Here is a 63944-nt window from a genome sequence, read left to right as displayed (position 1 = left end):
CTCACTGGTACGGCTGTTTCTCCCTTAAAAGATGGAACATATTAATTGCCGTTGTGTCTGTTAAAATTGATACATTTGCCAGAAATCGATGCCATGACTGAAAACAAATACCCACAAACAAATTAATAAAAAAAACTAAAGTATTAGCAAAAAGATAGAATTAAACCCATAAGACAATATGACAGCTTACCTGAAGAACACAAACAGTACACAAATAGATTGAATCTATTATTAACTACGTGGGAAAAAAAATGGCCAATAGGCAATTAGTGCGCAATGATACTACCACTGATGTCATCACCGTGCATTTGAATTGGGGAAGTACTAAAGAAGCTTGAACATGTTTCCAAATTTGATGTTTTTTGCTTAAAAAAAAATCTCATTTTGTGCAGGTGAATGCTTTTTCATTAGAGAGCGACTATCCCCTCACACGAGCGTCAGTTCTTCCTTTCCGCACGAGTGCCGCTTGCGCTGCAAATGGATGTTGCTTTTGCACACAATAGACGATCAATACGCCACCGCTCGACGCAGCGGGAAGCAGCTGCTGGCGGCAAAGCATTCAGAAGCAACAGTGCCGGCTTGTAAGCTAAACCAAGCTTTGCCGCGACGCGTTATGTCATGTCTGCTATAATTGCTAAGAAGGCCCTTGTGGTTGCTTATTTTGGACAGCTGTAGTCAACAGTATTTATATTTTGGTCACTCAATTAGGACTGGATACAAGTTTTTACCAAACATTATTGGGTTAATTCATCTTGAAATGATCAGACACTACATTACACTTCATGTAATGAGCTTTTGTTCCCTAGCTAATCAAGTCAAGATTTTCAATTGAATGCTAATCTTTCGTAGTGTTGTTTGAATCTAACGCTAAAAAAGAAGGTGTGCGTTCACATACGGAAAGTGTTAGTCCCACTTCTCTTTCCACCGTTAGTAGAGCCGAAGTGGCACACCTTTGCCTCCCCCATGAATAGAAGCACCTATCCGACTGTTGGAGCAACCGCGTTATCCTTAAGGTGTTGACGACATCCATTTGGTGGGATTAGTAAATCGTCAGAAGGCTCAAGACTGGCCCCGGTTGACCCTCGGTCTCGCACCGGCGATGAACTGAAAAACAGATTCCGTGTTAAAGGCAACGGCGAATAAATATATCTGTCGGCTTCAGGTGTAACTTTATCGAAGCTTTTACTAGCTCACTGTTGTGTGTTAAAGAGAGTCTTTAAGATGCAGACAGTCTGTCCTGAAGCTTACCTTGACCTGTCACCTCTCACGTCTGGTCGTCTTCAGCCAGGTGGCCAAAGCTAAAGGCCGCAAGTGGGGTCATCTGCCGAGGAGGCCGCATTCTAGCGATACTCGACTAGCATCCCAACAGCAATAATTGATAAAAAAACAAAAAAAACAACAGCAAGTGGTCGCTGCAGGTTGTAAAAGGATTTAGGGTAAATTGGAAAAGTGTCAGGATGTGTATGGAACTCAAACAGGATGAAGTGCTGCTAAATAGAACAACCTTTCCTCCATTTTTTACCCCCCTGAAGTTGGGTGTGGGTTTGTTACTTCCTTCCTTGTCCGGTTTGGCAGCAGCCTCAAGATTTGAAGGAGTCTAATCCCGCCCAGGCGACAATGGACTTTTCTAATTCGCCAAACTTCTAGCGGGTCTTGGAGTGATGTCACATTCTTCTTCTTTTTGGAACTGTACTGCATCTGCATGCCACAGACGTTGGCGCTGATATATTCCCGCCTTGTTTAAATCTAGGGGGGTGATACTTTTAGACGATTTTTGTATAAAAATGTTGTCATCGTGGGGTCATCGTATGCTCGTCAAACATCACCCGAGGCCATGTAAACACGATTATTCAATTAAAATGATTGATTGTGCAGTTTGCAAGGATAGCTTTGCGGAAATGTCAAACGTGTTCACCAGTGTGGCCAGGTCCCACATTTACCCTGTCTGCAGCTTCTCAAACACCAGCGTTCCTTTGTGCTCAAAAGTCCACACGCGACTAGACAAATACACACACTAGTTTATGTTTAAACTGGGGTTGAGGCGAACAATGCATCAACTGTAGCACAGAACCCTTAAAAAAAAGCTCTTGAACGCGAGTTCGATTTTGAAATTCGTTTGCACCTTTAAGCTGGTTGTGGTCGTATGATTTCAATTTCAACAAATGAGTCTTCCAAAGTCTATTTTGGCTGGTTTTATGCCAATCATCAGTTCCTGGTGACAGCGCTCGCAAAACATGCAAGCAACGTGATCATCTGTTCAACATGTGAGCCTCGCGCTGCAAGTCAGTCCAGCGAGACTCCTGAAAAATGTACTCATGAGCTCATCGTTTGTCCACGTGGGGCGATTGGGAACGTCACGACGAAGTGATTTTCAAATGCGTCTCTTGAGACTGCTTGCTCTCCGATCCTGCGAGTGGATGCTCAACGGATTCCCTGAGTTATGCGAGCGTTGCATATTTGTCGGAGTAGGTGATGAAACTTGTGATTTACACTCCCTATGAAATGTTACTTCAGGAATGCGTCGTGCCGACACACTTTTGATGTCATTCTTGGCTTCTGCTTCAAGTCTTAGTTTCTTCTTGAACTGTGTGACTTTTCCAGTTTTATTCCTAGTTGGCCAACTTTCTTTTGAATTGGGGATGATTTGGTAGTCTCTTTACTGTTGTATAGTGTACTCTGTAAACTTTGACAGGACTGTGTATGACATTGTGACTTTGTTAGTTGTATTTAGCAGTTAAGCACAGCATTGAATATGGCAGAAAACAAATTTACAAGGGGGAGCAGTTGGACTCTTCCAGCGGGTCGTAGCACAAATATGAATTCATTTTTGTTAACGTTGTACATTTTAACACAGTTGGCTGAATCGTCGTCTTCTTGATTTGTTTTGCCAGTTGGTAACAATTTGAAAAATGCAGAGTACGCCATTTTAATGAGAGGTCACGATCACAGCAATGCTTTTTATTGGCCCAAAGCTAAGGTAGGGAGATGTCATTGAGTTATGTACGCTGTGAAATAACATTGCGAAATATTGTGCTTACCCACCAATTATGGCTTTCTGACCCCTATTTGAGAAAAGATGACCAACAGGATTTGGAACTGTAGCACTTTGGAGTTAACAAACAACTCATTTAAAACTGCAACAGCCCGATTTTTTTGTAAGGAAACATTTCCGTTGTTCTCCACGCAGTGCTTTAATGTCCCGCCTCAAACGGAGGAGGGACTTTGTAACCTCTCGGGTTATGTATATGTATGTAGGTCAAACAGCCTCGACTGATGTGCGTCGCCTTCTTCTCGTGTGATTATTTTCACCCTCGACCTTGTGCTGGTTTGTAGTTTTGAATGCTAGCGTTCAGTTATCTTGTCACCGTCAGGGTCACACTGTGTTTTTGTTTCTACCCCACTCAATAACAACACACACGCACCCACATACTAGTTTCATACGCCAGTTGCTTTTGTTCGCATTCCTTGTGATATTTATAAAGTAGGAAGAAAAACAGCTCGGCCGTCGGAGGCGCCATAAATTCCATTGGCCTTCATGGCGGAAAGTGGCAGCCGAAGCTCCGTTCGCGACCACGGAGGGGGAACCGCAATCTTTGCATACTTAGCCCAAAGACCCGCCAAGCCACAGAGGATAAACCCTTTGTGACGTTTGGTGTTTACATGGACGCGATTGAGTTGCACTGTGAGGCTCGTCATGAAAGTAGGGGCAGCTCTTATTTGACATTTTGGGAAGGTCGCCGTTCGGAGAAATTAAGCAGATGGAAACAAAACACTTCACTCATGTAATAGGCATGGAAACAAGTTCAGAACATTGCATAATATCAATTATCTGAATTGATTAGTAATTAAAGGCTCACAATTGACATTCAGAAAGACTGGCTAATGGTTAGCCAGTTCACAGCCAGCTGCTAACTTGAGCCATCAGCCAAGTCCACTTTCAGTCACTAGTCTGTAGATTTAGCGGACAGAGAATGCCGACAGCATAAAATTGAACTAGATCAAGATTTGCCGCTCTAAATTCTACCACAGCAAACTAGACCGCTTTATGGAATGTCAATAAGATGTATAGGCTAGTATGTATATTGTTGGATTGAGGCTGGTCACGTCGAGTCTACCCAAAGAAAAATATGCTACGTAAACATTTGGTCAAGATAGACTGCAGTTTTTGATTGCTGGACAAAAAAAAAAATGGTAACAGCTACCACCATCCTAGTGTGGATCAAGATATTCTTCTTTTAACGCTTAGATAAAATGTTGTCAATGACGAGTTAGCCGTAATTTAGCTTCAGGCTTGCACTTCGCCACATAATCTGCAGTATAATCTGCCTCTTGGCGAAGCGCTCAGACATGACGCGCATCAGATGGCGAGCTGATTAATTTAGTGTGATTAGAGGTCCCTAAATCCCAGAATATGGCTCCGGCACGCCTCTAATGCTTGTTTACAGTGCTGCTCACAACGGAGAGACACAAATTAGGTCGATAGAGCTGCAATGTTGCTATCAGTGGGTTGTATCAATTTATTTAGTTTTGATTGAATCAACGCATAGTAGCAGTTTTAAAAATTATTCTGACATCCAATGAGGACCCTTGTGCCACAGTACAGCCATATTGACACAAACCGTATGGAATGTATAATTAAATACTGGAAATCGATTCCAGTATTTGATTATCTATATTTCCATCTGGATTCGTTCAACACTAAAACATGGATGTCTTGTTTTTTGTTAAAACATTGACATAGATAATGTAAAAAGATGGATGCAAATCATGTAAAAAAAAAAAAGTGGACGTAGATTTTAATCGCGTAAAAGGTGGATGTCGTAAAAAAATCTGTAGATTACAGAGAGAGTGGAAGTAGGCATTACTCATAACATTATTCTTGATGGATCGCATTTGTCGGAAGTGACTCACTGTTCAGTAAATAATTGCATTCTTTGTGTGGAGGTGCACGGCCACTTAAATGAAAGAAATAAAAGTGTCGAGTCATGCTAACCAGGTGATGACTCGTGTCATGCACCCAAAACCAGGCGATAGGATCCCAAAACCAGCTGCTTTTATTCCCGCTATCAGAAAAAAGTTTTCAAAAAAGCTGTTGTCTCCTTGTAAGAGAAATTGTGTTTGTTCTACTTCCTGCGTGTGCAGTGGTGCAGATTGCTTGTCGAGATTTGTCGTGTCGAAACTTTATCTAGGTAATTGATCCTTCGGGGTTTGCTTGGTCACGTTTTTTTGCGCGCTGTAGTCTTCCATTGCCCAAAAAGGAAAATGGACAATGACTCAACGTGACCGGATTCTTCCTGCTTGTTGGGAAGACTTGGCATCACGAAGGCTATTTCCACATGCGTACTGGCATTTTCATAGCTCTGGGTTAAAAAGGATCCAGGTCCACTCGTGTCACGGTCCATATATTTGTATCTAGATTTTGCTGTGCAAAGTTCCCAATAGTTTAACTGCGTTCCACTCGAGCCATACACCTACTTGGTGAATAAACGCAGTGCAGCAGTTTTGGAACTGTGTAAAAAGCACAAACGCTGGGACACGAAAATTTTTGGGTTTAGAATGGAATGCTTTTTATCCCTATTCACAACCAGGAACGTTTCTAAATTTTCACCTCGTTTGGCAGGTTGTGTGATTCTCTTCTTTGTTATGCGCGATTGATGCAGTTTTCCGGTTGTGACTGCTCTAATTAACATTTACCTTGATTGACCCTACGTTCTCCCATCTGGCTGCACGTTTCCTCCTCACTTAACCTGTTCCCGCTGCCTCTAACCCGGTCTCATTAATCATACCGATCTCCATTTGGATGCATGCAAGTGTACACTGGGCAGAACAAAGAAGTATCGAAAAGAGGCTTGCATAACGCCACATTAGCACTTCTCTTTCGAGGGCTTGTGTAATATACTTGAGGAAGTGCGTGCTTTTCCTCTGCCGTTCAATCATTAGGTTGACGTTCTGTGTGGAAGGGAAAAGAATCACTTGCTAATCTGAAAACAACATGATGTATTATGCAAGTTATCCATTCATACTGTTTACAACTCGCAATACATTTGTACCGTTTATTTTCTCAACTGTAGACAGGCGGAGGCATTTATTAGCTGCTGCGCAGTGTGTTACAATTTGGATCAAGCACTCCTTGTGTCAATGTTGGTTATCAACAGTGTTCAAATGTAGTCAAACATATCAGCAATGTGCGAACGACAGTGTTTATAAAGTGAGTTATGTACGGATGAGGGGAAAAGGAAGGCAATGCGGTCTCTGGAATGCTTTGCAGCGGTGCGCTAAATAGCCAGCCCAAATGCGACCGAAATTGGAGGCAAAGATGCGTTGAGTCGCAGCCGCCTGTGCGATGCGCACCCGACACAATGACGCCCCTGTTACAGCCAGCTTCTGCCCGTCAAAAGCACTTAAGGTCACGCCAATTACACGGCAGCTATGCCAGGAATAATAGTGTTTACCCTGAAAATGTATCAGCTGCGACCACTTCGCTCGAATAAAGCCTCAAAATGAATATACTGTATGGGGTTAGCATTCGGGAGTCGCAGCAGATTGGCTGATTGATTTGATCAATTACTTCAATTTCCTTTGCCAGGGCGGTTTAGTTTCGAGAAATTGTAAATCCCGGGATGAAAAACGAATCTCGGTTTGATAAATGTCATTGGCCTTTTATTTTTTCCCCCATATCCAAAAAATTGGAAAAATGATCCTATTTAGTTTTAGAGCCTGTCACCCAGTATTGTTGTTGCAGATGCATGTAGAGGACGTATTGGTGCACGGACAAATCAAATGTAGTACAAAATGGTAGCATTCAATTTGGAAAGGACCGACGTTGCCATATGAAGTCCAGCTAATTGTCAGCAATGGCCCCACCATCCCCCTGCGATCCTTTTGTGCAACATCCTGAGGATGTAGCCTCAAACCCCTCGCCCGTCTTCGGCCCAGGCATTCTTGTTTTCCCGAGCCGGGACGGGAAGGCCCCCCGAGCGGGATGTGCGCAGCGCCGTAAACAGGAAACTTTACTGAGAAACGGCAGAAGCCCTGACACAAGAAAATGACGAGGAATTTAGCACCTCATTGAAAAACGAAGAAATGATCATCTTCGCAGAAACCGAATGTTCGAGGATTGCCGTCAGCCAGCACAGAATGACAAACAAGCAAGCAAGCCCCTTTCATGCTGACTTTTCCCATTCAGTGTGTAATGCACAGTGGAGGCCTTCACAATTGAATATTTTTGGAATCAAACGAGTATTCAGATGATTAATTGGGAAAAAATTCTCACGGTTACTGTTAAATGATTGTGCTTTATTATTTAGTATTGTTCACTGATTAAAAAAACAATCACAAGAGGGGTTGATGTACTCAGGAGACTTTCTTCAACTTTTTACCTGTGACCCAGATGATTGATCATTTTGACGTTTTCTGTTTACATGCAAGTTTTTGTATTCACAGACAAACTGCCTGTTAGACTACAGCTTCTTTCCATTGAGAGGTGGCTGTGTATCATCAATTAGTTTCATTTTTCATTTGTCAGAATGACATCATCGGGATGCAATGAAGCAATCCCTCAAGCTTGTTCTGTGAGGTTGTCGACACAGGACACATTTTTATGTGAAGTTGTAATGAAAGTAACAATGTGCCTCACACGGTTGATTATGTGCTTGTTAGCAGTTAGCTAAGACGTATTTTATGAGTTTCATACTTTGATTTTTTCAAACTTTACTATGTATCAAATGTCGGCTCCTTTTTTTTTTTTTTTTTGTGAATGAACAAACGTGAACGCAATCATGTAAATGTGCCAATAAATGGAATGCGGCTGGCCCGACGCCGTAGTGAAAGCAGCCTGTTGCCTAGCAACCCCCAGGAGTCGCATTGTAATGCTAGAATTAATTAGTACTGGAGAGAGCACGGCTGAGGCGGCATAGATTTAAAAGATACATGGTAGAAGAATAGCATGAATATTTCACGTGGGCTTAGACGAACGACAAGGGCAAATCAGGACATCTGATGTTGCCGTGTGTATCCGGATCGCACCACAAGAGCCAACAATACAATACGAAATTGTAGCCTTACTGAAAATGACACTCTTCAGCTCGTTGTCATGTCGTTGTATATCGTAAGAGGTACTGAGTCAACTTTTCTTTCTTGCGCATATATCTCATGGTCAAATTTTTTGACGCGACTATGACTTCAGAAAGTCCTCTACTGTCGGTCATGGCTGGTATTAGGTCAAATGGAGTCGTCGCGCAGTACACAAAGCTAATTAGCCTCCTTACCGACTTTAAGCGCTTAAGTCCCAACTCAACGTGTTTAGCTCTCACTGGTCCTGGCGAAATCTTGAATTACACATGCACCTGTTGATGGAGACAACACGCAGCTGTTGTATGAACAGGAAGTAAATGACAGCTAGCGGAATAACCACCGCTAACACAATTTGATGGAACCGGGGGTGAGATGTTGATTATTTCCCGGTGAAACGCAGCAGCTGCTCAGCATGGCGACGTCCTGGTACAGGAATCAGGGAGGCATGTGAATGAGCTTAACAGCTACACCTACTTGGGCTGCTAGCATAAAACCATCTCTTGAGTCGGGGGCTAATAGCTAACAGCTAAAGAAAGCCTTTTGCACAAAGTGATTTTTTTTATACAGCATCATGACATCCTCATGAAGCTTTTTTCTGTCACCTTTTAGTTAAACAGCATGTTCCCCCCCACCCCCCCACCCCAAGTTCAAATTAAGCTAGTAGTGGTTCCGTCCATTCTGATCATTCACACGCTGACTTCTACGGTCTAGCACTGATGTAGATGCCATAAAACCAATGTGTCGCGCCATAAACCCACCACCCAGACCACAGCTCATTCAACGCAGACCGCCGGACCCTCGATCCCACCGCCGGTTCCTGCACAGACCACATGTGCTGAACACGGCTGCAGCTAATAGCTTATAATCAGCCGAGGCTGGAAGGAAAAATGCCATGGCAGACATTTCTGGGAATGTAACGCAACGGAAAAAAAATGTATATCAACTTTCTTACTGGAGAGTTTTGGTTTTCAATGTTTGGTTTCTTGCAGCCAACGACACTGATATCTGCCATCTCGTGTAAGAGAATTAATTGCTCTGCTTGTCACTATACCTTTCTGGCATAAATGAAGATGTATTAATTGTAGTTAACCAATGAAGCGGGATTGGATGATTGCCCTCACCACAGCACAGAGTTTGGGAATTGCTGCTCTCTGCGAAGATAAATAATACATATAGAGGATAAACGCTGCAGTGTATTTGCTTTAAGCGTGTTGAATGTGGCTTCAGTAGCGGGCACAAAAGGAGGGGGTTCTCTAAGCCACCCGTCATCAACTGAACGTAGTTGTCGTCGCGGAAGAACAAAGCCGCCCGTCCGACCTGATGAGACTCGCTCCGTCTGGTTCAAACAAAAGCAAAATGGTTGCCGATAGGTTGGGAAAAATATTCATACTGTATTGACATGTTTCATTGAAAGTATATAAATATACTTTGTTTTATGCGGGTTTCAACATGACCAGTTTAAAATGAAACTATAAATGTTTTGAGATTCACCTGGTAAAGTTCTGTACTAGACTTTTTGTCTGGCCTATTTTCTAACAATTTTGCTGCTTCATACCATGACCTCTAGTGTTGTTTCTAAACATTACACCATCTATTGTTATGTTTTGCTCGCCATTAATCCTCCTTGTTATAGCGGTTTGCAAACAGATCCAACGTATCGGTTGCTCAAGGTTAATCCCAGTGAATGCTTTTGACTTTCGCAAGGGAAAAAAAGTACCGTTTGACAACAATCCTGCGCCGGCGTCGATAAACCCTTTAGCCACGAACGATAGCGCAAGTGACTCGCAAACCTCGCCGCATGTCCTTAAAGACCGCAGATGTTGTCACGTCGTGACCTTGCCGCCGCCCGCCTTGCCTCCACCTGCTCTAATGGATAAAAATACCCGACACCATCTTGTCAATCGAGAGACTCAAGGGCAGCTGCTAACAGGGGAATGCACAAACAAAGACACCCGCCCGTGCGCACATACGGAGGCCGCTGGAGGTGTATGACATTTGGAAGAGAGTGCCGCCGCTGCACTCTGCCTGCTGAGCTGACAATTTACCGCCATATATTGTCATTAGCGGATGACCTTCAGACCCGCAACGCTGGCCGCCCGGCGGCCCGGCTCTCCGTTTACCTCGTTAGGACGGCTCCAGCGGAGGCTGTTAAGAGCCGCTAATTGCATTGATATCGACAAGACGTTTGATTCCGTGCCAGAAGACCAGAAAATGCGTTTAAGAAAGGTGCGCCTTTCGCCTTGCAGCGAGACTTAACGTAATCCCCACATGCTCTGCTGGTGGTGCTATTTTTATTTACTGACCACACTTAAAGTTGGAATTTTCATAGGTCATGTAAAAAAAATATTTTTTTTTCAAAATGCTGAAAATGATTTTCAGCCAAATATGCTGACTCCGGTTTGGTTCAACCCGTCCGTCCGTCTCAGCAGCGCGGCAAGACTTTGCATTTGCGTGACACGACTTGCCTTGTCTTTTTACGAGTCGCTGAGGTGGTCCCATGTGTGGTTGGGCACTCTAAGACATTATCTGGCCCACTGTCATGTGAGGAATGTGAGCCTCAACACCCAAAACGGCCTCTCTCCGCTGTCCCTCGTAACAGGATCCTGCCAAGAATACCACAGCAACTCTTAACGGGGGGAGGCTTTCAAAGCAACCATGGAGGAGGTCAACGCTTCAAAGGAATTTCCTTTTCGTTCATTTCAGGGGATGAGTGTGTTAGGGCGAGCTGTTTGACCCGTTGATGTCTCCGAATTTTGGCCTCCGTATGAGCAGGTAGATATTTTGAATGGAAACTGGGCAGCCAAGCAGAGAAAGACGTTTCTTGAAAAGAAGACAAAAGGGTCAGAGAGAACATTTTGAAAGAATTAACGCAAAGCGTTTGGAATATAAATTAAAGATTTTTTTTGGGCCGGATTTTTAATTACAAAACAATCGTGTCTGAAAGTTGACTCCCTTGAAATTAGTTTTGCCGAGCACTATGTCCTTGTAAAAGTTCAGCAGGACAGGTTAAAGACATGAATCCCCCAGCTCTATAGTTTACAAGTCAGCAATTGTCACAGAAACTAGGCCGCCCTGGCTTGGGGGATTAATTTGTTTGGGTTTTTTTCCCAGCAAGTTTTCTTTTTCTCCAAAACAGAACAAATCACAACATCCCCTCAAGGCCTTTTGAGCGGCAGGATTCAATGCAAGGCAGAGACGTTTTGCCCATAAAAATGCCCATTTTCTTCTTTCTTGAACAGACGCTTTCCCCCGCTGTAGCTTTTGGGTTTCAAACCCGTTAGCAAGCAACGGAGAGCAAACCGAAGAGCTTTCACTCGACCAAACTGTCACGCTTCACAATTAAGACATTTTCACCCATCATAAATCCTTAATTTACAAGTTTGCCTCACCGTGGGGTGTTCATCCTCTCCTCCTCCCATTTTCCATTAAAAGTTTCCTCATTCCACACACTCTTTGGATGTTACCTTAGATGAGGTAATTTTCTCTACCAAGTACAAACAGAAGTATCGGTACGCATCACCGCGGTTCCCCATTACAACTTCATTGACATAAATAACGGATTCTTTGTAATCCAGTGCTTTGACGCCGTCTTGTACAATTGTAGGGCATAACTAATAGAGCACAAAAATACACAGCGCTGCAAATAGTGTATAAATATTGATAGTAGTAATTGATATTGATTGTAATTTGATCATTTAGACATTGTTTGATTTTAGAGGCCTCACCAGCGTCATTTAAATTCAAACTTGATCTCATTAGCCATCGTAATCAGTCCACCCACAAGACAAGTATCTAAGTATACATTACAAATTGCAAGCCCCGGGAGCAATGGCTCCATTCTTGTTGCAAGCCTCAGTGTGATTCTTGTCTCTGCTGGCTAAAAGATGCATGGGGAGCTGCTTGCTATCTGTTCTCAGCCTTAAACCCGAATGAATACCCGGATTGACCATCAGAGCTGCAATGAATGGGAAGCCTTGTGTAATCTATGCTAGCAGACCCCCATGGTGGTCCCAGATAAGACCGACCGATTTTCACCTATGGTGGAGGGCAGGTCGGCTCTTCGTTTAATACGTACAATGGGGCATAGAGCCTTTACGGTATTGATCGGCAAAGAATGAGGAAAGGTAAGAAGTCCAGTCATGTTTTGTGCTTGCAGCTTTGGCAGGTCATGTGGAGGAGACCTGTATGTTTTCATGCTACATAACTAACTGTTGATTTCATTATTTTCTTACCAAAAACAGGTTTTGGGTGTTAAACTATTATTTGTATTAACATTTATTGTGTAAATACCCGAAGGGGTAAAAAACAGTTGACGAGCACTGCACTTATGCCTGCTCCATTTCAGCATTGAGGCCTGATCCGCATCGGCATCCTGGAATGTTCTTTTCCTCTAGCGAGGACCACCTGTATTCCTGGAAGGATTAGTTTGAGAGGGGGGGGGGATTAAATGTTGTGTGTTAGAGGTTTAGGTCACGGATGACATTCTTGCTCTCAAGATCGACCAACTTCTTGCGGATACATTTATGATTTTTATTTTTAGATTGAATGGATGTTGGAGCTCGGAGTGATTGTTGCTAGCCCCGATTCTCTTTGGCTGAGGTCTACCAACCTTTTGTGAACGCATGATGATCATTAATATGATGATTGTGATCTTCTTATATCTGCACTCGTTTGTCAAGAAGTAATATGTTCGTCTTTGTAGTAGTTTGAAGGAGGTTTTCCTACACGTGCCCACATCCTGGTTGCATTCATGCATCCTCACCACTGCAAATATTCACAAGCATTTTTGCGGCAATTGGGTCTATCTGACAGTTTAAATTTTTTTTTTTAAAAAAGTCAACTTTGGAAAGTAGGAAAGCTGGCCTTCTTTACATTCCTTCCATACAACCAATCTCAAAACTATTGGAAAGCTAAGCCATAATTGATGGGTTGATATAGTTGCGCTTTGCTTGCTTGAGTGTTGGTGGAGGCCCATTCATTGTCATGTAACTTGGCGAGGCTGCCATCTAGTGGACTCCATGTTAAATTACATCTCCCGGGTTTGGGAATTTCTAAAGTCCTCCTTACAGGGCCAACCGTTTTACACCCGTTAAACATAAGTGTGTGTGGACTCCTCCATGCCATTGGAATTAAAAAGTTGACTGTTTTCTCATGTATTTTTTTTAGGAAAAAATTTTGGTGTTAGGAAAACATTGGGCCAGAAAAAAATCTGTAAATTATTATAATTTCCCCATGATAGGACTCAGAGGCTGTCTTATCTTAGAAGTCACAATTTTGTCAATAAAAAAAATCAGGATTTTAATCAGGACAAAAATTCATAATTGTGCAAGAATGAAGCTAAGTACTTCCATGATAAAGTAAGAATATAATGATTTCAAGGTGTAACAAGGGAAGAAAATTTTCGTTTTAAAACTTAATTCCAAAAACATAACTCTGTAATATCACAGCTTTTATTCCTTTATTCCTGAATATTAATGCACTTTTAGCTATTGGTCCCAAAAAAATAAAATGCACTTGTCGTTCCTATGCACTTACTAAATGATGTGAAACAGTCATTTATTAGTTACAGTTTTGTGGACGCCTCAGCTACAACCCGAGCAGTTTGATTAATGAACAAAAAGTTAAAAATGTTTTTGCAGTCCTCAGCAACCTGCGGGAATAACACGTTTCATTTCCTTAACTTGCATAAAATCTATCCAAACAAATCAGTATGAATGGAGAAAATGTACGTTATAATCATATTCAACCCCAAGTGCCACTCATTAATTATATCATTAATATTATTAATGAATGGTGACTTTGTGTTGTTCTGCTGTTGCAAAACAAATTGCTCCCAGGGGGATAATAAACTTTCTGAAATCATTAGGGTCACCTTAAAGGGTGAAGTTGCTCTGTGTGCCAGCAGGTGGCAGTAGCTGACTAAACCTGGCTCCTCAGGCGCTGCTGCGTTGTGGACTGAAGGTTCAGCTTGGTAGTGCCAATGTTGGGAATGTGTGACGTAAGCGAGCCCTGCTGAAGGAGTTTCGCACACGCAATGTTGACTTAACAAACTCCTGCATGGACAGGACACTTTGGTTTACACAAAATAACTGCGTCAGAGTTGTCACAGAGGAACTCAGCATTTATCCACTAATTTTATTTTACACAGAACCCTGCAGAAGAATAAAATACAGTATGTGTGATACATCAAGTATGAAATTATTTTGACCTTAATTGAAATCAAATTACAATAACCCATTTTACCATTTTTAGGTAAATATAGTCTATTTGTTGGGATGCACTGTATCACATCAGCACTACATTTTCATCATTACTACATTCTTGTTAGTTAAGGCTTTTTTGAGGACATTCTAGAAAGAGCAAACATTTTTTTCCAGTTTTCAACAAATAGCCGAGTCTACATTCCACAGGAGAAAAAAAGTGTCATTTGTGATTCGTAAACTGGATAATTGCTATATTAAACAAATAGTTCTAAACAGTGTATAACCATTCAGACAATAGCTACCAATAGCCAGGCGCAACTCGCGTCGAGTCGCTCAACACGCAGAACGACTAACGGGTTAATAAATGGGACAATTCAGAAAATGCTCGATCCTAAAAATATTGGTAGTATCATCCCTAGTTCACTGCACAGCCCAGTAAGCATTTGCACACATACGCGGTCAATGACCCAGAGTGTGTCAACACAGTGGCGCGTTTCACCTCTGTCTCGTTGGGATCCCATTCCAAAATACCGCCACCGGTACTCACTGGTTCACTTTATAAAGACTTTGAATGGGGAGTTTATATGCACTTTCTTTCTACACTATAACAGTTGCTTCACTTAGAAATGTTTCTATAGTGGTGGCCTTGTTGTCATTGTAGCTTTCTGAATGTGCTTTTGTCCACATGGGGGCGCTGGAGCAGTGCTTTGTCATGCTTAGTTGTCCATATGCGAAGCAAAGGAAGCCTCATCTTGCATCTTTTAGTTTCAATTTTAGGTTACGTCTTAACATACTACATCCCGTTCTGATGTGAATTTTCTTTTTTTTTTTTTTTTTTTAGGACCTGGAGATTGTCTACTCCTACCTCCATGGCATGGAGGCCTTGTCCAACCTGCGGGAGCACCAGCTCAGGTGGGCATTGCATTTTACAACAATGAAATTCATCCAAAAAATCATGTCAAGGCTCAAATTTGACCAGCGTTTTCCCAAATAACTAATAAAACATCTTTGTGGAAAATACACGTGACTTTCCCGGCAGCCATTGCGTTTCCAGCATGCCTCGTGTGTGTGCATACATGTGGATTATCCCGCCGAGGGAACAATGTAAAGTACATGACCTGTGAGCTGGAACATTCCACGCAGTAACTGACCCTTTCCCAGCACTCACTTTCCAGTCAGACACCACACTTAGCAAAGGATTATGTTAAAGATCTTGTTTTTGTGTTGTTTTTGTGTTGCTTACCCCCCCCCCACACACACACAGACAGGCTAGTGTTTGTTTGCGTGTGCCCCTCAGCTGTGTTTAGATGAGCTACTGTGAGTTACAACACACTCTGTGATGTCGCAGTGTTCTTTCTGGAGGCTATTGGGGGGGGGGGGGGGGGGGATGGTTCCTGATGCAGATGACATCTAGGGAATTCACTACCCGCACAGAAACTTCAGTTGCAATGAATGAAGTTGAATGTTATTACGAGACAGTTTTCTTTGAATGCGTTCACAACTACGAAATGAAATTTCTGTCGAAATTTAGCCGATGCCCAACGGAAAAGCGTAGAATCCGCTGTAAGGAAGGAAATAAAATATAGTGGAATTTAAAAAAATATTCTGTGATATTTAGTTTAGCTTTTTATCGAAAGGGACAAATCGATAAGTCAAAAAGCTGAATTTGGGGAACAAGCATTATTGCCCAGTCCTTATACAGACAGAAAAAAGTAAAAAATGTATGAATTTTATCTTGAAAAATTGGAAAAAATAAATCTGATGCAATGTCGGTCAAATAAATGTTGAATGATGTGAAAATTTGATGGAATGGAGGCACGTCCACATTTATATGCAGGAAGTATTCATTCTGAAATTACGTTTCACCCCTGCAGGATCATGTGCGAGACGGTGCGCTACGAGAGACACGAAGCCAACGAAGTGCTTTACTAGTAAGTGCAAACGTAATGTGATGTTGTTTGAACGGATGCTGATAATTTGACAGACACCTTTATGGAAGTGCATTTGGTGCTTGCTGTACATCACTTTGACACGCCAACGCTCACACGTGATTTAATAAGCGGAGGTTTAAACATGGCTATGCGCAGCCTCCTGTCTATCACTGACGAACCTAAAGGGGACGTTTTCTTTTGCTTTGAATTGGAAAAAAATGGAACAAAAATTCGTGTTTGTTCATCATGTATTTAATAAAAAATGTGGTGGCGCTCCAAATCATTCTGCTTATGAGGTGTCCCACATTTGGGTCTTTATGAAGTTTTTTTTGTTCCCAAATACAGATCACATAACACAGAATGACATGCACCTATGACCCAGTTAACAACCTCATCGTACCTTTGCGCTACTGATGTCACTGAGCGACACGCACGCTCGCTGGCACGCACGCACAATCCAAAGCTTCTGCAAAAGTGCCTGTATGGCAAAAGAGACAGAACCCTGCAGGATTTACCGTCCGCTGATTACAGTTTTCTCGCAGATAAGAGGCTGACCTGACACATTTTTACTTGAGGTTGCTATCGTCTGATCAGCCTTTTAACCTCTTCAGTGTCGCCATTTGCAAGTACACTAGCCGGCAGCCATTGCCTGTCGTCTTTGTTATTTTTCAAGTGTAGTTTGGTGCATTTCTAGAGCAGCAACAACAAAAAATAGTAACGTAGGCCTCAGCTGCCGTCACTTTGGTTCTCCTTAAGACGCAAATGCAAGAGGGAAAATGTTGCTGCAGCGCATTCAAAGTGCTTCCAAACAAACGTTACTGGATAGACTTTTCTTTTTGTGGATGCTGTCGGAACACTCAAAAGTTAGTTTGACAACAACGTTGCCACGCCGAGACTCTCCCCCATGCGCCTTTCATGGCGAAAGCGTCGAAAACAAACTTTTTCCTTGTTATATTTTTAGCTTTTGGTTCGCATCGGACGCTGCAACGCTCCTGTCAAACGTCTCTCCATCTTGTCAGTCCAAACAGCTTTTATTCTCTAGCTGTTTTTTGGGGGGGAACGGCGCTCTGAGAATAGAATAAGAAATAAAATCATTTCTCACACTCCAGCCTGACCCATCTGTCTTGGATACTTAATTGTAACTCATTTGGACAAATTCCCTAGTTGGTGTTCTTCAAAGTACAGTAAGTCTTGCGAAATGGCTCTCTTAAACCAAAATGGCCGATTTCAGTCATGGGTCCTTGAGTCTTTTTTTATGTGTATGTTGCCATGTCTGCCCAATTTTGTGTCAACCAATAAAACAAGTGTCTGGGTTCGTTTCAGTCCTCAAAATGATCATCAAACTTTGATGTGTGCTTCTTGGCAATTTAAGCAAGCGTCTGTCACAGATAGTGGCTTTCCTTTTTAGTTCTTTTGGCCAAGTTCTCAAGTAGGCACCCATAAAAGTAGGAGTTCAAAATGGCTGCTTTAGTCCAAAATGAAGAAACCTCTTGTTCACTCTCCGGCACAGATTTTTTTTTTACTTGTAATTGCAAATATTAAAAGTTTTAACTGTTATTAACCGTTCCTGTTTTATCATTTTAAACTGTCACAAGGAGTGCAAAGTTAACCGCGGTGCAATAGAGCTACATAAGTCAAATACAGTAAAAACTACTTTTAGTCATGAAGTGCGGTGTAGTGTCCAAAACTTAAAATATTTGCTTTTGCTTGTTAAAAAGATGCCAAACGACGGCTTACTGCGATGACAAAATACTGATATAGCTGTTTCCTGAAAAGACAAAGTACTAACGTTGCAATTTTGTAAAAAGAAATACAATTGATACTGCGCGTTTACCAAAAAATCACTATTGTTGGCACACTATCCCGAATAGAACTACTCATGTCACTCCTAAACAATAAACTGACATTATTCTTGAAAAAAATAAAAAAAGATTGTGTCAGTTAAAAGCAAACTGAGCATCCCCGTCCGACGCCCCCGCATTGGCCGCCTCTTCCCGTACACGTGGCCCAAATCAGTCAAGCTGTCAGCTTGTTCGCTCACTACAATTTCTTTGTTAGCAAACTTCACAACCGTGTCTGTGCCACCATTGCGAGACACGCTTCTTCACAGACGGCATCCCATTACGGCGCCGATGGCAGACTGTTGCCAAGGCAACTTTTCCGACCGGCAGTTCTTGTTTTTTCTCTTCAAATTGTTATTCCTTTCAACAAAAAAAAAATCCGAGGTATTTGTCATTCTCATCTGATATTTAGATTTTTTTTCCATACTATTTATATAAAAATATCAAATGTGTTCTTTGTTCATCAATTTTGGAGAGAAATATTTGTGTAGTCTGTATTTTAAAAATGTTTGTTTTCTGCTTGTGTATTGTAAGTCCTCGTATTTTCCATAATGTTTTCCCCCTTTTTGTAAGTCATTTTGTATTTTTCCAAAAAACATGGCTTCAGCATTTTTTTGTGTGAATTTGTTTCCTTCCCCCCAAAGTATTTGTATTTTTTACCCCCTTTTCACCCCCCTAATTTGTTCATTTTATTTTTTTTTTACTCATATTTTCGGTATTCTGTAATATTTTTGTGATATTTGCGATAATTGCCAGTTATTTAAAGGTTTGTTTTGTTTCTACTGATGTGTTTTTTTTTTCTTTTTCAATGTTAATGTTTTCATAATTATGACTAACGTTCAAAATTGTATATTTGTCTGTTTTCCTATACATTTTGCCCTTAACGACTTTCACAGCGTAGTTCTGCAAAGTTTCCCATTGTTTTGATTTGTGGTCGACGCAATGAGGCTTTGTAAACGGCGCAAAGAAATCTTTCTCATGCAAATTCCTTATCAGACTCTGCACACACTCTTCCATAGTTCAAGTTGCTCATTGGGTGTCTCCCTAATAATACTAATGTAGTTGTTCACCGCAGGAGCCGCTTTTGAACTGAAAAAGTCTGGTGATTAACTTGTCAAAATGTTCCCACCGGGAGAGTGCGAGCGCATTTGTTTGGCAATTATCTGCAAAAGGCTGTGCCAGCCAACAACGACGGCGTTGGCGTCATCACGCCGGGTCACCGCGAGTTTACTCCCGTCTGTGCTTCCTCGTCTCCTCGGGCGCTGTAATAGATGTGGGCGGATGGCGGCGCGCTTGCCGGTTCATTCACAGTTCTCCCGTCTGCACTTTTTGACACTGTTCACAGCTTCTTATTTACAAATTCGAAACCCTTTATAGTTATAATTATAGTTACTTGCTAGCTTAGTGTCTCAGAGGTGCTGTTTCAAACCAACACAGAACATGAAATACATTGTAGAAAACAAAGGATGACACTAATCAGCGACGATTTGTCAGTCCTAAATTATGATGCTACGATGATATTGTGCCTTGTAAACAAAATCCTTGGTTGAAACGATGAGCAAGTTTGCTTTATCCCGTTTCCCATTCCGGCAACTTCTGTTTGTTTGGTGCATACAAGGAAAACCGTGATGAAGTGACTGTATACATGCCAAAATCAATCAATCAATCAATCAATGCTCCAAAAATTGAAACCACAAACGGTCATTTATTTTTAAATAGAAAATGAAAATGAAAAAACTAAGACTGTTGACAAATGTCCAGCAAAACCATATTTTAAGATGGTTAAAAAGGTTGCTTGTGTTGCCAGTGGTTTACACTTTGTCTTCCACTACTCTTTTCTATTCAGTATTCCCCTCCCCCCCCCCCCCCCTTTTTTTTTAAATAAAACATTGTCTTGGATTTCATTTATTCTATTTGATGCAAGTTAATATGTATATATATTTGATCCTTTGTGTCGGAATTAGCACTAATCCTCTATTAATTTTATTATTTTCTAATCTCCCCTTGCAGCCCTGATGACATTGGAAGCTGCTGGTACATCCTTTTGTCAGGTTCTGTGTTCATCAAGGAATCCATGTTCCTGCCCAGAAGCAGGTAGGTTGTCCACCATTTTGTTTTTCTTTGGGGTTTTTTGTTTTGTTGGGGGGCTCATTGAGGGTTTGTTTTAAAGTGATTGTCTCTTCTGATTAGGCCCGTAGCATTGTTGGGGAGAAAAAAAAAAAAAAACTGTCTTTGTTGCTCGAACCGACCAACGTGGGCGATCCTTTTTGTGCATTGCGTAACACACAAAAGAGCATTTGGGCGGCTGGGTCGAGGGTGGGAGTTGCTCACCGGTCGTTCAGATGAAGTTGGGGAGGCGTTTGAAAGCCCAAAAAACTGTTAATGCTAACCTTTTAACTTTGAAAATGCTTGTAAGCGTGATGCCGGTATTATTAGAATTTATTGCACACTATTCATTTTACTATTCATACCTTTTTTAGCTGCTCATTCTTACAGGGGTACCTGAAGTCATCACCGTTTTGTCACTTCCACTAAACTTGGCATCAAGTCAAACGTTCATTATAATGAATGGTGGTGAGATTCAAATGTCTGTAAAAAGCTATAGTTTTTTACAGTGATACCTGAAGGCAGCAGTTTGCGTTTGATTCAACCAAGTCAAAATCAAGTTTCAATAATAGCTAGGGTAAGAAGAAAAGACTCCACTTATGCCTTTTTCAATTTGAACCCAAATTGCACACTTAAATTAAATCCCCCACCTCTGACAGCTCTGGAAAAAGTCTGTATGACTCGACAAGGGAACGCGACAACGCCTCAGGGCTGAATTAGTTTTTTGACAAACTTCTAGGAGTCCAGTGAGAAGATATCTTCCTGGAGATTTGAACGGCATGGTGGCGTTGGCTTCTTCATTCGCCTTCTATCGGCGCTTCTCAGCGGAGCCGTTTGACAATGGTTGACTCGTTAAAAGTTAAAAAGTTTGTTTATCCCAGAGGCCGGTGTAACATCAAACGTAACCCAGATAAGCCGAGCCTGACGAGTGGGTGACACACATTCGCATCTAACATCAATAGTTGATCTTTTCAAGATTGTGCGGCATCAATATTTTGTTCTTTTTACGAATGTTTAAATATTCTTTTGTTTTGTCTTTTTTAGAGAGCCCTTTTTTGAAGAGCCACACCCTGCATTTATTTATCTATATACTTACTACATCGTTGCAGTAGTTTGTCGTTTTTTTTTGTCAAAGCTAGCTGGTAGCTGCACTTTTTTATACTTAGTTACTGCTTGCATAAATATATGTAAACTTTCCCAAACATTAACTAAGTTTTGACAATGGAAGCTCTACCAGCTTCTTTCTCAATTTTTTTTTCCAAAGTCTAATAGAGGAAGCAGTGATGAAAAGCATTCCACTCATTCTGATTCAGGTTTCACTTCCGACATTTATTAAATTTATCTCCACTATCAGCTGACTGGCGCTGGTCTGGGCTTTAATTCGTAGAAAATACATCACTTCCTGTCAAGGCGAGTAAAAGCGAATCAACTGCCTGATGGGAACTAGGAATGTTACGCCATGAAGTGCTGCGGTAAAGGTTAGCAGAGTTCACACCGGTTCTTGTCAGTCGTGATGCAGCAACCCAGGAAAACGCTATTTAAAAAAAAAAAAAAAAAAAAAAAAAAAAAAACTTTATTCTGGCTTTGCCCGAACTTAATCATTTACATCTCAGCAAATTCACTTTCTAAGTGTAGACAGACAAATTGTCGGTATATGGGAATGTGCATCCTTTGCCTGGAACCTTTTTTTAAAGTAACTTGGTGACAAGTGAGAGTAAATATTTTGCTATGATTTATTAATGTGATTACAATTATGTTAGACTGTTTAGTTTTGACACAAAAGGCCAGCTGTACTCAGCATATTTGCACATTTTTAGCTACTTAGTGAAGTGCTTTACTGATGTTGGTTGTTTTGGGGTGCGCCAATGTTGGGAAGTTTAACTTTAAAAGGGAGGGTTGCTTCAAAAGCTTGGGAAAGGCTCTTACTTCACAAGGCATCATTCCGGTTGATTGACTGTTTTTACAACATGGTATTCATGAGTAACTTCTACCGAATAGCGGGAGGATTCCTACTCCCCTCTCTCCCTCCCTCCCTCTCTCCCCTTGACAAATGACACACTCCACCCTCTTGATTCCATTGTAGCAGGAAGTGAGTTGTGTGCTGGAATGCCGGCTGCGTAGCGTATTACGAGGGGTAAAGGGGGCTGGCGTAAAAGGGGCCGAGCCATTGGACGAAGGGGGGCGTGGGTTTGATCTACCAGCTACGCACTCTCATTCTCACAGTAGTGGTGAAGGGGTGCGCACAGTGGGATATACGCCGCAATCTGCCGACCTGGAACATGTCCGCGGGACTTAACTAAGGGACTAACCTTGCGGGATATTTCCGGAGGAGGAGGAAGGAGGATCGTCTAATCTTATCAGGTGGCGGCTTCACTCCGACAGCAGAGTGGTGGCGGGTGGGTAAGCGTCAATTAACTCCTAGTGCCTTGGAAAAAAGTGGCTTGTTTTGGTTGTGATGTTAAAATGTGAGCCAGGAGCGGGTAAAGTCTTCAAGGGTGTGGAATGCGCAGCGGGAGCTATTTTGGATCTGGATTGGAGCACGCTTTTGAAGCCAAATGTTAAAAGACAAGGTTCCTTGCTGCAGGAGATTCAAAGTGCAACAAGAGTTGACTGATACCACCCAGAAAACTTTCCAAACTCTTTTTTGATGGATTTTACAATATTATAATGAACAGGGGTGTTCTCAGTTTATGCCCGTCTTGGGTTTATAATCATAAATATGCAATAATGAATCTTTTTTGGGGTATCACAACATCAAAGTCGTTAGGGAAAGTGCACCATCCGAATTTTGTCATCTTTAATGAATGAAAGATTCTCAAATAAAATGTAAACAATTAAAAAAAAAAAAAAAGCTCACCAGTTAAATTAAAACAAAACTTAACACTCTTTTTGTCATTTTGTCCGTGGGGAAAGTACAAAAATGCTGGTTTTCTTACTAAAAAATGCAACGTTATTAGTTTTTCTTCTTTTCAGGAATGCACAACAAACAATAGTTTTTAGGAAAGCCAAACGTCAATTTGTTTTTTCAGGAACTTGCAACAGCACGTACGTATTTGTCTTCTGTTTGAGAAAATGTAACAATTTTAAAAAAGTGTCAAATCAATCACCCTTTGTCTTCATTTTAGGCAAGTGCCTCCATACTTTGTATTCATTTTGGGAAAGTGCATCATCAGTACTTTGTCATCTGCTTAGGAATGTGCAACAGCAGGTAGTTTGTCATTTTGGGAATAATAGTTTGTCTTGATTTTAGGAAAGTGCTGTTTGTCTTTTGTTTTACGATTCTAAAATAAATTCTGTCCCAAATAATGTGCATACAGTAAAACAAACATTAATATCACAGCTTAAATATGTTGTTTTTCTTAGTTAAGGTCACACCCAATTTATTTTCTTCAATGCTGAAATGAATTTGGATGTTTGCCCAAAATAGGGAGCAAAAAGCAAAAGCATCTTAGATAAGCTTGGTTATTGGCCTGTTTTGAGGAGCTAAAAGTAGTCATGCATCCGAGGTACAATCTTGCCAGTGGGACCTGAGTCTATTCCGGAAGGTACAAACCGTGAACTATCTGCTTCCACGTGGCTAGAGGAATTGTGTTTACAAAACTGAAAGGCAGTTGGGTGGTCAGCTGCTACCCTGAGCGAGGTTGGGGGGGGGCAGTGTTACAGTGGTTTCAAATCTGGGTTTTTAATTCTCCTCTCCATCTTTCGTAACCAACAGGATTAATCTTTGTCCTTCTTAAAGGCCCAAGTGAGTTAAAAAAGCTGGTGTACCCGCTCACCGCACCACTAAACAGCTTTGCGTAAAAGCCTAGACCCCCAATTCTCCCCGCTTCCCTCCCTTTTCGTCCGCCCTCTTCCAGCCGGGATTAGGCGGCGCACCGGTCGAGTCGCCGACAGCAGAATGGATTTGAGGCTTTGGCGGTGAGCCGCCGGGCTCACAGACTGAAAAGGCGGCTGATGTATGCGCTGTGACATTCCAAACAACCCGAGCCCGTTGTATAACAGGAGGTCGCCAAGGGGGTGCCGGTCACCTGATCGAGCAATGAACTCGTCTACAAATATGACGTGCGGACATGAACGACACAGTCTGATGACAGTGAGGAAAGGCATGAGGGATCTGTTTTCCTGCATGCTCATGCCCGAGAGGAGTGAGTCCCAGCCAGGGTGCTGTCGGACACCACCGGTGTGAGAAATTGTCAGAGTTCACCTAATTTGTCAGTTCATCTTCTTTTGCGGTTGCTAGGCAATTAGAACTCAGGGTTCGAGTTAGGTATTTGAGATTAGGTATGGCCTTTGGATTTAAAGTTGCGGGTGAGGTTGAGGTTCGGTTTATGGCTGGAGTTGTTTCTATTGGTCGTATAGTCTAGCAGTTTTTATTCATATTTATATATTTAAATGTAAATAGACTTGAAATGTGAGATACGTGAGAGATATACAAAACGGGACCAATTTTCTTCATTTCCCAAATGTTCCATAACTTCTCATTTTTGGTATTCCTGATATTCATGGCTTCTGCTATGGAATTGCTATCTTAAGAGTTTCCAATCTCGATTTGAATGTCGATGCAGAGTTGCGTGCTAAGACGGCCAAGGTCATTGATGCAGCGTCATTTATAAGGCGGTAATTTTCAATCTCTCAAGGGGGGTAAAAAAAACGTCATTCTCAATGTGATGATATTATTTTTGCTATGTCCATCTGTGCCGTCCGTCACAGGCTGTATTCTCATTGCGCAAAACACACAGCATTGCTGGGCTTAACAGAGTTTTACATCTGAATGTTGGCTGGCGATGCGTGACAAAAACAGTTTAATCTTTTTGCAGAGTTGCACGCTCGTCTCAAAGAGTTATGATCCGCACCGGCATCTGGCCACCTTCCTCATCATTGTCATCCTCTTATCTGTTGGCGCACTGTCGCAAAACATACCGGTACATCGGAAATAAATGCACCTGGAATCATAAACCTGAATTATTACATCTCTTCAGCCCGCCGCAGAAACTAGAAAATGTGATTTCTTAGGAAAATGCTGAACTGCTAAAAAGCTATTAATAATTTGTAGGCCAACTCATAGCAATATAGCAACCTGAGTGCAAAAATCGCTGAGGCAGATTGTTGAGATTTTAAATCTTGGCCTGTGTTTAGGTACTACTTCAAATGACAACAGCACAAGATCCCAACCTTGGTTGATTCATAAAGGCATTCCATTTGGCCTTGTATTCAGGCACTATTTTCAATTGGAATACCTAAAATGCTAACATACGCCATTTTTGCCCCCTCAAATAGATAACCCGAGTCCAAAAAGGCAGCATTTTGAATTGAGCAATCTCTTAGCTACTGATACGTCTTAACATGCAAGCATTTGCTATGTCATGGTGATAAGTTGATCGCATTTTCACCCCAAATGATGTGCCTTTGCTACAATAAGTTGGGAAATATTGTAACTGGATTTAAGTTATGGAGCAACTCGGTTTCATCAGTAATTGTGTCGCTGAAGTTTATCCAACGAGGCGATCGGCTAATCGACGACGCGCCGCTCCCATTCTCAATGAAGACCCGTCTTAAAAGCGTCAAACAAGGAAGTCCTTGTGTCCCAACAAAGGCAGCCTTCTTCGTCAAAACCGCCCCAGAATTTCCAAGGCCACTGCTGCTGCTCTTCTTTGGGATATTTGGGGTCTTTTAATACGTTCTTGCTTGCCGCCTCACGAGCTGTGAGTACAAATTGTGACGTCGCTCTAGTAGAGTTTTCCAGAGACGAGTGGCGGTGCCATTCCCAATTAGGGGGGGGTTATCCTCACTTCAATGCTGCTCTTTGAATGACTTGATGCAGAAATTCCGGAACAAATCTGTAAAAAGCGAGATTGGAAAGTTGGCCTCAAACAGACACTATTTCTAAATGTGCATGTAACTATTGCGCGCAAATCGTCTCGGGTCTTAACCTTCAATTATCAAGCAAGTTCCAAATTACTGGGATGAAAATTACACAAGAAGCCCCCACCAAATTTCAAGCAAGTCATTACTTTACAAGTCTTAAGTCATCAACTCTTGCTTAATTACGTTTAATATTTGTTCACATGCATAGGTATAATGCTATGCTAACTGTGAAGAAATATATTGTAGATTTACAGTATTGCAATTACGGCTCTAAAATGTATTATTTTGTCATTTGGGTGGAAATACAGGTACACTTTCCTAAATAAGAAATGTAGTACTTGAGTTGGTACGTTCCGGCTGTGGTGTGCATTGTGACGCACCTTTAGAGTGGAAACAAACTGATGTTATTCATGCTAGCTAGTTATTAGCCTTGGTAGTGTGTCTATAGTACTTTCCCACCACTTGTATTCAATAATACATTTTGAAGTGCAGATTTATAAATGTGTAAAGGTAAGTACCAATTTAAAGTTGAGTCTTTAGCCAAGCAAGTGTCAAATGATATAGTTGGTTGTAGAAGAGATATTAATCATTTCGTTTTTTTTGTGGGCAGTTTCGGCAAGCGATCGGCAGGCAGTCTGAGGCGTGGATGTGAGTGCATCGTCCTGGAACCATCAGAGATGATTGTGGTGAGTCTTCCTGACTGAAATGTTTGTGGTCAAAGCAAATTTAACGGTATACGTGCTGGAATGCGTCCGCTGTTTGTGGTTGGCGAAGTTCCTTACTGACATACTTGTTACGTATTTGAAAGCATACGACTTTAAAATAAATACTGTATTTAAACCATACAACTCTGTTTGAGAAAAATACATGTTCGGCCCACTCAAGACCGCACTGTGCTTGATGTTGAAATAGGTCCACTAGATGAGTTTGCATGGGCAATGTTCTTCTTACTTGTTGTCGTCATGTTTATGCAATGGTAGCCTCTCGAGCCGCTTCTCTCGAAGCATTGGCGTGCAATGCTACCAAATAACAGCTGGCCGGCAGCGCGTCAGATTGCAACGGATCCCACTAATCTCCCTTTCGCAAGCCGTAATTGCTGTGCTTTGACTGAGCTATCACACAGCGCACCCCCAGCACCAAGCCCCCCCCCCTTTCCCCTAGTAAGAATAACACTCGCTGCTGCTGTTTGCTGTAATAGGCGCAATCTAGCCCTCTAATTGCTGTTGTAGGATGCCTATGCAATGCTATTGCAATAGATCCAGATGATCCCTAACTTTGGAATGGACGCGCAAAAGCAAGGGGGAAAAAAAATAGACACGCTCGTTTTGCATGCAGCGAGATTTGCAACCGGAGACGGTTGTCATGGTAGCGGAAGAGGGAGATTTCAGTGGTGTAATCCCTGTCGCTGTCGGAATGTGAAGCGGAGAGGAATCAAAAGAAAAAAGAAAAATGAAGAGAGAAGTCGTGAAGAGAGGATGACTGGCTCACTTTTATACTCTGAATTTTTTTCTGTCTTTACCATGAAGTGGAAACCGGGATTTTAGCTTTTACAATTTTCCACTTTCAACCGTTATCACTAAAGTCATTTAATATCACGCCTACAATCACGACCTGCCTTTTTTATTTACATATGTTATACAATATTTCATAAAACTGAATTGATTTTCTGACTGTACATCTTTGTTTCAGTGACTACAGTTCTATCATGTTCTAATTGTTTTTGACGTTTACTAAAATGTACGCTAGCACGTCAGTTCTCAAAAGTACGTCATCAAAAAGTGAAAAACCAAATCAATCAATGGGAAATAGAAGATGACCTGAAATTTGTTTCATAACAGGTTTGCTCCGGTTGCACAAAATCGTTGTGCGTCAGAGCTAAGACTTTTTTTTTTTTTTTTAGCTTGATTAAAAAATAAGTTCTCCCATCACAGACGAGTTCAGGCATGGCACTGCCATTTCCCGACCCCCTGCCCCGGCATCCCCCGTAATCGTCTTCTCTGCATGCTTCCCAGGTGGACTATATGGATGAGAATGAGGAGTACTTTCAGAGACAAGCCTCCCACCGCCAGTCCCGCCGCCGCTTTCGGAAGATCAACCAGAAAGGCGAGCGGCAGACCATCATTGACACAGTGGATCCGTACCCCGCCGGGAAGCCGCCCATGGCCCGGGGCTACCACACGGTGAGTTTAAGGAGGGGAGGGGGGGGGGGGGGGGGTGCGCTGCTGGTTTGTAGCCATTTTTAACCCTTGCTGTGCTGGATATCACCGCTGCTGTTGCTGTGTTGTTGTTTGTGCTGTTTTGTAGGATTTTGGAAGTAGCTCAGCTCACCCTGGTAGTTTTTTGTTGTTGTTGTTGTAGTTGTCTCTTCCTTGCCAGATGCTCAGTGTTGTTCATTGAAGTGTCTTTTAACAACTTGTGTTGTAGTTTTTCTGCTAAGGTGTGTTTGTGTTCAAATGCTTATTTTTGCTTGATCCTCCCTCTCTCATTTATATACATGGTAAAAACTAACATGTAAGAAATGCCAGTACGGGTTCCAAAGGTCACTGAAAGTTGAATGTGATATCTTGTCTCTTTTTAATATTGACATACGTTGAAGAATTCAAGGGAATATTGGTTGTGAAAGAACAGCTGCTTGCCGCTGCAATATGTTACACATGAACCAATTAGGTGATTCACGAGTATTGGTGACGAGTTGACTTAACAAAAAGTAGTTTGTGGCAGCCCTGGTTGTCTTAAGGGTAAGTCTAAACATCTCTTTCCTCACCTTATCCATCCATACATTGCATCTAAATTGCCCGTTTCTTTTCGGTTTAAATCATAGTGTTTTTTTTTTGTCACTATTGCTACCTGTTTTTTGCATTATCAATCCTTTACAAGTCCATGCTTGAAACATGAATGCCACATAACTTATGGAAATGTTGCTATTTCATCTGTAAACTCGGTTCATTTAAATTTGGGGCACATATAGTTTTTTTTGCATTGTACTGTAGTGTACAGTACTGCATGGTGAACATCTTTTGAGTCTTTTCTTCCTGGGAATAAGAAGCGAGGCGTTCTCACAGTGTTCAGTCTGTGCATAGTGCCTTTCCTGTTCTGCACAATTTCACTGCATTCCGTACATTCCCGGCGTGTACCCGATCCCTCCTGGAACGCTGTGAACACCCCCCCCCCCCCCCACTCTCCCCAAAAAGGGGAAGAATGCGGCAAAGGGCTGAGAGGCCGCGCCCTGTTTCCTAAATTTAGAGCAGCGTTTTTGGTCATGAAAAAGGCCTGCACTCAACTTTCTCATGGTCACTTGTCTTCGTCGCACGCTGCACTCGAGGGATGAGAGGAATGGGAAGGAAGCAGGGCACCATGGCAACCAAATGGTGATAAGGAGAAACTGAACGTGTCTTTAATGGAAAGACGTATTCTGGTTAAATTTTTTGTATACATTTACTTTTGTTTTAATGCAGTATTTTTTTCATTTCAAATATAAATTGTGCTATCTGTAAGGGTAATTATTACATCGTTTATCCTCGTTCATTTTGTCGTTGTGTAGTTTTTAGATCTTGTATTTGTTCAATTCCAAGCATACGATCAATTATACTGTTTGCATTTTGTTTTTTTAATCCGTTTTTATCAGTGTTATCAGTTAATGGTAGTATATTTGTATTTATTTTGTTATTAGCATGAACAAATGCCAAAGTAACTGTTCAGCGTGATGTTGGCACGAGAATCAACCCTAAATTAGTTTAGCATTTTAACTAAAATGAATGAAGGGAGATGAGTCTTTGACCAACCTTCTTATTTTTTTTAAATTATTTTTACTTTAATTTTATCCAATAATTTGATTACGTGGTCAGATTATTTTTATTTCTTGGATTAGTTAATTACATATAGGTTTTTATATTCATTTATATTTTAAAATTATTCAACAATAAATCTAAACCTCTTGATGTTAGCATTAGCTAACGTTTTGTTCACAGAAACCGTTTATACATGCAGAAAACCTGGGGGAATTCTTAGCAATACTTTTTTGACCCTCGTGTGATTTCACCTTTTGTGTCATACTTCTTTTCTGTGCGATTGAGTCATAAAATTCTACAATTTCAAATCCTTTCACATTCAGTTTTCTGTTCACGCTACTTCCAAAGCTTGAGCTGGCTTGGAACATTTTGATAACTTTCATCTCTTCTCTCTTTTCTTTTCATGGCTCCTAGGAATGCAATAAGGTACCATACATTTCACTATTAATCATGTTGTGTGTGTGTTTGTGTTTGTGTTCCCTAGCTGTATGTTCTTAGCCCCTTTTCATAAATACCTTCCATTCCATCCAGCTAGATAAACCAGCTCTCCGCTTTTACTGTAATAAAAAATGTCCACCCATTCGTCTCAGCCGTTATGTGATCTGCCGCGATCGCTCGAATAAGAGAACGGATGGCAACAACACGCTTGCATGGCTCGTGGCGGCTTGTAAACGGGGAGATAATAGCGGCCGTTTAGCTGATTGAGGCACGTCTAAATTGTTTTTTATGTCTTGAGGCTGTGAGTGTTGCGAGCTATATGTGGGTGTGGTTACAGCGTGCGACCAATTGTGGCCATTCAAACTTGATGCAGCTGTTTAATGGATGCTTTTATGGTTGATTTTTATATGTTGGAAAACACTCAATGTGAAAATGTTTGTGCTGAATATGAGCCCACGACCAGAATTTAGTTAGTTCTTTGGAATGTCTATCATTACCATTTTAGTTTGAAGCTGCCATTTTGGGCAGGTTCCAGTGGCCCTTTTCAAACTACAGTAGCTTCTACAACAGCATCAATGCTAAATTATCATAATCCTATAATTACAATTTTTATAAACATCATTGTCAAGTCTCACATCGTCGTTTATAGACGTGTCTGGCGCCTATACCTGCTGTGAGACGGTCGACAACAAATCCACCGCTGTTCTATTTTTAGCGTCGTCCTTTGTGACCAACCTGGGCACGGCTCTCATACAAAAGGCGGCACCGGCCTGAATATACGGCGGAGGAAGTGCTTGGCTGTGAAAAGCCGAGTGATTGATCCGTGCTTTTCGTCATGTGATGCCAAACTAAAAATATAGACGGTGTCTCCTGTACAGTGTGTGGCATATATTTTAGTGTCAAATTTGCTCAAATATGCAGATGCTCCTCCCTACACCCTACCGCCGTTTATGCTTATTTATAGCACACCATCAAACATTAAAGCCAGGATAGAAATAGAAGCGATATTTTTGGATGAGTGCCAAAAATGCAAATGAGGGGGAGGGGGTTTTACTGCAATTCGGCATCCATTTCGTCTCCCACCGCGCCGGCCTGACATTTGACGTGTGTTTCATGTTGCCGTTGACATTCAGCTGCTTTTTTTTTTATTATTAACTGCAATGTATTTTCAAAAAGCTTGTCAGATGACATTTATTCAGTCGATTTTGGGGGACGGGGGGGAAGGGGGTGACAATCACACTGCTGTTAGATATGTTAGGCATGATTTGGGGTTTTACAGCTGTTGGAATAACATTTAAAAATACAAAAGTAGCTATTGTATTCACAGCAGGCATTGCACAGTACTGTTGGCGACAAACTGTACCTCAACCAGTAGTTACTATATTGTGAGTGTTAATTGCATCATGAATAGTCCACGGAATTGGATGTAGAAAACTAAGTTTACTGTATAAGCAGGCAAGAGTGAACAACAGCAGGAATAGTCAGCAGCATTTTACGAAATGTAGCTAAAAATAGCACTACGTGTCAGGTATCAATAAAGAATCTATAATTATTATGTGGGGAATTTCATGAACATCAGCAGTCTCCTGACAACTATACTTGGGGCAAGAATAGTCAGGAGCAATGGATTGTATGCGGCAATCAAACTATCAATAGATCAAGAAACGGTCAATAGATAAGCATTTGAGAATTAAATAAACACCACCGCTTTTAGATTACATATAGAGAAGAGATGTGAACGGGAAGAGTAATCAAAAGCATGTAGCAAAAACCTATACATAGGCACCACGTAGCATCCATGGAGGTCAGGATTAAATATACAGCAGCAATTTTTACATGCAGTAAGACTAGTCACTAGCGTCATAAAAATAAATATGCGCATACCGAGAATGTTTTAAATAGATGAGCTGTTGAGAATGAAGCAAACAACTGCAGTGTATATGAATACTTGCTCTATTGCTCAAATTTCCTATTGCTACATGTTGCCGTGACTAATAGTTGTGCTTCATTTAGCCCATTGCATTGTTTAACCACAAAAGTCATCCTCGTCTCAGTTAAGTCGAGAACAGTTTGCCCCGAGCAAAGCTAAACGACGTCCGCTTCGTGACCTAAGCACACCTTGGTCCGCAACCCCAATCGGAAGCTTCTAGTTACTTGTTAACCTCAAACGCGACGGCTCGGAACTACCTGCCCGTGTGGATGATTAATGCTACCAGGCGGGTCGTGCGTTTGCCCCCGCCGTCAACCTGCGAAGGGGCAAACCCCCAAAAAAAAAACAGCTGTCTGTACTAGTGCTGATTATTTCCAGGCAATGGCAGCGTGATGAATGAAGCGGTCCCTGGGGGACGGGACGCAGCCTGGTTATTACGTCGTCTTTCTTGCACTAACAGCGCTATTTAGATGTGTACTTGCGAGAGTTACATAACCACAAATCTTTGCTTTTCTGGGCCTTAACATGCCCAGAAATGTTTGATGTAGGTTGTAGAATGTTATTGTGTGATTCATGTTCTGGTTAGTTTGTCCAGTTGGTCCGTCAAAGCACTACATGAACATGTTTTTCCCCCCCAATATATTATTACGTCTACCATACTAGAACTCACATTAAACCCTGTTTAGAGAATTCACCCAAATTCTAGTTAAATTCATTTTCTCGGTTTGTTAGCAGGAATACACTACTGTATATCAAAAGTTGCTGTAAACGTACAAGGTAGGGAGAGAGATTTGGTCAGGGCTCATTCATCTCTGATTATTTCTTTACTTTCAAAACGTTAGTGATTCCCGCGTCTCCGTTAGATTTCGCCTCATTAAAATCAAAATTCCTTTTTACGCGGGTGTCGTTTTGGCACCTCATCTTCTTCCGTATAAACCAATAAGATAACGTTGGGGGTAATAAAGCTAAACGTACTCACTCGCACGGTAGAACACTGCTTCAAGACACTTATTACTGTACATGGTGATTTGTAATTCTTGTAATTTTGTGTTTGATGATGAGCTATCAAACAATTTCGCAATGATTGGCCTAAAATCACTGTGAAAAACTCACATTTATGTACGTAGCGTCAGGTTTAGCATGTAGCGTCTGTTAAGTAGCTACATACTACGTTGTTCAAATTTGGTAGCAGTCGAGAGCCAGACCGGGATCATACAACTGACAACCCAAGTGTCATATTTTTCCATCACTGTCTCTTCCTCTTCACATTTAACCGGTGGTTAATCAACGGAAAAAAAACAGGAGGGGATCATCAGCTTTTGATATTCCCTAAGCTCGACCCCCCCCTTCCATCTCCATTGTTGTTGTAGTGATGCTGATATAATGATATGCTAGGCTAGTGCACCCCCTCCCACACACACATGCAGATACGCAAGCCATCTGAGCACCTGAGCTCTTTTTTGTTATGGTTTGAAGCATTACATCATGGTGACGGGGAGGGGGGGGGGGGGAGCTAAGGGGGACAGCGCACCCCCTTCCCCCAATCTGCAAATGTCGGCTAGCCAGGCTTTGTCTGCCATGCTTTCTTACTGGAAGAGACAATGATATTATTTTTCTTTTACAATGAACAGGAACAATAACAGGGCTTTTTTGTTGTTGTTTGTGTGTGTGTTTTTTTTATGTATATTTCAATGAATGAATTTGTTAACTTATTAACATTTACTTGGCAATTCTTGAAAATGACAGTAACAAATTTGTGTTTTTACGAAACGACATTTACAACGACCTACACACCTACTTTCAAACAACGATCAACATTTTTGCACACTTTCTGACTTGTTACACACCAAACCATTCACTCAATTAGAATTGTTTGTGCATTTTCTGCACCCTCAATTTCTAATCATTTTCTGTTCTGGAATAAAGGGATAGAAACTTATATTGTTTGTGACAGTGACAGTCTTATCCTTAAAGGGGGATTCATTTTGACACTAAATATGAAAACTTGATGTGACGTTGCGTGGTGATGGCTGGCTCACTGTGATATTGTATTCTTGTCGTGTGGGACGTTTCACTTCAGCAATCTTCGGCAAAAGCTTGATGTTGGAAAATAGGCTCTGAACCTCTGTGTTTTGCATTAATGAGTTCTATGTCTATCCTTGCTCTTATGATGTAGTATGTGCTCAGACGTTTTGGGCCTTTCCACCATTTTGTTACCTCTGTCAGTGGCCATTTGTTTTGGGGAAAACTCATTTCCATGAAACGGATGGATGGGACATCAGCCAACGAAAATCCATTCAATTTTGGTGCGCATCCAGAAAGTTTTTGACTTGTTAACAGTGAGAGACGTGCCTTGTTTTAGCATTAAAAAAAGTAGCTTGGTGCCGATCCAAATTGGGATTGCTTGGCCTTGGCGGAGGTCTGCACTGTACTGATTGGCAGTCTCGAAGACCTCGTTAGCATTCGCAATGTCAAAAAGACCCTGTTCTACATCTGTCTCATCAGTGTATGTGGTTCAATCAGAAGGTTCTTCATGCCTCTCTTCTTAAGACTAAATAGCTAAAATAAGATATCTTTGATAGGTTAAACCTTATTTCTTGAAGGACTTTTTTTGAAAGAGCCTCCGAAATGCTCAAATATATATTTGAATGAACCTCGGAAATGCTCAAACTGAGCTTCAAACAGCTACCGACGGGGACAAATGTTGTCCCCCCCATTTTTGGACCCGCCAATTCTGGCTGACAGAAGAAGCGAGGTGACACTTTTCTCCCAGTCTACCCTCCCAGTCCCCTCCCACTTGGCTGTTTCCGTTGCCACGGCAACCGTTGTCTCCCGGAGGGTGTGCAAACCAGTGACGGGAGGGGCCGGTTGCCAGGACGACCCCAGCTGAGAGGCAGAGTGACATCATTGCTCCTTGCAAAAATGATTTTATATTGAGCTCCTTTTTAGCACCTATTTTTTTTTTTTTTTTACTTTTTTTATTGTTGCCATGACAACCGTCTCCAGCCAAGAGACGTAATGGAGCCCACTCTGCTTTCTCCTTCTTCCGTATCGGCTCCTCTTTCCATCCCTTCTGTCTGGGGGCGTCCGTAAGGAAGGAGGCGCTTAAAATACTAACCCCAGCACCCCTCCTCCTCCTTCCCACTTCACCACAGCCGCCATCCCCTCCTCCACCCGTGACACACATGAACCCACCCACCCAACCATCCACCCCCTGTGCTGGCAAACAAACCGCTGGCTTTTTTTCTTTTCCTTTTTTTTAATGTTTTTTTATTTTAGAAGGATGCTCCATTCTCCCGTCGCCATGGAGGTGAGGCGGCAGAGGCAAAGCAGTAACTGAAAGACGTTTTTTTTTTTTTTTTTACCTCAATGCTTCCCACTCATTATTTTTGGGAGGTATTTTCTCCGGACTGGATTTTAACGTTGTCGATTTGGAGCGTCTAATCTAGCGGATACTCCCTTCAGGGAGGGGGGGTGCAACAGGGGGAGATGTTAAATTTTGGTACATTTTGAGCCCCGGAGAGGACTGTTATCACCATGAAACCGTTAGCAGCAGCAGCGGTAGACAGCAATGGAGTGCCGAGCCAGCAGGATAAAACGCCGGTGAGTAGCAGCGCGATGCCGACGTCCGGCCGCGTCCTTGACCCTCCCCTCTTTGGGGAACGAGGCCGGCGCAGCCTGGGATGTGTGTCAGTGTGTTGTAGTAGAAACGGACACCATGTGCTTTTCTGTTACGCGGCCACGCACGTCATTCATAGCCGTTTTTAGGGAGGTGGCAGGAAAGCAAGATCAAAATGCTGATATCATGCTCTTTTGGTGGCATACATTTTATCTGATTTGATCTAAGCAATGGTAGGCTAATTATTGCACTCAAAGATCTCTGTTTACCCTTCTCTACTGCAAAGATGGTAGGTAGCTAAGGTGTGAAAAAGCAGCAGGGGAAAAAAGCAGAGCCTTCAAAGACACCACCCCAAGTGACAAGGCGCTTCTCACTTCAAGGTACAAGCATGCCAGTTAAACCTATCCAAAAAAATTACAACCTACTTGTGACTGAGCACATTTCAGTCGAACTGACAGTGACTCAAATTGGGGAATAACATGACAAAATTGATAGGACAATTTTATCTTTGAGCAACCTTTGGAAATGGACATAATGAGTGTAAAATGGCAGATTCAAAAGAAAATAGCAGACTTTCTGACTTTCTGGGCATGGCTCCTTGAGACATTTCCTCTCATAATAGACATGCCTACCCAGCATATTGTTGCTCAGTCAAAGTGTCTTCAGGAGGCTGAATTGTCAAAGAAGCTGCTTCATTATAGTCTTTTTTTTTTTTTTTTTTTATGGTGAGGCATCAAACTTTGACATCATGCTCCGCCCATATGCAATGGTAAAAATTAAAATAATCTATTTGTCTACTTCATTTGGTTCAAATTCGGTAGCAAGGGCACTCTAACTGTCTAACTTGAGGGACTTATGATAGCCAAATTTCATGTTACTAAGTGAAATTAGCTCCTGGGGCACAATTTTAAAGCTATCATGCTAGAAGGCTAGTTTAGCCCACTACGTGTGTCAGTTTTGTAGTAGAAACGTACACCATGTGCTTTTCTGTTCTGCACACAAACTCACATCATCTGCTTTTTAAGAAAAGTGCAGGCACTGGACTGTTGCCATGGTAGTGTATGCATGGCGTACATTTTGACATGTCGTAATTATAGCTACAGTCACGTATTATTTTACAATGACGGCCGTTTCCTTCCCATCAGGGTCATAGAGTCTGTGGTGTCGCTATCCTTGGTGCTGAAACCTATCTGGTCCCAGGCTCTGAGACCACGCGCACTTGAAGGCATTGATCTCTTGTCATTCGTCAACACCAACAATTGTGTTTGTCACACCCAACCGCCCACGCAGGCCGTACATTACCCCCCCACCCCCACCCCACAATATTGTCATGTTCACCAGCGACAACAAATCACTGTAATGGTGGCAAATGCATCATCGTCCCTGCAGTTTGTGTGTTTCAGAGGCTTTATGGGGCCACAAAAGCGTCTTGTATGTACGTACATATTCTGTTTTTAATCAACCACAGTCAATTTTACACCCTGTTGATAAACGGTAGTTTGCTGAACCCTGTGCATTTTATTATTTACTAGCTGGTGGCGTAGAGTTATGAATTGGTTGATAGTTAGGGTTATGGTTAGGCAGCCTAGCCAAAAACATGTTAGGGTTTTGGAGCTTATGGCTTGTGTTAGGGGTTATTAGTAGCATCGTGTTGGGTCTGAAGTTTAATTCAGGGTTTGATTTAAAGATTAGCCTTAATGGGTGGATTTGAGGGGGTTCTTGATTTTTAACTAGCCATTGGGTACACACTGATGCTGTGTTGACAGCTTCAAATCCTAACAGTCCACAAGACAATGCTTGGTGTCATTTTCCCTTGTTAAACTGGACCCTTGACTGCTGACTCAACACTTTTCAGAGAACTGTAAAAGTGAGCGCTGCCGTAACATTTATCTTGGTGTAAAAACAATATTGGGCACATAATGCACAGTGGCTGCACACTTGTAATGGCTTATTCTCTGCAGCTCTTGTTTGCAGGGGAGCCCGCTTATCAGCTGTCACACTCCCTTCATTTGATTGTTTCCCTGTGTCGTTAGCATATTTATTGTGGCTTGTGTAAATATACACTCAACCCGGCAGGAAAGGTGTGGGGCCGAGGGGTAAACAGCGGCCGACACCGAAGCTTTCTTACTGTAACCGTGACAACATGGAGGAGAGTACCTAGATTTAACAGTTTTCAAAACGGAAGGCGAATTATTAAAATGATCATACATATATGCTTCATTAACGCGGTAAGGTTCTTGACGATATGTTAAAAATATGCAAATTCGGTCAAATTGTTATGCAACAGAGTTGGTCCCCTCTACCCCTGACCGTAAAAGTGGCCACTAAAGGCATCGTGTTTAGTCGCGCAAACCTCAACACAAAGCAGTTTATGTAAATGTGGTACAACTGACACATAAGGTCAATTTGGCTACCTGCTGACCATTACACAGAGGGCAAAAACCCTGTTAGCATATAGGGCCAATTTAATCAGACATACTGCCAAAAGAGGCGTTAATCTCTTGATCCCTAAGGCTCAAGACAGCTGACCGCACTGTCAAGTCAACTCTGCCAGACTCTGACGTCCTTCAACATGAGAACTTTTTCATTCAGCCATTTCTTTTCCTCGAGTCCTTCAAAGACAAAGTTGTCGTTGAGGTTTTAACAAATTTGCACCACATATACGACACAGATGGCGACGTTAAATTGCTAACCATTTTAGTTTTCGCCCTTGAGTGTGAGCTGAGCCTGCTGGGCAAATTTGATCACTTGCCTTAAAACACGAAACTAGTAAGTCCAGAGTCAGTTTTGCTTACAACATGCAACTTTGTAGACCTAACCCCCCCAAAAAAACATTCTACTTTATTGCTACCACATTTAAACAAGATAATTCTACTCTAAAGTGTAAAATATTGATGACTTTGCCATGACGAAGAAATGAAGAAGCTAACCGGGGCTAGCTTGGAGTTGGTCAGGTTTTAGGTTATGGATTAGTATTAGGGTTTGATTCTTGGGATGTGATAATTGATTGGAGGCTAGGCTTTAGGTTGAGTCGTTTGGATTTTGGGGTTGGCAAATTTCTGAAACAAAATCTGAATTTTTTTAGTATGCATACTTTTCGGGATATTTTTGTGGCATTGTGCCATGAGGATTTGCACAAAAAACATGCTATGGCTAGTGCTATAGGAAGGAAATACTGTCAAGTCAATTTTTATTTATATAGATCTTAATCACAAACACGTCTTTAAGGGCTTCACATGGCTACAATTCACAATTTTTCTTGACATCCCCCGATCGTAACTGTTCTTCACAGAGAAGCAATAAATTGTGAAGCATTCTAATTTCCGTCATTGCGTAATGGCAACATTTAATGAGTCACCATAAATCCCCCACCCTTGTATTTGCAGCTTTAATTTGACAATCAAGCTATAAAATCTAATATTGTGTGCTCTCCCTCCTGGTGGAAATGGGTCTTGCCTCGCCCTGCCCTCACACTTCACTGGATGCTCACATTAGCCTCTCGTGGCCGTAATGGACATCTCGCAGTGATTCTCCGGTAGCGTAGCTGGGCGCTAAATAGATTGAAAGGCAGCCCCGCGCTTCCCATCCCGCTGATCTAGGTCATTAGGTCTGCAGTGTAATTTAAGGAGCGCCACATCTGCTCACATGTAGGCCGCGGCTAGCTAGTGAGTGAGCTCTGTTGCTCCAGCAGTAGCGGCGAGCGCCTGGCTTAATCCAACCCTCTCCCGACCCAGCCCGTAACAGTTGATAGGACACATGCTTTTCCATTTGCTGGACAAACTACGGGACCGCATCTCACCCGTCGTAACGGTAGGATCAATCAAGGCGATTGTCTGAGCGCAGCGTTGTTTCTGTTGCGTGTTGTCCGAGCAAGGCGGTCACATGCTTACGGAGCGATCGTTCGCCGGCTTATTGACCCACAGACAGATGACCTAAATGAACGTAGAGAAAGGATTAAATGTTTTATTATCCTCTTTACCAATGGGGGAGGGTCTCGTGGTTGGCGGGGCTTTCACTGATTGTGGAAATCACGCAGGGGGATGTAATTATCGGGTCAGTCGGGAAAACTCTTATTGACCGGCTCCTTGCGACCACTCTTTCCTACTAGTTAAGATGTCTACTTCCTGTGTGATGTCAGCTGTCAATGGCTAAAAGAAAGGGAGTTAACACAGAGATAATGGTGTAAAAATGCACAAAACTAGAGGTACTGATTCAACTGTAGCTAAGTTAGTTTAAAAAAAATATATCACTGAAGTGCACCAATGAAATATGAAAATGAATAGTGAATTTTATACAATAACTGTTTTGATGACTAAGAACAATAACGCCACAAAATAGCTTTCATCTTACTAACTTGCATAGTGCTCATATGGACCCACCTAACCACAATTCATGTCAGACATTGAATGCTATTAAACTAGCTCGCATCGGGATTAACTTTTATGGTATCGAAATGTGTTCAAATAGCTCTGAATTGACGAGGTTTAATGCTTAAACATCATTAAATTGTGGTTTGCACACTTTGTAATGTGAACTATTGCACCGTGAGAGTTTATTGCACTTTGATCAGGTTACAATGTTTTTCAGCTTTAAATTCAGGCTACACAAACTCAGTATGACTTTTAAAGCTTCAACCATTTAGTGCGCTTTTTATGTTTATTGCCACTTATTGTACTGTATTGCAGTAATGTGTTCAATTTAGAGCGTTACATATTTACTTTTATAAATCTACCTCCAAGAGTCTTGTGACAAAATATTCTGCATTTGCCTGCTCTTTGCTTTACGTTCATCTTGTATAACTGCAAATATTATTACGTGTAGAAAACAGTTAGCTTCACAGAATTTTCATTCACAAACATTGCAAATGCTGTGTATTCGCCAGGGACGTTCCCTCATTAAAGTCAGAGCGTGGCTAACAAGCTAACATATGCTATCATCGCCTTGAAAAAAACTCTCCTTTAACGAGACAAGTTTTTTTTCCCCAGTAGGTTATTTATGAAATGTAAAGTAGTTTAGATTAAAAAAAGCCAGTGGTAATTTTAAACGCTGGGTAGAGAAAAAAAAACCTCAACTTTATTTCATCTGTGTTTAGAACTACTCCAATTAAAAAGCAAAAAAGTCATGCTTATCTTACTGTTATACAGTACATGCGAGTCACGTGATCAAACAGTTGAAAAGTGGTTCACCGGGTCAATGCGTATGAATATTTCACACTGCCTGCTGTTCTATTTACCGAATTTATCGAGATGATCCCCAGTAGGGAGGCCCGCTGTGCATCTGGCGATGTGGTGCACCATCAATATTACATCTGTGCGCCACCCGCCATTCCAAATGTGGCGCGCCAGGAAATGGGTCGACCCCCGTTTGCCAATTTCTAAATGTCCTCAGAGTAAATATGCTGAATCTCACAAATAATCTAGATATAGAGGGTAAAAGAATAAGGCTTTGTCTTCTGGGGAAAAAAAAAAAAATCTGAAAAATGTGTCAAAACTTGAATTTAGTCCTGTCATTTCCCCACACATGGACACTGTCCTGCTTTTATTACAGAAAAAAATGAGAGTGCTATCGAGTCATCTCCCGTGCATTGGAGGTTGAATGTGATTGCTTGGTGTCAAAAAATTGCCATGTTGTTTAATTATCTGGCCGGCTGCACTCGCCAAATTGGTGGACCGGAGCGATTCGTCCTTGGTCAAAAACCTTCCTCAAGCCATTGTCTTCCTCGTCTGCTCCACTTCACCCGGACCGCCGTCGACCGAGCGTGCCGTTATTATTGGTTTTTGCGCCCCAGACACTTTTGTGCTAGTGCGATAAATGTCTATTACATGGGCTGAACTACCTGATTATGTCATCCCCAAGAAAGTAAAACCAAATGACAATATAAAAAACACATTGGGGCACTAAAGCTCCTTTAGCGCTGCCTGTAAATCGGTTTTTCCCCTGCATCACGGCTCATACACAGATGGAAGGGGGCCGTTGTAACGATAATAGAATACTTTATAAAGCTATGGGTCTTTTTTTTTTTATTATTAGCTGAATTATAAGGAAAAGTACAATTTCTCTTAGATTTTGTAGAGGTCTCAATCTATATACTATAACTACTAATTATAATAATAATTCAGTATGGAGCCATCTTCCAAGTTTTATTTTGATGTTGAAATGGCATAGATCATAGTTGAAATGATGTAATATGCATTGCTGCCCTCTAAAGGACCGGAGTGGAATGGCGATGATACTCATTGTTGATTACATGCGTCTTCAGTTTGCTTTTGCGGTTTGTCTTAAATGTGTATATTTACACGTTCTATTTTCACGATCATTTGACATCATTTAGAGACAGGTGCTTTTCAATACCTTAAAGGCTGCTACAATAACTCAAATAGATGAAAAAGGGTCAAACAAACCAACTATACAGTCTTCTGTGCTGACGCTTACATCAGTCACTAGTTCAGAATCCACCTTTTCAAAACCTCAGTCACAATACTACAGTAGAATGTGAGACCTCAAGTGGAGAAAAATAATACCTGCAGCCCACATATACTTGGTATTGTAGTTAATTATGCCAAATATTTTTTCCCCAATAATTCATAATTCTAAAAATATTCAATAGCCACAGCCGTGATCATGGAGGTAACAAAAGGCATTGGATTGCATTATTTTCTTGGCCAAGAAGTGTTTTTTGTAGAAATAATTGACTCATCTGATTCTAACTTTGCTATCACAGTAGCGTACGTTAGTGATTGAAGACGTGGCGGGCCAACATGCTTACAATTTTTTTTGCATTACACCGTCGCCTTAGGAATGAAACTCAAGGACTTCCTTTTCATTTATTTTCATCATTTTTACTATGTGAATTCTTCCAGTGAGTGTTTGTCTCAGTTAGTACCACGTTCATTACGTGCGGTCTCCTAGTACGTCCCTCGTTGTAGGCCCTACTGCGTCGCCATTCTGACGTGTGTCGTGTGTGTGTGTGCAGTTACCCGCAGACTTCAGCCGACTTCATCTGGCCGACGGCTTGCACCCACAGGTGACGCACGTGTCCTCCAGCCACTCAGGATGTAGTATCACCAGCGACTCGGGAAGCAGCAGCCTGTCTGATATCTATCAGGTGAGGCACGGGGAAAACGGGACCGCCCCGCCGCCAAAAAGCCCTCCTTCAGACGGCGGGCGGTCCCGACTACCGCGTTCCTTTGCGTTGGTCAGTACTTTTCTGATAGCTAGGTTTGAAGGTAAGTAGAGTGAACCCACGATATTTGATATGTTCATAATTTCGAATCTTTTCTATCTATGGATAGTTTCTTCACGTTATTTAAATGTGAGAACTTTTAAAGGTTGACTGATGCAGCATTTGAAATTGATGGATTAATGAAGGGTATTTTTAATAAAAGAACTCAAAGTGGCATCGTCATCCCCGCGGGCGTAAATAAAACGGCTTAAAAGAGCGCAAAAATCTTGCGCCGACTAATCCTCTTAATTCCTACACATCTTAACACCGTCGCATTCTTTGCGAGTTCCATTTCACAGTCCACACACACACCATCACTTGACATCAACCTTGTGCGTGTGCTTATGTGTTTTGACAGGCCAGTGTGCGACAGTGATCATAAGGCCATCTGGCAATTGCGCACACAGTCAGTTTACGGTTCCTGACGCTGCTTTTAAACTCCCCCATATTTTTTTTTTTTTTTTTTTTTACATTTTTGAATATTACCACTATTATTTTTGTGTGTATATTTTGCCTTTTATGTACATTAATTTAAAAATATTTTTAAGTATGTGTGTATCTTTCATATACCTCTATATTGTCTCTTAATATTTTATTTTTTGTAGATTTTTTTTAATTTTTAACTTCATATTTTTATCTTAATATTTAACATTTTCTTTTTTCATTTAATACCATATCTTAGGGAACCCCACCATATTAGCATTACATTCAATATTTTCCTTATACCGTATTATGGTGCTTGTATAGTTTTCAAGTTTCGCTAATATTTCAGTGTTTCCACTTTAATGTGTCTTCGATTTGTTGCATGCGAGGCGGATTGTCTTTATCAGGATCAAACTTTGGGTTTGAGAATGACAGCTTACAAATGACTGTTTTAGTTAAAGAAAAAGATTGACAAGTAACATGTAATTGCTGCGCGATAATCACCCCCTGACCCCACAGCGGGTTTATTTTTAAGAGCCCACAGTGGGGGTTCCATTGCACATTTCCACAACAAACAGGATTACGTGACGGCTTGTTTAAAGAATTTAAGACTACGTTTACCCTTACCAGCCAGTCCATGACAACAGTCCCATTTGACCAAGCTCATTGGCTCATTGGCTATGATAAGTCTACACACCCAGGAAGTCTATTTGAACATCTGAGGTGTATTTGGGTTTAATCGGGAACTTTAAATGGTGTGCGCTCACTCCCATTTAACATTTTATTGATTTATTCTGAACACGGACACATTTACTGATGAGAAGCGTTCTCATGGTCGTTGTCAACAGCACGACAGGAATGTGTGTATTTTGCGCGTTGGTGCTTACGTGCGTGCCTGAATAAATGATGACACTGGTCCTTCAAGCAGCCGTTGAAAGCATTGATCCAAGAATAGCCCTGATGAAATATTAACGCCCAACTTTAAATGGCGGCTGCACGTTCGTATAGATTTAGGATGACAAAAAGGCGGGGCCCGCAACACATGGATAGGCGTCCTTTGTTTAAAGGTGACTCTACATTTACGCTACGATTTGTCCAGATTATAGTTTTTGCCAAACGTTTTTTTGTTTGGGGTTTTCATCTCCTATTATCATATTTTACATCATATCGTTGCTTTTTTTAATCTAATACTTATTCATGTTGTATTTCTCAAATATCTAATCTAACATTAAGCATTGTTACTGATTGGTTTGCTAATATTAAATGTAATATTTTGAGCATCATCACAACTAATATTTGTACTTGTGCTTTTCCTTTGCATATGGAAATCACTGACATATATTTCCTCTTGCGATAACGGTGACATCACCGACTATCATAACCGTTTTTCTTGCATTAATGGTGATTAAAACAAAAACAAAAAATAAACTTAAATCAAAACTCCTCATACGGGGCTGGCCCCACCCACTGGTGGGTCCACGCCCAAACGTCCTCGACGACCTGGTGTTGATGAATCATTGATGAGCTTCTCGATCTTGTCTCGCATTTGAAGATGACACGAGAAGACGAGGGCTCTTGGCTACTCCTTACCTTTAAAAGTGTGAATTGTGACCACAATGCGTCTGGCACTGGAATTTTGCGGGAATTTTGCCAAGGTTGCATTTTTTCCCATGGCCAATGAGGTGAGCTTGCAGAAGATGCTGTTAAGATGGCTGTTCTCCTTCACTACAGTATTTTGTTTACTTGGTAGCGCCAAAGCTGGAGTAATTGCATCACGCCTTTCAAAGAACGCGGCGTTGCCGGGAGGCTCAACGCTGACTCTGGGGCTTGGGAAGCGCTTGGGAGTTAATGAGCTTGTCTCTATGCGCGGCAGCGGCAGCCTGTTTGTCATGCAGCGCTAGAGCCGGCGTGTGGTTGTGTGCTGAGAAAGTGTTCGAAATGGGACACGTTTCTGCAACGCACTTTTGCTTAGACTTGGAGTTGTTGCTTTACTGGAAGCTGGAGCATATTTTAAGTTCATATTTTTGGGGTCTTTTTGTGTTTTTCAGCAATATTGAATTTTGCAAATATTTGTCAGTCAAATTGTACATGTTTTTAATATTACAGTATGTATTTCATTCATATAATTTATTCAAAATTTGTTCTTTTGTGTAATAGTTTTTGTTTTACTTTACTAACATTTGTTACTACTATATTTCTTGTATCTAAATTTTATTTTTCTAAATTCGTTTCATGTAGTGTTGCTAAATATGTTTTCGTCTTTAGTCTTAGTCAATTGTCTTTTTAAATAGTGGTTTATTTTTGCTCCATTTATTTTTGTACATTAAGCCATTTTCCATTTTTTGTGATATTTGAATATATTGCATTTATTTATTTGAAGTTCTATTTTCTCAGAACATTTGTTTTTCCTTCACGACTTGAGACATAACACTTTGTAACCCAGTTTTGCATTAGCTTGTAATTGCTGTTTGGTTGGAATCCGTAGATTCGTGTTGTTGATTTTTGAATTGATTGGGTGAGCTGAATAGTGATGGCAGGATAGCGCTTCACTTCATTGGTCAGAACTTCAACCACTCGTCCAAAATCCCAGGCAACTTTTAAAACCATGACGATTTCTTCTCCCCCTTCTAGGCCACCGAGAACGAATCGGGTGACATGGACCTGAGCGGCCTCCCTGAGACTGCCGTCGACTCTGAGGAGGATGACGATGAAGAAGACATTGAGCGAGCGTCAGACCCTCTCATGAGCCGGGACATTGTCCGAGACTGCCTGGAGAAGGACCCCATGGACAGGACGGATGACGACATAGGTGAGACAGAGCAGTACTGTACAGGACTTTCCCTATTCCTACACAGAACACATTAAGTAGGGAGCAGAAAAAATGAAGGATTCAATTGTAGGGTTGTGTACGATTATATTTTTTTCATATTTCGGAGAAATTTACAATTGATTTTGTACTTGTACTGATTTTGCACTTACCTCAAAAGATGGCAAACTGTTGGACTTTTCTGAAAACAGAGAAGAACTATTGCTGTCACTCACACCTTCCATAAATGCCTCGTTCCCTGTAGTTTTCGCATAGCCTCACCGAACTTTTGGTGTATCACACCATCAAAGCTGTGGCCCGCTATGTGAGTTAGCCACGTTTGAAGAGGCTTAATGTTGACAAGAGGAGGAGGACGATGCGTCGGCTGTAGTGCGAGGAAGAGCGTGTGCCCTCTTTGTCGTCCTCCTCCATCTCCACAGTTAATCTCCCCCGCAGCAGCCAGCCCACCAGCCCTCCCTCCCCTCCTCCATGCCAGCAGGCTTTTTCTAGGTCACTCCTGGCACATCCTGCAGCCTCGCCTCGCCCAGCGCATCAAACATTCAAACGCTTGCCTCTGCAGACGCGAGACCTGCTTGTTGCCGTGACGACCGGAGGTCACCGCTAACACCCTCACGCACCCATGGAGCAAATATTTGCAATTTTGAATTTGGGTTTAAATATTTTGAGGGTTTTCTAGTTGCGGGGCAGACAGGATCACATGATGAATAATGAAATAGTCTTAAGGTTCAGGGTTTAGTTGCTGTGTTTTTTTTTTTTAAAAAACAAGTTTCAATCTTTTATAGTATTAATTTTTCTAGAAAAGAAGTAGTGTATTCTCAAAATTAAAAATATTTATTTTTGGAAAAAGTAAAAATTATAAATTACATTTCTCTTTCAAGAAATACATCAATATATTTTCAAGTATATTTTTAAAAAAACAAAAAGGAAATCTTGTGAGTGGTGTTTATCTCATGAATTAGTAATATATTTTCAAGAAAGTCACAAGTCAATGAAGTCATCCTCTTTTTTTTATCGTTTTGTAGAAAGAATATTTTAACAGTTTTTTGAGGAAAATAGGTAACCATGCCAGGATAGGGTCTGATTTTCTTGAAGTCATAAGCGTATGCAATCAAGTCAACCTTTTCTGCAAAATACCTAACATTTTGTCCTAAACAAAGAATTTCATGACTTTTGTAGTTACTTTTTGTGTTTGTGGTCATCAAACACCCTTATAGTTCCCTACCCTTTCTTAGTGAGCCCACGTTTTAAAACAAAAAAATGGTCAGTGGATGGTACGATGCAGTGTTTTAAAGTCTGCAGTGGGGTCACAGAGTGTAACGTGTCAGCACTTATTCTGCTCCCCACACAAGTCATCGATGGCATCGATATTGGACCTGAGAGCCACTTTTGATGACAGAATGTCAAGCACTACGCTACATATTCTCAAACTGGGCCGTAACTTGCAAAATAATTTGCAATCATTGTTTTTTGTGTCACTCAAAAGTGCCTACATACCTGATATATGATAACTCCTCCCCACATCATTGCTTGGGCAAATTAAAATATCAATTACATAATTTAATGGAGAAGACATTGAACACTGTGCATTGTTATTTTACACTTTATTGTCCAGTTCCTTTCCATGTGTACTCCTCGGCCCCTAGGGCAAGTACAATAAATAATTGCAATGGATACGTACTGTATATACACAAAGACGGTCACAGCTGCTCAATTTGTTGCAGTAATCCTTTTTTGCAGAAGATGAAGAATATATGCCTCTTAATAGTGTCATATTGTGTGTTTATTCCTCCCTTGCTTAAACGCTGATGATGTCATGACTGATGCAAGTTTCACTAGCAGCATTGTGTTAGAATTAAGCTAAGGACAGCTAGCAGAGTCTTTTGGAGGGATTTTTTTTTTTTTTTTAATAACCTTTGCATTGTTTTCTTTTCTACCCCCTCTCACAGAGCAATTGCTGGAGTTCATGCATCAGCTGCCGGCCTTCGCGAACATGACCATGTCAGTGCGGCGTGAACTCTGCGCCGTCATGGTGTTCGCCGTGGTTGAGCGCGCCGGTACCATTGTTCTCAACGACGGCGAGGAGGTGCGTTTATTTTGTCGGGGGGAAAAACTTGAATGAATCTTCTCCCGTTTCGTGTATTTTCCGCTCTATTAAAGCTGAATGCAGAGCGGCTCGTCTCCCGTGGACATCCTCGGGCAGCTGAAGCGAGACGCGGCTTTCAATGGCCACAATTTTGCCCCGCAACTGTACTTAGTCAGTGGGTTGACTGAACAGGCTTTAACCACAGGAACTAATAGAAATGATCCGTGCCAAGGCAAATATGATAATGGCCTCGATAAATACACTGTTGACTTTTGTAAGTGACCTTTCTTGATCAAGTAAAAAATAGTGTTGTTCTTTCAAGATCCACCAGCCTTTCTTTGTGGGAATATTCGATCTCGTAAATATAATACATTTATTCCCACATTATATTTTTGGGTCACAAATATTAATAAGGTATTGTTATACGATCATGATTTATTTTGTCCCTTTAAGATAATCACGTTATACTTCGAAGATGAATGCTTTTTTCTTACAACGAAAAACTTTTTTTTAATAAAATTCTGACTTAAATCTCAAAAAGATTTTGACGTTATTCTTATGAAATTGAAAACAATTCTACTTCCCAGAAAGATTACAGAACACCTTATTCTTATAAACTTTTCCCCCCAAAACTCAGAAGTAATGATTTTGAGATATTGTTTTCTTGGAACAGTTACAATGGTACTCCCGTAAAAAAATGTTCGCGTTACATGAATAAATAAATAAATCCTCTACAATTTCTTTTGCAAAACAAAATGCCACATTATGCTCCACCTCTTTCGAAGAAGTATCCAACCATTTTGCTGAAAACCATACATTAATTTTCTGACCAATTAAATTTAAATTTGTGCAGTTTGGAATCACTTGGCTAGAGATTTCTTTGAACGGGTTAGCGTGTAGCATTAGCGATGCCTTTGTGACCAATCATGTGATGTGATGTTGCATCTCTAGCTCGACTCTTGGTCCGTGATTTTGAACGGCTCCGTGGAGGTGACATACCCCGAGGGGCGCACGGAGATCCTGTGCATGGGCAACAGTTTTGGGGTGTCACCCACCATGGAAAAGGAGTACATGAAGGGGGCGATGAAGACCAAGGTGGACGACTGCCAGGTAGCGTGTCCTTCACATGCCACCAAACACGCACGTTCAACGGCTGTTAGACTCCTTAATGGTGGAGGTCGTTTGCAGCTAATGTTCTCACCCTGGCACCTCCTAACGACCCCCTGGGGGCCTCGCTGTTGACGATGCTCTCCAGGGAGTCGACTTAATGGGCCATTTTCAGGCAGCGCTTTCGCGCCTGGTCGAGATGACCTCTTGTTTCGAAATGATGAGTAGTGCAAAGGAAACACCTTTTCCAACAATTTTCAGCCTCATCACGCGTTTAATATCACCATAGCAACAATGTCATTTTCAAGATGGTGACATTATCAGGGAAATAACGATGAGCTTAAACAAGAAAAAAAGCGTACACACACTCAAATGTACATAAAAATCAATAGTGCAAAGCCGTGAACAGTTATGACAAATCAGGCAGAACATAGTGTCGACTAAAGTTAGAAAATGTATCAAATTAATCGTGTTTTTGAAGCAAGATTAAACGTGAAGAAAATTTGACTTGTAGTTTTGGATGTCTTTTTTTGTAGTTTGTTTGCATAGCCCAGCAAGACTACTGCTGCATCCTGAACCAAGTGGAGAAGAACATGCAGAAGGTGGAAGAGGAAGGCGAGATCGTCATGGTCAAGGAGCACAGAGAACTGGACCGAACCGGCACCAGGAAAGGACACATAGTCATCAAGGTGACTGCATAGGAACATTGCCGTCACTATTTGCAGTGTTGATTTTCTTCATTATAACACCGCCACGCTTGCTCCACTCAGGGCACTCCGGAGCGTCTGACCATGCACCTGGTGGAGGAGCACTCGGTGGTTGATCCCACCTACATTGAGGACTTCCTGTTGACGTACAGGACATTCCTATCCAGCCCTATGGTGGTGGGCAAGAAGCTGCTGGAGTGGTTCCATGACCCCAGTCTCAGGGACAAGGTATAGAATCTCAAAATATTTCATTTTTCTTTAATTATTTTAAAAACTTAGCTGAAGAATTTTTTTCGTTTTGTTTATTGTCCAGGTGACACGGGTGGTTTTGCTGTGGGTGAATAACCACTTCAACGATTTTGAGGGTGACGCCGCAATGACTCACTTCCTGGAGGAGTTTGAAAACAACCTTGAGAGAGAAGTACGTTTCTGAAAAGTCAAATAATGAAAAGTAAGATGCGTTCTCCTCACACACAGCATGTTGTTGCATGCATCTTTAGAAAATGTGCGGCCACCTGCGGCTGTTGAACATCGCGTGCGCTGCCAAAGCCAAACCTCGCCTGGTGACGCTGACGAAAGCGTCCAGGGAGGCCGACCTTGCCTTCAGCCTGCTGGGAGGACAAGACAAAGGCTTCAGGGTCTTCATTGACGCCGTGGAGGCCGGGAGCAAGGCGGCGGAGGCCGGGCTCAAACGAGGGGATCAGGTAAAGAGTCGTGCAAAAACCTGTTTTTAGCATATCTGGTATTTTTTCATACAGACAACTAGAACAAATGAGTTTTTAAAATATTGCTTTCTTTAATTTTCTGCTTCACCACTTGCCTGTCTCGCACACGCCCGTTTGTTCCACTCACAAGGTCAAATATGATCATCCTCAAATACTCCTATCCTGTGTTTTGTTCTTTGCTGCTTGCCCGCCTCCCACACCCCCGCTCCAAAGGTAACAAGCTAAGCCACGTATGAACATCCTGAACTAATTTAAGCAACATTTAAAAATGTCTTTTCGTTTGAAAGCATCACCCAAATTTAATCCAGAGTCCGCCTTTGGGGACCTTTCTTGATCAAACGTAATGTGCTAACAAGCCTCTTTCGTGTCCCCCTTGGACCGTCGTCTAAGTAAAGGCCATCCTGCGCTCCTCTCAGGCCAGTAAAAATACAAACAACGGCAATTAGCCAACTAGACTACACAGCATCTGCTCCCTGCCCAAGGACGAGTACCCACAGGCCGATGACTAAACTTCACCTGTGACTAATAAGAACGTCGGGACCGACTCCCGGTGGATCGTGTTAGTTAGCTCGCGAGCAAAAATAGCAAAGCACGCGGAAAGAAGAGCTGCGGGGAATGTTTGGATCGGACGAGACTTAACGCAGATTCAGACACTCTCAAGATGGGTTTCCAGGATTAAGGAGACTTTAGCTTGAAAGCTCAGAACATCGGCAAGAGCGAAAGTGCTTGCGAAGTCCAGCTTTGAGGAGAAAGCCTGCAAAGTGCTTGCTTCCACCAGCTAGCTCAGTTCTTAAAAGAAATGTTTTGGTCTATCACAAAACTAACAAATATTTGCTTGCGTTAATATCCTTTAACATTTCCCTTTTCTCAAGTCGTAGATTACAATTGTCCGACACATTTGCAATATCAATGAAATGGCTACATTTGTGCATCTTTGATGGGAATTAGGTGGAGTCACTCACCTCTAGTCCAATTATATGCAGTGTGTGAGGCAGGCAACCAGACAAAGAGAAACGTTAGGCTTTAAAATCAGAACATCCAAGAGTCACAAAACTGTCTTTGAGATCATTGTCTTAACTTGAGCACTCCTGTGTCTTGTTTTCCTTGCCGTCAAGATCTTGGAGGTGAATGGGCAGAACTTTGAGAATGTCCAACTCAGCAAAGCCAATGAGATACTGAAGAACAACACGCACTTGTCCATAACTGTGAAAACCAACCTTTTAGGTAAAAAGAAAAAGCACATGCACATTCAAAATGCATTTTGCTTTTTCTGTTGGTGACTTTTGATTGCTGACATCTCAGGATGCTGTCAAATACCCAGCCTGAAGGTTGTGTTCAGGAAATATCGTCTTTGGACACAACTTTTTTGCATCCACAATTATGGTCAATTTAAGAAATTATTTTCCCCACAAATCACAAAACAGATGTAAAGTGTTTGCAACAAATCTATTAACTCTCTTAAGTGTTTGATTGTCTGAGAATTGCTGTAAAACTTAATCTCTTCCCATATTGTTTCCTCAAGGTTGAAAGTCTAGATTAATTTTTAGGCACTAAAGAGTGACTAGGTACAGTATATTTGAGTAAGTAATGTTTTTTTAAACGGATAGTTGTGATTAAGTATGAGTGAGTACTGATACCAGGTAGTATCTGTGTCAGACGAGTATCGGCTTCTTGTGGAGGCTGACGAAACCAGTCACTAAACTTTAGGCTAGGAAAAAAAAAAGAAAAACTCATGTTGACATAACATAACCAAATCTATTGTGCCCAACCCTGTGCAGTGTTTAAAGAGCTGCTAACCAGACCCGAGCAGGAGCTTCACCGCGACGTGGATGGTGAGGACGAGCACGACCGAAAGAACGGCGCGCCGCACCTGCCCAAGATTGGCGACATAAAAAAAGCCAGCCGCTACTCAATACCGGACCTGGCGGTTGATGTGGAGCAAGTGATGGGCCTGGAGAAGGCCAGCAAGAAGGTCAAGAGCAACTCGGTGGGCGGACGCAATAAGCTCAAGAAGATTTTTGACAAGACACTCACCAGCATCCTGCCTCCCAAACCTTACAAGTAAGTTGGGCATGGTTTGTGTCAAGGGAAACAAGAAAGTTTCAAAATAAAGCCAAACTATAATAACAGGAAGCGCAAAAGGAAAAAAACACTTTTGTATGTTTAACTCATTCGTGCTGCAACTTTCTGTCCGTTTCCCGCAGCGACGTCTGCGTGGGCCAGTCGCAGGACGACAGCATCGTGGGCATGAAGCAGTCCAAGCAGATCCCGCCGGCGCTCCCCGTCAGCGGCAACCTGTCGTCGTCCAACCCCGACCTGCTCCAGTCGCACCACCGCATCCTGGACTTCAACAACCAACCCGGTGAGCCTTGTCATCTCTAATCCCGTTCCACTTTTAAAACCAGCTAATCTGCGCTAATATTTACCAACACGTTATTTGTGTTCTTCCAGTGCCGGTCAACCTGAGTAAGTACTTTGTGTACCTGGTGATCCCTGGGCACAATTGCACCTTTGATAGCCATTGGCGGTTATTGCTAATTTACTTAGCGTAAAGCCTGTGCATTCACTGGGGCTAATCAAGTCAAGCGCCAGGCCAGCCTTCTTCTACTGTGGGTCTTTGGTTGCGTCTTTTAATCACTCTAGTTAATGGAATCACATGGAATGCTGGGTTACTGGTGGAGGGAAAAAAATGTTCTTTGCTTGAATGGTCTTAATGAGAAGCATGAATCCAAATATACTGAGCGTTCATTCATCATGGGAGTTACGTTCCAGATCAACCTGCAAATGAGCTCAAATGAACAACAGTACAGTTTGCTGGTAACATCCATTTTAGAACAATGGTTTTGACCAACTCTCTTTTTGCAGATATGTCTGACCAGGTGCTGCGGGTGTTTAAAGCGGACCAGCAGTCGCGTTACATCATGATTGGCAAGGACACCACAGCCAAGGAGGTGGTGGCCCAGGCCATCCGCGAGTTTGCGCTGACAGCCGCGCCCGAGGCCTATTCGCTGTGCGAGGTATCGGTCACACCCGAGGGCGTCATCAAGCAGAGGCGGCTGCCCGACCAGCTCTCGAAGCTAGCCGACAGGATACAGCTGAGCGGAAGGTAGACACTCGCGCATATACTGCATGTTATAATTTGGTAGTTGAATAGCACACACGTTCGGATTCAAATAGAAAAAAAGTTTGCGTTTTCTTTGCCCCCAAAAAATTTTGATCAAAAAGACATGTATCTCATATTCTTAGTTTCAGTTTTTCCCCCGCTTTTTATTTGAAACTCGGAAACACTTTTTTTTGTTACAAATAACAAAACAGTTGCGAATTGGAAACAACTTGACCGAAGCATTGTCTCCTAAAAATTTTTTCAGTTTCTGTTTGTTACATGAAAAACAATAACTTCACATAGTAATGAAGAAAATACGTTAACCAAACTGAAAACATGGGTCTCATAGCACTAGAATAAAAGTCATATAACGCTCATGTAATGCCTTATTTTTCCGCAAACAGGTACTACCTAAAGAGCAACATGGAGACAGAGACACTGTGCTCGGACGAGGACGCCCAGGATCTCCTTCGCGAGGGCCAGATCTCGCTGCTGCAGCTGAGCACGGTGGAGGTGGCCACGCAACTGTCCATGCGCGCCTTCCAGCTCTTCTGCGCCATCGAGCCCACCGAGTACATCGACGACCTCTTTAAGTTGCGCCCCAAGGCGGGCGGCGCCACCAGCCTCAAGCGCTTCGAGGAGGCCATCAACGCCGAGACCTTCTGGGTGGCCACAGAGGTCACGCGGGAGGCCAATCAGCTCAAGCGCATGAAGACCATCAAGCACTTCATCAAGATTGCGCTGCACTGCCGTGAATGCAAGAACTTCAACTCCATGTTTGCCATTATCAGGTTCGATGCGCCCTGTACCCCTTCCACATTTGTTAGTCATTTAGATGGGTTATTGCTCACTTATTTAATCATTTACAGCTAGTTGGGCACTTATTTAGTTAGTTGCTTGGGTAGTTGTTTTTCTGGTTGGTTAATACTTATATAGAATAATTTAATCCCTTAAGGCAGTTCTTTTAATTCTTTTCTCCTTTTTTTTTTTCTCCCCCTTAGCGGTTTGAACTTGGCTCCCGTCTCTCGCCTTCGAGGAACGTGGGAGAAGCTGCCCAGCAAGTACGAGAAGCTCTTTGGCGATCTACAGGACTTGTTCGATCCCTCCAGGAACATGGCTAAGTACCGAAACGTCCTCAACAACCAGAACCTGCAGCCGCCCATCATCCCGCTCTTTCCTGTCATCAAGAAGGACCTGACCTTCCTGCACGAAGGTACGCCATGGGAAAACATTTTTGTAATTATTGCATCATTTTTGTATTTAAAAATCATTTGTGATGTGCTGGCTCCAGGTAACGACTCCAAAGTTGACGGCCTAGTGAACTTTGAGAAGCTGCGAATGATCGCCAAAGAAATCCGCCACGTGGGCCGCATGGCCTCGGTCAACATGGACCCTAACCTCATGTTCAGGACAAGGTACAGAAGCCCTAGGAAAAAAACATGTTGTAGCTTTCAGAAAGCTTCTTCTGTTGTTGAAACCAATGTCAGTGTCTCCATTAAGTGGTCTTTAAGCTCCTCTCCGGTGGCTTTTTTTTCCTACGCGGTGGCGTTTGATTTTCTTTGGTGGTCTTTGGTGCTCTTTCCTGTCCTTAAAAGCTTGTTTTGTCTTCTTCCTCTCGCTCATCCACCCTCCGCCCCCCACGCTTGTCTGTTCGTGGCCTCTAGGAAGAAGAAGTGGAGAAGTTTAGGGTAAGTTTACATGTGCCTCCACATTTCTTTGCTGGCTTTTCTTTGAACTGGTTGACTTGAATGGCTTTACTAATATTACATACAGTACAGTGAACCCGTGCTCATTCAGTTATAACATGAGTTCCTAATTGTGCACATTCTGGACCCATGGGGTTGATGCATTCCGATCCTCTCCATCTGAAGCGCCATCTTGTGGCATCTATATTCAATTAGAAGCCTCTTTTAGGGAGCGGCTATTATTTGCAGATTTTCACTATTCCTGGCAAGGCTTGCTAATAGCTCGGGTTCACTGTACTCCCTCTCAACACGGGTCATTTTGCTGGCGATTACCTTGACAGGAGTGGGAAATGGGGGGACTAAATGTTAATGCTAAATATTATAATGCATTATTTGGTGTAATAACATTTCATTACAATGTCAATTACATTGCACCAGTATGATGATAACATTCCAAGCATTTTGCCACCAGCAAAGTCGATCCTTGGTTATCCCTTGGTTATGCATGCCCATCATTGCTCTCCAAGTCTTCTTTTATAATAGATTTTACAATTCCTGTTGAGACTTTTTTTTTTATGTATTTTTCTATATCTGTTAAAATACTTATTTTGTCATGCACGTGCATTTCTATGCATATTTTATAGAGATATGTTTTTAAGGTAGATGGCGAGATTTACTTTCTAAATAGTTCCTTTAATTTTTTCATTTCCCCCCCATTATTTAAGAGACCCATAGGCCTCTTGACAAATGACGTTCCTTTTCATCATTCTTGACATTTTTGTGGTATGCATACTCACCGTTTAATGGCAAGCCTGCGGGAGAAAACACGAGTTGTTGTACGTGATGAATGTTTTCTAATTAGGGGGGGGTTTATCTCCATAGATCATATCTCATTACTTGTTAAAAATCAGCTTGTAATCCTGTGGAATGTAGGTTGTAATTACGCTATAAAAGAGATTACACGAACCACAAGAATGTCAACTATGAAGGCAAGTAATAAACTCACAGCCACTTTATTCTACCTGGAATACTGTGGAATTCCTTTCGGAGCACCTAATGCTGCTTTTCTGCATGTTTAGCATCACAAGACTCAAGTCAAGAGTGCACTTTATTAATACCCAATGCGTCTACTTTGGCTATTTCTTCTGTGTTTCTGTCTTATTTAGCTCCTTAAGTCAAGGCAGCGCTAACGCAGCGGTGCTGGACGTTAACCAGGCGGGCAGCCACAAGAAGCGCGTGCGACGCAGTTCCTTCCTCAACGCCAAGAAACTGTATGAGGATGCACAGATGGCTCGCAAGGTCAAGCAGTACCTGGCCAACCTCAGTCTGGAGAACAATGAGGAGAGCCTGCAGACGCTCTCGCTGCAATGCGAACCCTCTGTCAGCACACGTGAGTCACACACACTACATTCGTTTTTGCTATGTTACTGGTAATACAAAATTTAAATGTAGTCCCGACTCCACCCATGTAATACATCGGACTCTTTTCAGCATGTGTCTCAAACCCTAACGTGCGTTGTGCCTCCTAGTGCCCAAGAACTCAGGGGTCCGCCGTGCCGACACTTCCCCCGTGGTGTCCAGAGCGGCCAGCCAGCAGAGAGGCCAACTGGCCAAAGGCTCCCAGGCCCTGCAGGTGCCCGCCGTGGCCCTGTACCCATCGCGCAAGAAGGTGCCTGTAAAGGACCTGCCTCCCTTTGGTAAGATTAATAGTGGGAGAAGAAATCAAATGTTTTCTCATATAACTTCTCAGCGTTTTCGCAGGTATATCATGTGGTCAAATGTATTGAGACAGACAACTGCGTCTTTGTTTCAGGCACCAGCTCCCCTCAGTCGCTGAAGAAAATCCTGTCTCTGTCAGAAGAGGCCAGCGAGCGCCATCGCAGACATCCCGACGATGCCACAGCGTCCAACGCCACCTCGCAGCTCTCCTCTCCGCCCGGCTCCCCACAGAGCTCCCCCAAGAAGGGTAAACACACCAATGTGGTATAGTTCCACCCCCTGCTGCTTGGCTTGTGCACTGCACATGTGTCACAAATTGGATCAATACAATTCAGTTACTACTCTATATGAAATTAATACTCATTTTCAAAATTAATTATGCAAATTTGATATTACTTCATATTTATTTTAGCATTATTTACTGTTTTGCTGGGATTTTTTTACTCATTCCTTACCATTATAATGAAATGTCACCATATACTTTTGTCAGTATCATTTAGATTTTTGTGGGTTTCCAATATTTTACTGGCCTTTATTTTAATTAAGAATGAGTTATTTTGGATTTTTGTTTAATAATTGTTTTTGTTTAATTTTGAATGTTTATTACGTTTATTTGAATTAAAATCATTTAACTTTTTGTTTATATCCTTTAGAATAATGTATCAATATTTTTTCTTCACATTTATTTTCATGAAGGCTTTTTTTTTTTTTTTAAAGGCCAAGTGACTTATTTTTTACATGTGTGTTACAGGTTTCAACCGCATGGGCGACTCGTACTCTGACTGCAGTCAGAGTGAGATGTCGTCTCGCTCCAGCCTTCTCAGCAACTTGTCTTTCGAGGACGAGCGGCGGCTGAGGCATTCGGGGGGCGTCGGCGAGTCCCATGTCGGTGGAATGCGCCTAGAACGGCGAGCCGCCACCGATCCCGACCAGTATAGTCTAGGGTACGTGATTACGTCGCGCAACTGAAATCACGCATCTAAAATGAGAGCGTGCAAACATTTTTGTTTCGTTTTGATGTAGCTATAACAATTTTCAATGAACAATCGTGTTTTGCGGCACTCTACACAAAAAACTCAATCAAGAAAGCATATCGTCTTGTGGCATTTGGGTGATAAGCAATACAGTCGATTGCCTTACACCAGAGGATGTGACATGGCGTTTGGGTGGCAGGTCGTACTCGTCGATGCAGGACTGTAGGGGCATCTATGCGGGCTGCCCCACGGTGTTGTCGTCACCCAGCTCTGAGGAGCTGACCCAGGACCAGGGGGACCGCGTGTCCCTGGACGCGGCCGATAGCGGGCGCGGCTCCTGGACGTCTTGTTCGTCCGGTTCCCACGACAACATCCAGACCATGCAGCAAGGCCGCAGCTGGGAAACACTGTCCTTCAGTGGGGGGCTCCCGCCCGCCGGCGGTCCGGAGGCCCTACTGTGGGCGGCGCAGACACGGGGCAGCTGGGCCTCGGCCGGCTCCTCTTCATCATCGTCTGCCGCCTACTGGGGCGAAGACTCAGAAGGTGACACGGGCACCATCAAGAGGCGAGGCGGTAAGGACGTCAACGCAGACGCCGAGACCAGCAGCATCACGTCCACCGGGTCAGAGGAAGCCAAGCAGACGGGGAGGCCCTCGCCCTCACCCGTCACCGCTGCCTGTAAAGGACTCGTATGTGAGTTTCTCCAGTTGGCAAAATTTATAGTAGTACCCGAAAAAAAAATATTTCTACGAGAATAAAATCACCAACTAAAGTTGCAATTTTGTGTTGTGTACCCGAAGCCCGGAAAGAGGGGCGATATCGCGAGCCTCCCCCAACGCCACCGGGCTACACAGCACTGACCATTTCCGACCTGGCAGATGGCCAGTCGCCGCCCCCTCCCGGACCGAATTCCACCACATCTGCGACGCCGACAAGCCGCCGTCCTCCCGACTACACCACGGCGCTGCAGCGCTCGCGCATGATCACGCAATCCCCCGACTCGCAGGCCCATCAAGCGGCATCCAAGCAGAGGACCAGCAACCTCCGGTGCGTCCGGGATGACGACGACGAGGCGGCGGCCGAAGAGGAGGAAGAGGAGGGTGAGTCTCCTAAACTAGTCGCTCTGAGGAAGCCGAGGGCGCAGCGTACCCCCCGGCCCCCCCGACCTTGACAGTGTGTGTGCAGGAGGGGCGCCCCCTCCCCCCCCCATGGCAGGTAAAGACTGATTCATCAGATAGTCCCACCCCTTCCCTATCCCCACCTCAAAGCATGCCGACACACTTGGACTGAAACTTGACCACTCACTACTTCCTGCTACATCTTGGGGGGTGCCACCCCTCCCCTCATTCCCTAACAACTACCAGGTTTATCATCGATGTTTTTGTGAAGCGGTATTTTAATGCATGGAATAAATAGAAGCTCAACATCTCACACCTCAAACAGTGCCCCCCTCCCCTCCCCTCCCCACAAACACACACCACCCCTTTACTCCACCCCTTTCCACAGCCCCACTGACCCTGTGGATGGAGTCTGTCTAATTATGTTCGTAGAAAACACAAATGTAGACTGTAATGGTGATTATTCTAGATGACCTTAACTTAGCCTATTCAGGATCTTTTGAGCTTCCGGTGTGTGTGTATATATATATATATATATCAAACAGTTCAATAAGTAAATAGGTGGCGCTATGTAAATTGTTCCACCTAGTGAAGATGTTAAGAAATTAAAGACACTTAAAAGAACATTTGCAAATGTAGAGGTGCAGTGAAAAATGAGAATAGAATTACGTTAATGCCAGCTGTAATTTTGATTACCAGACAAAAATCATAGTTTATGAAGCTAAAATATTACCATTATTATTATTACTACTACCAAAAAAGGCAATTTTTTTATTAATCTTTTTTTTAACCAGGATAAACATCTGAATTTTTGCTCAAATAAACCCTATAAAAATGTCATGACAAAAAATATTATTTTTAAAAGAATAGTAATCTAAATAAAATCTAAAAATAAAATCAAATGGTTATCAGAATCCTATCCTGCCAAATATTGGAATCAGAATTTGCCTAAAATAATCCATATTGATCGGGCCATTGTAAAAACTGATATTTTGAGGGAAAAAAAAGTTTGGGGAAAAAACACATTTTAAGAAGAAAAAGTAACATGCCACATTGACCGTGTTGCGTGCACACATAAACAGCTGACTTTGCTCCTCATACATCTGGAAGAAATTCAAATTCCTCTCAATGGTTTTTGATTTATGGCAGAGGGAACCAAATGCGTGCTGATGTAACTTTGTCGACTGTTTTGTTTTCTGTCCGCAGATGACGAGCAGGTGTCGGCGGTCTGAGGCAAAAACAAACTCTTGGCCGTCCTTCCAAGCAACCAATAGACTCTCATCGTCAAGCTACATACGTGCCTGTTCTGCCTCCTGATTGGTGGATTCCTCGTTGGCTCCTCCTCTTTCTCCCCGCCCCCCCGCCTTAAAGCATCATGGGGGGTTGACAGACCCTGCATGCAAAAACAAAGAAAATACTGTGAAGAAGATGAAGAGGAGGTAAAAGATAACATGCCTGGCACTTTTTCGACGATATGAAGACATTTTTAAACATAAAAACAACAATGTTGACATCCATCTGCACTATAAAGAAGACAAGAAAAAAAAACAAGCAGCAGACATTTTGAGGACTTTCTCAATTAAACGTTTGCACTCCTGACCCGCTCCAGGAGGTTGGAACAATGACGCCAGTATTAACATACGCACACACAAAAAGGACAACATTTCTCACACACGCACACACACACACACACACACACTTGACGAGCACTTTCAGCACAAGACCTTGCGGACGCGCTCGTGGACGCCAGGGTAACGATGACGACGAGGGGCGGGATCCCGTCATCTGCAGGGATGCTGTTGGGTATCCAAAAAGCACAACAATAATGACAAAAGAGGGAATCTGAAAAAGCCAGGACATGGCGCCCTGAGGACTGGAAAGCTGTCAATCATGGCCCTCGTAGACATTCATAGTCAAGTTTGTGTGAATGTTCAAAGCGCCTTACGACTGCACAGTCATCACACAACGTGTACCCCAACTTCAATGAGCAGAGTGAAATGCCTTATTCCTCAACGCATTCTTTACATCATCGTCCCGCACCCCAACATGCACATACACACATAAACACACATAAAAGTGGAGATCCCCACAATCGGTAACACTAGGACTTGACTGAAGGACTTTTCTGTTGTTGTTGTTGTTGTTTTTGTAGACTTCGGTGATGAAGGAATGGAATAAAATAAAAGAAGAAAAATAAGGCTACCAATGAGATCAATGCCGAGGAGTGTTAAAGCCACACAGAAATAAGAACTTAAATACATCAAATAAGGTTGAAACTAACTAATAACGGGATTATGACATTTTGAAAAGTAGAATTTACTCAATTCTGACCTCTGCGTGTTGACCAGATGCCAGCAATTAGGACGTTCTTACTATAAAACGTTACAAAAATTACATATGAAATCTGTATTGTTTTTTTTTTGTTTTTTTTAAACAGTTGGACGTTTACAAGATTGCAAGCTACCAAGAAAAAAAAAGCCTGAAATGTCCTGCTAATTTAATCATGGCAAGCAATAGTCTTATTTGTTTAATGAGAATGAAGTTAAAATACAAAACATATAATTTTTCTGAAAATAACTTGTAAAGTTTACCACAACAAAATCCTAAAATTAAGGGGGAACCTAAAATGGTAATGTTACCAAAAATTGACAAATGTCAGTAACATAACATAATGAAGTTGTAGTTGTAGGAAAAAGCAAAGGAGGCCATAATATCTCTGGTGGAGAGAAAAAGTCATCATTTAATGAGCATAAATTCATAATGTTAGAATAAAGTTCTTTTGAGGATAAAATCCCACTATTAATGGGAAAAGAAAAAAAACTGTCCAAATTTTACAACAAAAAATATTTTTGCAGAATAAAATCTGAATATTACCAGAAAAGTTGGAATTTTTACATTTAAAATAATCAAATGTGAATATTGTGAGAAACAAGTGAAAATATTCTATAAGTATTCCTATAACTTTGCAACTTTTCTGGTCAAATTTTGATTTCTGCTAAAACTCTGTGTCCTAGTTTTCTGACTTGGTTTTCTGCGAATGAAACATTTTCCTGTAGTTTTCTTTTGTGTTGTGCTAAGACTCCTCGGGTGAATGATGATATCTCTGGTCCTCCAATCACAGAATTTTGCTGATCACATTGATCAGTTGGTGACAAAAGATAAATATATATATATATATATCATTAAAATGAACTAGACTGAAGGGGTGAGTGTTTTCCGCTGCGATAACACTAAAAAAAGTTCTTTTTGTTACTGTGTGATATATTTTTGTTTAGTTTTGTACGGGCCGCATTTGAAGACGTGACATTGCACAAAACGTGTCGGTTTGATGTCGTGGGTAGAACTGCTACTGTTGTGATGATGATGATGATAATGACCATGATGAAGATAACATACATGTGTACATTTTAGCTGGTGATGTTCTCCTTCCCTCTACTACAACTCACACTTGTATGTCTTTTACAAAGACAATCGGTGGAGTACGCGTCCCTTGTTCTTGTTTCTTTTTTTTGTATTTTTAATACAATAATTGTAAATATTGGTTCTATTTTTGTTCAAACGTATTATGTTCATGCCTCAACATCCAGTTTTATAGGAAGCTGGGAATCAATAAATCCTGCATACAGACTACTGAGTCACTGAGATTTCTTTTTGGATACCAATTTCAAGCCTTTCCTCCATTCAAGCTTGTCTCTCAACCGACGTTTTTATATTTTCTTTGTTTCAAGCAATGAATATATTGCTCAATTTATTGAGGACACTTCAAAATGCAAATTCTGCTCCCTTCCCTTCTAATCCAATGGACTATTACATTTTCTTACTGCGCATGCGCTGATTTGAATGAGGAAATGGTCAGCAATTAGAGAAGCAAGTTTGTCGGCGAGTTTTGTGGAAAACGAAGCAGTCATCCCAATAGAATGGAATATAAGATAAATCACCATGGTAAGGAATATTATGGAAAAAACTTTCTATCTTTCTATCTGACTTATGGGGTATTGGAGAGCCACGCCATCGTTTTAAAACACCTGGTCGGGAAAGGTTGTAAAGTGTGGAAATGCATAGTCGAATGTCTCTTTGAATTCACTTTGTGTGCAGAGCAAATAGCTGTTACTGTGAACTCTGACACTTTTGTCCATTACAATAAAACGCACTTTGTGGCTTGTGCCTCGGATAGATTAGTGCGAGTGAAGTCGGGATTGATGAGCAAACAAACTCAAGAACACAAATATTTCCACGTCCTGGCCAATTAGAGGAGACACGGTGTGGTGTGGTCGGCCTCTAGAGGGCGCCATCCTCCACGAAACTGCTTAATATAAATGTGGCGCTTATCAACGAGAAAATGTAATTGTTTAGGCCCCCTTCTAGTGTCCATTGCATAATTTGCACCCAACAATTTTCAAAAAAACTGTTCGAAAAAACTACCATAAGCCATACTGTGGCAGGATTTGACTTTTCTC

At 42.0% G+C, this 63944-nt stretch overlaps 1 protein-coding gene across 1 annotated transcript; it reads left to right on the top strand.

Moving 5' to 3' along the window:
• The first annotated feature begins 33942 nt into the window (after positions 1–33942).
• On the top strand, positions 33943–60003 carry rapgef2b (Rap guanine nucleotide exchange factor 2b). The gene is given in 24 exon segments (XM_049759033.2): positions 33943–35778; positions 42768–42899; positions 46071–46248; positions 48213–48349; positions 49301–49459; positions 49993–50145; positions 50227–50391; positions 50477–50584; positions 50664–50867; positions 52004–52112; positions 52667–52949; positions 53093–53250; positions 53754–53994; positions 54396–54782; positions 54993–55204; positions 55283–55406; positions 55656–55679; positions 56843–57066; positions 57206–57373; positions 57490–57642; positions 58147–58339; positions 58569–59062; positions 59170–59367; positions 59370–60003. Coding segments are annotated over 24 exon segments (4332 nt in total). The 5' UTR covers positions 33943–35712; the 3' UTR covers positions 59432–60003.
• The last annotated feature ends 3941 nt before the right edge of the window (positions 60004–63944 follow it).

The sequence above is a fragment of the Syngnathus scovelli genome, chromosome 1, assembly GCF_024217435.2.
Source record: "Syngnathus scovelli strain Florida chromosome 1, RoL_Ssco_1.2, whole genome shotgun sequence".
NCBI classification, from domain to species: Eukaryota; Metazoa; Chordata; class Actinopteri; order Syngnathiformes; family Syngnathidae; genus Syngnathus; species Syngnathus scovelli.
This window is presented reverse-complemented; position numbering and strand designations above follow the sequence as displayed.